Genomic DNA, 61,742 nt, shown 5'->3' with positions numbered 1-61,742 from the left:
ATAAAAATTTGATTCTTATGAAAAGGCTAAGATTTCTCTAGAAAAAAAATTGTGCTTAAAAAGAAAAATGAGTAGCTAGCATCATCTCTTACAAAGTTTTCAAATGGTCAAAAACTTTTTGATATGATCTTAGAGTCAAAAGTGTATTTTTGACAAAAAAAAAGAAAAAAGAAAAATGAACTTTGTTAGAAATCTTACAAAAATAAAAAACATTTCAAAATTATTTTGTTAAGGAAACATCAAGTAATTTCGCATATACCATTTGTAACTTCTATAAGAGAATGGTCACATAAGTTAGTTGAGTTGAGTGAACAAATTGAAGATTGTAAAGTTCTATTAGAATTTCAACTCCAAGTGTGAAGAGAAGAGCTTTTGTTGACAAAGCTTTTAGGTCTCGGCGGAAGAGCCTCAAACTTGTGAAGAAGTTGAAGAAAGTGGAATATGCATCCTTTGAACCGCCATAAATATTGTATTCACATCTTTTTCTCTTTCTCTCTCCTCAAGTGTGTATTTATATATATATATTCATAATTCAATTTTGACTAACACCTAAATCGTTCCATTTATTCAATGTAAAATTAAATTCAATTAACGTAAACTTCACAATATTCGATTTAAAATTACATTCATAGTACTCCTTACCCTTATTCCGTTGTACTCTATGTTCTGATAAAAATTAAAGAACCTCCAAAATGTTTTCAATATATATATATATTTTAATTTTTATAATAATAAGTTTCGAGGGAATGAATCAAATAATTTAAAAATAAAAAATAATTTTTAAAAAAAAAATTTGGACATGTCAAAGGTGAAAGTACGATAAATTAGAAACCAAGAATATCATGAGTGGGAGAATGTTTGTCCCTAATAAAATAAAAAGCACGTTGGATGAATGTTGTTTGGGGCATACATTTTTTTGATAGTAACCCTAAACCAAACCCACAACCTATCGAAATTAGTTTCTTGGAAGAGCTGCAAAACGAGGATTGAAGATTCTAAAATGATTGATGTGAAATTAGTAATAGTGAAAATTAAAAATTTGGAAAGGGACTGGAAGTCGTATGATAAAGAGCACGAGGCGGCTTTTAAAAGACAAAGCAAAAGAGTTATTACTAGAAGGATTGTTTTTTAGCCCTCTCAGGTGATTTCCAAATGCTTTGAACCCATTGAAACAGATCACATGTTCTTATCCATAGAGCAATTACGATCTCCCTCTTATTATCGTTTCCATTTTTATGATGCATTTATGTAAAAATTAAGGATCGGCTAGTTGGGTTAAAATCGAGGACGGGTTAGTTACTCTGTGCAACTTAAACAGGTTAATCCAATCCAACCCAATGTTTTAATAGGCTTGAACAATTATTTTTAATATTCGAGTCCAAACTTAATTTGGGTTGGACTCAAACTAAAGTTCAAACAACCCGTACCTAATCTAAACTCGATTTAAGTTTTTTATAATATTTGTAATATATAGATAATATTTATTTTCTTTTTAATTTTTTTTAATATCAAATTATATTATATCATATACTTTTTCATTATTTTAAAAAGATATATGAATTTATATTTTACATTTTTGTTGTTATATTAAGATTTTTTCTTATTTATTATTTAAATTTTTATATAAATACATAAAAATGTTTTTTTTTTTTAAATTAAATTATAGTTGAAGTTTAAATTATACAATTCGATCAACCCAATCAATCCGATCAATCCAAACTTAAAAAAATGAGGTTAGTTTGAGCTTGTATTAAGTATCTTGAGTTGAATTAGGTTTGGATGTTTTTTAATTCAGGTTGAGATCGAGTTAACCATTAACTTAACTAACCCGTTTAAGTTGCAGTCCTATTCATAAATGACCAAGAAAGTTTAATTAATTATAAAATTACATATTTAATCCTATCATTAACTTTAATATAGTATAAATATTTATTAAAAATAATTCCTTATTTTTACATGGTGAAATGCATTATTATAAAGGATAACAAAAATGCACTATTAATTTATTTATGTATATAAGAAAAGTTAAAATCAATTTGTTATGTTACGTTGTCAATAGGTTTCTCCCCATCTGAAGGCTAATTTAAAGCATGCTACTTTGGTCGACCTATATTGTATAGAAGGAATAAAACTGAAAAAGCTAAAAGGTAAGGAAGCAACTAGCCCCACCAAGCTAACTTACAAGACACGTAACCAATTAATAATTATTTAAATAAGAAAAACATTATTCTTGCTCAACCTGACGGTATTTATTTTTTTAGTTTTTTCTTTAAAGAAATTTGTTTTTAATCTTTAAGTTATTTGTTTTTCATTTAAATATTAAAAATATTAAAAATATTTTCTAAAATTACTATTAAACACACTCTTACTAATTAAATAAAGTTATATTTGGTTCCTGAAAATTTTGATTGAGTTAAAAAAAAAAAGAAATAGAAAGAAAAAGTAAAATGAAAGAAAAAATAAAGGAAAAAAAAATTAAAGTTAATAAATTATTTCTATATACTTTTTTAAACTTATTTTACTTATTTGTATTGGATTGTGAAGTTTGAATTAGTTTTATTACATTTTACTCAAAATGTTTAGGCTCGGAATTTTTTTATGTGTTGATTGACAAATTTGTCCCCATTATATATTTAACTCTTTTATGTTTAGAATTATGCTTTTTTGAGAGTGTAGTCGTAATTGAGAGATTTTTTAAAGAGATTTACCATTGTAACTCTTTTCTTTCATTCTGATTAGTGAATTGTTAAATGTTGATGTACTTCATGGATGTATGGATTATATTGATCATTGAACTATATTAAAAAATTGTCTTTTTTCTTTATTTTCTACTTGTGATTTGGTTAACAATTTTCATCTTAAAATACATAAATTTTTAATTAATTTTAATTATATTTAATTTTCTTTTGTATTTTTTATAATGAAATCAAATATGAGAACCATTTTCTTTATCATTTGTTTTCTTTCCTTGGTACTTTCCGACAACCAAACATAGCTTAAAAGAATTTTAAAATGGTCTTCTAGAGTCAAAGTTTATAATTCTAGTACAAATACAAATTATCTATTTTATTTATTAAATACATTAATTTGCTATTATAAATACAATATTCTCTATTGAATTCTCAAAATTAAAAGGCCGAAGTGAGTTTCACAAAATAATCTTAAATAGATTTGAATTTTGGATTTCATCCAAATTAAATACTCTCTTAAGTTTATTACAAGTTTCATGAAAGAGAAATACATGGATAAACAAGAAGATAAAAAAAAATGATTTTGGCTCGGTTTAAAATTGTTTATTAAAAAACAGTTTTTAAGAGCAATTTTTCAAAACAAGTTTTTGGCTTTTTCTAAAACAAGAGTCCATTGAGGAACTTACCATATTTTTAACATGTTTTCTAATTTTCAAATATTTTTAAAAATAATTATTCTTCATATTTGTCAATTTTTTTAAAAAAGAAAATAATTAAAACATGTTTTTAGAAAATATTAGAGTTTATTTGACCGTGTGATTTAAAAACAATTTTCTGTTTTTAAAAACAAAAAACTATTTCTAACACTATTTATTTTCTAACATTGTTTGATTATAGTTCTTTGGAAATAATTTTTAAAAACAAAGTAAAATAAAGAATAATTTTTAGAGAATAAGTATAGGTTGTTTTCACCGATTTTTAAAAAATTAAAGGAAAACAAGGGTCATTTAACCATATTTTTTTAAACTTGTTTTTAAAAATTGTTTTAAGTTAAAGAATAAAAAACTATTTTTAAAAATAAGTTTCAAAAAACATGGCCAAATAGGCCCTTATGTTTTATGTCTTTCAGAAAAAAAAAATTGTTTTCTAGAAATTTTAGGGTTTGTTTGGTCATACTTTCTAAATTTGTTTTTAAAAACTATTTTTTATTCTTTAACTTAAAAACAATTTTTAAAAACAAGTTTAAAAAAACATGGTCAAACAGACCATGTTTTAGAGAGAAAAAATTGATGAAAACAACTCATACTTGTTCTTTTAAATTTGTTCTATATTTCACTTTATTTTTAAAAATTGTTTTTAGAAAACAACGGTCAAACAATGTTAGAAAATTTTAAAAACTATTTTCAAAGTACGCGACTACTCCTAGTTGTTCAACATGTATTTTTTTTTTCTTTCACAAAAAACAAAGAATAATTAAGAAATAATCTATTTATTTATTTATTTTCAATACAAAAAGTCTTATAGATCAATGATATTCTTTGTCTTTAGCCCAAACCCAACGTTTTTAGTCAAGTTCCATATCGAAATCAACTTCTCTTTGGGGCAACAAAGAAAGATACCAAACTTCAAATTCTGCAACCCTTTTATCACGCGGGTTGAAAGTAGGCAAAGAGAACAAAAGGACAAGTCCCTCTAGAAGTGAAGAAGATTTAAAAGAAAGTACCACAAAAGTTAAAAGAGCCGTTTGAGGTGACTTCCAAGTGCTTTGAACCCAAATACATCCTTATTCTTATCCATGGAGTAGGAGCATTATGATTATGTGACTGAAGGGTGGTAGGGGTACGAGTGTGGTGGTTCATTTTTTGGTAATGAATTTGGGAAATTGAAGTGGGGTTCCCTCTCGCATAAAGCATAAGAAATGTGTTGAAGATGTATTTACAACTATTTCTAACATGTCGCCATCTACTCATACTTACCAAATCCAGGCTCTAAACAAAACCATAGCTTGTGGGGTTACATAATTGGATTAGATTTTGCCACCTTTGGGCATGATACATTGCCTCTAATGCTATTGAAAATAATTAAGTACAATCATTGTACTTTTCTTTGGATTATTTGATTAAAATGGTCACTGAAAACTCAATTTTAGAAATCGAACTTATCATTGTTTTTTAACCTTATTTTGATAAAAATACCCTTATTTTTTTTATTGTAAAAATAATTATTTCTTTTAAAACATACATGTAAATAATTAAAATAGTTAAGGATATTTACGTTAAAAATAAAATATTTTTCAAACAAAAACATGGAAAATATCAAATTCACAAAAATAAGGATTATTTCATTCTTTTTAACCAATTAATTATTTTCTTTTGATTATACTCGGACTACTAATAGGGTAGGTGTACTTCCACATTTAGAATCATGGACAAAAAAGATAACGATAATGATATGTATAAAGAGGTTAGGGTGATTCATCCGAACCTCCTTGACTATAACATTTAAGACATGATATTACCAAAAAGAAAAAAAGAAAAAAAAAGGAAAACATCCTATATTATTGGGATATCATTTTATATTTGAATCATTTTCAATAATTTAGAGCATATTGCTTGAATTGTGAATAATTATTGTAAACCTTTTAAAGAAGATACTTGATTAATACCAATATTATCTCATCAGATTTTGAATAATAGGTGCAAACATTTTCTTTTTATTAGCATAACATGCTAAATTTTTGTCACATAATGAGTCACTAAGTGTTTATTTGAATATGTTTTATGTTTTTATAATTAGAAAATAATAATAATAATTTTTATATATAAAATTTCTTAAACTATATTTGATTCCAAAAAGTATTAAGGGAAGAAAAAAAAATTAGATTATGTTTGGTTCTATACTAAGGAAAGAAAACAAATATTAAGAAAAACAGTATTCTTAATTAAAATTAATCTTGAAATTTATACATTTTAAATTATTTCATCTTGTTACAATAGAGAGAAATAAGTAAAATTAGTTCAAAGAAAGGTATAAAAATAATTTATTAAATTTAAACCTATCTTTTTATTTTCTTATACTTTTTTTCTCTATTTTCTTTATTTCACATTTTCTCTCAAATTTTCTTGAAATCAAACATAGCCTTAAGGAAAATGGTTTCTCTAGGTTTGATTTCAAATATGAAAGAAAATCGAATATAATTAAAATTAGTTAAAAATTTATGCATCTTAAAAATATTGGGAGAATTATGTTTTGGGGGTAGATGGACCCCCAAATTAACAAAAGGTCCATGTAATTCTTCAAATTGAGCCCAAGACCCAATGAAAGTATGGAAATTGAGTTGAAGGATATCATCCTTCAGTATTTCCAAAAATGTCCTTTGTTGATTTTGAGAAAAAAAATTAATATTTTTGAAAAATACTTTTATTTAATTTAATATTTTTTTAAAATAATTTTATGTAATTTAACATTTTTTAAAATACTTTTATTTAATTTCATATTTTTTAAAAATAAATTTATTTAATTTCATATTTTTTTAAAATAAATTTATTTAATTTAATATTTAAAAAAAAATTAATTTAATATTTTTGAAAAAAAAATATTTAATTTAATATTTTTGAAAAAAAAATATTTAATTTAATATTTTTGAAAACTACTTTTATTTAATTTAGTATTTTTGAAAAAAAAATTATTGAAAAAAAATTATTTAACTTAATTTTATAAAATATTTTATATGTGTTTTTAAAGGGTATATTTATCCGTTACTATTTCATATCCTTCAACTCAATTTGAAGACTTATATGAACCTTTTGTTAATTTGGGAACCCATCTACCCCTAAAAGATAATTCTCCCAAAAATATTTAATATTTATATAATGGAGGAAAATAACTTAAATGAGTTTAAAGAAACATTTAAAAATAATTTATTGACTTTAAACTTATTTTTTCTTTTCTTACACTTTTTCTCCCTATTTTATATCTCTCACATTTTCCCTCAATTTTTCCATAACAAAACATAACTTTAAGACTTTGTTTGGTTTCCGAAAAGTACTAAGAAAAAAAAATAAATGTTAAGAAAAATGGTTTTTTCTAGGTTTGATTTCACTATGAAAAATACCAAAGAAAATCAAACATAATTAAAATTAGTTAAAAATTTATGCATCTTAAGAATATTTAATACTTATATAACGAAGGAAAGTAAGTTAAATGAGTTAAAGAAACATCTAAAAATAATTTATTGATTTTAAATTTATTTTTTCTTTTCTTATACTTTTCCTTGTTATTTTATTTTTCTCACATTTTCCCTTGATTTTTCCGGAACCAAACATAACTTTAAAGAGTTACACTGAAAAAACAACAATTTAAAAAATTGTTTCTAAATTAAGTTATCCAAATTCTTTTACCTCAAATTTTAAAATTTCTAAAGTGAATTTAAAATACGTAAGGTAAATTTATATTTTTGGCAAAGGGTACAATATTTTTATATAAAATTTTTTTATGTTAATTACCCTCAACATCTTTGTTTAGCATTTCGTTTATAGTTGAACTACAATTATTTTCAAATAGCAAATATTAAAAAAGAAAAAAAAGAAAAAAAAAAAAAAGGAAGTAGCCATGTTTAAAAAACGTCGGTGGGAGTTGTTTGGGTAGGAAATTTGGGAAAGTGGCTGTGCATGACATGTGCTTCAGCATCAAAGCATCATCCATTCAACTGCCATAACCCTTCTTTCCAGGAAGGACAATGACCAATAATGGTGAGATAGTTAATGTTTCAAAGAATTATGAATTTAAAGATAGAATATTTTGAGTCTGATTAAAAAAAAAAATTGCACAAGATGTCATTATATCCACTGAAATTGTTACAGGAAGGTCAAAAATCACGAGGGTCAACAAAAATGACAGGGGAAGCTGGGCGAGATGTAACCCAATCATCGTCGGGATGGTGGTTGGCAGGTGTAAACTTCTTGATGCACCACAGGTCCTCGGCCCATGAAAATTTGCTCCAATGGGGGATGCCGTCTCTGACTGGGTCCCTGTGGGCCACCTCCGCCACCAGCGCCCCGCATCCGGCATCATCTCTAGCCATGTTGTGGGCAAAGGCGCAGAGAGACTTCATGAGCCGCAAGCCGTGCTTTCCTTCCATGTGCAAACCGTGTAAAAAGTATACGCCGAACTGTTTGAAAACATTGGGAATGGACGGAAAGTGTAGCCAGGGGAGATAGGCGTCCAGGGCCCTGGTCCCAGCGCACCAGGCGTATGTCAGGGGTGAGGCCCCCTTGAGTTGCAGTTTGAACACATCCTTGGTGTTCCACACGCTGAGGATTGCAAAGGTGGGTGGTAGAAGTAGAAGATTATTATTATTATTTGAAGGGTTGCATTTGAAGTTTGATTTTTTGGGGAGGGCGATGAATGTGCCTAAATTAAGTTTGTTGGTCAAAATTTGGTCTATATCTTTCGGAAAAAATTCAGAGTTGGCGAAGATTCGACGATAGATTAACTCTGCAAGCTGGGGAGGGAGTGGAAGGATGAGAGTTTTAGAAGAAGGCAGTGGCTTGTAATGGGCATGGACCGGCTGCACCAGCATGGTGGGAGTTCGGAACTTGGCGTATGAGCATTTTTTTGTGAATAGATTAATGGAGGGCTCATTGGTGCAGTCTGTGGCCATGTATGCGTACTCTGCGCCATTTCGCTCACACCATTTTTCTAGATGTTGAACCAGCTTTGTGCCAATACCAAGACGCCTGCAAGATGCAATCACAGAACAATTGATTAATTAATGTATAGCATTTGAACAAAAGCAGGAAAGTTGAAAGGAAAAATGAAGGTGCTTTTGAGACGGCCTTTTTTAAAATTAGGCATCAATTTGACTATGGATGTTCATGTGTGGAGAGATGAGCGCGTACAAAAGACACGGCTAGCTCTAATGCGCTACATGTGAGTTTGTGATGTCGACACGAGTAAAGGAGTATGATCTTTCTTGCTTTCCATGATACGAGGAATAATACCTTCTCTTTCGGCCGAATCTAATCGTTATTTTCTGGGATTAGAGCTAAACCAAAAAAGGCACATACAGAGCACAATACCATGTGCTATTTCAGTGGTTGGATGGGAAAAATCTCTAGGCTTACCCATAGAATTTGATTAGGGAATATTGGTTGCTGCTTTCATGAGTAGAGTGTAGTAGTGATACATACATATAATACATGTATTCCCCATTTGTAGATTGAAATTTATTGGGAGCAGTACTGGCATTAACAGGGATGGACCCACGCATATCAACCCACCAAAAAGATTCAACCCCAGGTGAATTTCACGTCTGTGGTCCACTCTTTTTGATGAATAATAACGGTAGCCAGACAAGGGAGTTGTGCACATAGAGATTCAGGGAAACGAGAAAGAGAGTGAGACCTGTGGGCAGGACAGACCCTTAGGCCCAGAATATAAGCCACCTTTACATACATGCTCTTTCCTCTTGTCACAGTTTTTACACACCCCCTCACAACCCCCACTACTCGCCTCTCTTCTCCATACTCTGCAACCTGCAAAAGAAAATAAAAAATAAAAAAAATCTCCAACTATTAATTTCCAAACACCTCTACTTTGGCTAAACCACAGTATAATTGAATTAAATCTCTTTAAATTTGGTCATGGACGAGTGAAGCTTGTTGCTGCAACATGACCATGACCACAGGAACCAGACCGGATGTAATATTGCTTACTAGCATGACATGTGTTGAAAAGTGACGGATGCGACAAATGGGATCACCCATAAGGTCGGTGACGAGCGAAGGCTTGCCCCGCTGCCCGATTTCGCACCTCTTCTCCATCTCCTCCACAGCAGCCTTGTCCCTCCCTTCATCGAACTCCCTCACCACCACCACTTTTGGTGGGCAAGTCTCTGCAGCTACTCTCTGTGACATTGCAAGCTAGAGAGCAAATTAAGATGTGAATGCAGTGAGAGAGGTGGTGAAGTTGTATGGGCTAGATATAAAATGTTTGTTCTTGGGTAATGGTCCAAAGGTTCTAGCTCTTTATCTATATATATCTGTAAGTGGTGGATTTGGGAACGTGGCACTGGAACCAGGTTTGACGGATTTCTTTTTCGCTACATAGATATGCCACTGTGGGTGAATATTTTATTGGCCTTTGTATGGAGCAGTGCTCCATAGCCGTTAGATGTATATACTTTTTTTTGTTGGTGATGATTGACCAGATAATGTATCAATAATTGCTTCAAATGGTACATCATTACAATCATGGTGATGTCATTAGGGGATGATCATTATGGCCATCATGCTATTGCCAGGCCGGGGGCCATGTTTCTCTGCCCTTGAGAAGGTGTGGGAGGATGCAGGAAGAAGCAGAAGAAGACGTGGAAGGGCGTAGAGGAGTAAGAAGGTGATTGGAGCTGAGGCACATAAAAAATGGAAAGGTTAGGTCAATTATTGGGGGGAGAGTGGAGAGTGGTGACAATTATGGCCCTGGACTACGTTTTTGGTGAACATGTGCCATGCTCTTATGACTGGTGGTGATGACTGATGATTCCCCCTTCACCCCTCACCCCCCTCAACCACGTGTTTCCCTCCCCTCACCCCTTATCAGTTTAATTGGATTTAAATTAGTTGATACTTCTATTAAAAACATTCATCTACTCGTTATTTTTTGGTCTTCGGTTCATACTTGGAAGTGGTTGAAAATTTAACATTCGTCCCTCATCAATTGAATTGAATTTAAATTTGTTTGATACTTCTATTAAAAAATTCATCTACTTGTTATTTTTTGTTTTTTCATACTTGGGAGTGGTTGAAAATTTAACATCATACTACAATACATGTAATGTTGTTTGTATATAATTTATTTAATAAACAAGTCATGTTGGGGTTTAGTTATAAGTTGTTTACTTAATTATATCAAAATGATTTATTAATAATCCAATCTACCTAATTCATTAATTTTATCTATTTTCACATTATAAAAATTGAAATATTTATTGATGTTATAAAATATGAAATTCTGTAACTAACTTATGAATAATCATCCATAAATATTTATAGACATTATGTATGCATTATATCAATTGTAAGAGCTCGATCGATATTATAAAGTAAAATACGTTTTTTAAACAATTTCATGCTTATTTAACAACTTTTTAAATTTAAATTGTAAATTAGGGTTATAGACATGATATATGCATTATATCAATTGTAAGAGCTCGATTAATATTACAAAGTACAAAAAAATTAGTTTTTTAAGTTTTTACAAAAGGAAAGATTTATTTCTAATAACATGCGTCATCCGTTTAAATAGATAATGGATAAAAATTTAAATTTCAATAAATAATTGTATAATATCGTAGCCAAATTTTATATGAATGTATAAGCTACTTTGTATTGATTAAGTGACTTTACTATGAACTAAACTATTTTTAACCATTTTAATGAGCAACATTCTTAAGTAAGAAAAGTATTTTTACATGTTTTTTAATGTTAAATATAAAATGTGGGGAGATTTTTGTAATACAATTTCATCGTAGTCTATTATTAAAATAATTTAAAAGTGATTACATAATTTCTTTCCTATGCATTCGATTTGATTTGCTTCTATCCATGTGAAGCAAAACATTACCAAGTTTTATGAGAGATTTAAACAAAATAGAGTTAGGACCTCTTACTATACAAAGAGTTTGTTTGAACCATACAAGCCACTTGGTTATAAGTCATATTATGAGACCATAATTGGTAAATGTATAGAAAACCTACTTATGTGCCTTCTTTCATTCTTTGAGGTATTCACAAAGTTATTGGTTTTCTTTCATTTTTTGTAATAACAAGAAAATATTTCCAAATAAATTGTTTCAATTAGGAAGTCCATAATAAATTTATTTCCAAATACATATAGTACGTAGCATAATAGAAGGGAGTCGACTAGCTAGTATTTCATAAAGCTAAACTACTTCCCACTACCATATCCAATTTATATTTAACATTGTACCAATCGACCTACATAACTATATTGGTAGGATTATATTTTTTTGAAAAGGTACACCATATTTTCATTTAAAATCAACACGACCATATTGGAAATGAGATGATCAATCACTTTAAAGATACACCTTATTTTCATTTATTCAAACATAGTGGTCCAAAAGACCATTGAAGTGAAAATACATTTGGCCTATTTGAAATGCCATAAGTTATGTAAATAAAGGATAACATGCACTTCATGTCAGTTGAACACACAATAGGAGGAATAGTTTTCACCTTATTAGACTATGATGGTGTTCATGGGGAGACTGAACATAATGGATAGTAGGTCACAAACCTAAGCAAATAGTGTCTCATTGTTATTTACATAGGATACTAGAGTTCGATTGATTCTCTATAATGGGGATATTGAATCAACTTCAAAATTGGATTTTAAGGGAGTCAACACTTTTATAAGTCCCAAGAGTCCCCATTTTAAGCTCATATACCTTGTTGGAAAGGGTTATGAGGGTTAGATTGGCTCTAGGTTTACTTTTGTGTATAAGAATGTTTTGGTAATTACGTAGGATTGCATAGGGGTAAGTGAATAAGGTCTTTAGATTAGGTTAATTGATTAATTAGTAGGTCATGTTGGGTTAATTAATTAATTAAGAAAAAATTTGAGCTAGATTAAGTTACCCTAGCTCATGTAGGCTCAAGTCACTTAAACCCAATTATGAACCTTATAAATACCCTTAGGGGTTAAGGTTTCCATCACTTTTTGTCTTCCAACATCCAAAGAGAAGAAAGAGTCCTAACCACCATCCTCCCAAACTCCCAAACTCCTCACCATTTGTGTGCTATGGAACGAGGTTGAGTCATCAGGTGGAAGATTATGGGTCTACGAGACTTCCAACAACATTGTTTTAATTCTTTAACACTTGGATTTAAGGTTCGGGTACATCCAAACCTAAAGGTTAGTACTTTAACCCTAAAAGATCAATTTTTTAAAAATTGGTATTGTTCACATTACTTGAATCTAAGAGCCAACAAATAGTGCAATCCCTAAACATCTGCCACAAGTGGACATTCACTAAGGTGGCATTCAACACCCATTTGAAATTAGTCTTCAACTCTTTGGCCTTTGAATTTTTTAACTTAGTTTTCAAATATTCAAACTTGGTCTTTGAATGGTTGATCTTGGGGTCTTTGAAGGCTTGATCTTAAGGTCTTCAAGGGCTTGATCTTTATCTTTGAATGATTGATCTTCAGGTCTTCGAAGGTTTGATCTTTGAATTTTCAAAGACTTGATCTTAAAATCTTCTTGAAGGCTTTGAAGAACTCATTAAATCCTTGAATAAGCTTTCTCCAATTCTTCTCAAATATGGAAATCTTCGTTTCTCTATTGTATTTTTTTTTTGAAAGCTAAGAAATTCCTTTATTTATGGGGACTAAGAGAACCTCTTTGGAATTATCTCTTAATTTTTTTTTTTGGAAATATTAAAATCTATTTATTTTATATTTAAATGAAAAATCATTCCCCTATTTGTGTAGGACTCCTTAGATTAAAATTAATATTGAATTTATTTATTGAACTATTAAAATTAATTAATTAATTAATTAATTTTATGTATGATTAGAAGGTCATTCCTACTTTGTGTAGGACTCCTTTTTTTTTTAATTAAAATTGATAATTCTTATTTATTTATTTATTTATCAAATTTAATTAATTTATTTTACATTTGATGGTAGATCATTCCCATTTTGTGTGAATTTTTTATAGTTAAAATTGATAAGAAAGTGTAGGTTATGGATGGTATTATTCTTGTTTTCTATTTCTAAAATAAGAAATAATAGTAACTTTTATAAAAATATACTATAACCCTTAAAGACTTATATAAAAAATTTATAATTTTTAAAATTATTTAAAAAAATTAAAATATCAAAGAAATTTTATTACTCAAATTTTAAAATTTCTTAAAATAATTTTTAAAATGTAAGCTAAATTTATACTTTTTATCATGGTTTTAAAAATCGAACCGAATTGGCCAATTCGACCACCAACCGGTCACGATTTCAGTCAAGTCTGGCGAATTGGACAGGAAAATGATCAAACCGAAATCGAACCAGTTGAACCGGTGGTCCGACCAGCAAACCAAACTAACTAGCCGATTCCCTTCAAACTGTCTAGTTCAACCATTTTTTATTTTTTTATTTTTTTCCAACATCAAAACGACGTCGTTTTGATACTTCTAACATCAAAACGACATCATTTTGATGAGTATAAAAGCTCATTTTCCTTCCCTCCCCGCCTCCTCTCCTTTCCCAAAACACAATTCCCCTGCGCAGTTGCACCACCACTAGCACACCTTCCAACCGCCTTGCCTTCCTACCGCCTTCCATTTTTGTTTTTAAAAATTTAATTTTTATGTTTTATATTTAATATCTTATATTTAATCTTTTTTTTTGTTGACTATAATTGTAATGATATATTTAATATTTAATTTTTTTTCATTTTTGTTTTATTTATTGCACATTAAAATTTTAAATTATTGAAATTATTGAAAATGTTAGGTTGATTGACATCTATAGGTAAAAAAAATTTATGAAAAAATTCAACAAACAAAGTAGATACTATCAAATTTTAGATAAAATTTATTATTTTTATTAATTAATTTTTTTAATTTTAATAATATAAATATAAAATATATATTTATGACATCACCCGTTTGATCACAGTTCGACTGCTGGTTCTATCAGTGAACTATGAATCGATAACTTTTTTGGTTCAATGACCAATCCGATTTTGAAAACATTACTTTTTATACAACATATTGCCTTTATAATGGAAGTTAGGAGAAATAAAAAATAGTGTTACATATACGGTCACTTGCTAGGTCGCTTGCTTATTTAATTATCAAAAAGTTGGGGCGGTTAGGACAATTACACAGTTGGAAGCTCTTATCCAACCGTCTTCCACACATTCGAGACCCGACGTTTGTTTTTCTTGCCAACACCTTCCAAACTCAACCCAACCACACAGTGAAGCGCCACCAGCTCCTCCATGGCCACACCTTATTTTCTCCCCAACTCCATTTCACCTTTCCTCACAAACCCATCTTCATCTCTTCCAATCCACTTCACCAAATCGTCCTTCTTCACCTCTCCACAACCCTTGCCTCCAACCACAAAACCCGGTTGCCGCATTCAGCTCAATGCCACTCCCAAAAAGAAAAATCCCTGGCTGGACCCTTTTGATGATGGAGAAGACCCCAATATGGAGTATGGATCACTCTTCGCCGATGGCAAACAAGAGGAGGACCCCAGGCCACCCGATAACCCAGATAATCCTTATGGTTTCCTCAAGTTCCCAATGGGGTATAGTGTGGAGATAGCCTCATTGGCCTTGAAAGTGCGAGGAGATGTTCGACGTTGTTGTTGTGTGATTTCGGGTGGCGTTTATGAGAACTTGCTCTTCTTTCCTGCCATACAGTTGATTAAGGATAGGTACCCTGGTGTGCAAGTGGATATAGTGGCGTCCCCGCGTGGGAAGCAGACGTATGAGTTGAACAAAAATGTGAGGTGGGCTAATGCCTATGATCCTGATGTTGACTTCCCTGAGCCTGCCGAGTATACTGACATGATCGGAATTCTTAAGGTTCGTGGTTTTTTTTTTGTCTCATACTATTTGTGTAATGTACTGCAGGCAATGTGTTGAAGATCCTGAAAATTTTTGTTTTGATGTTAAATTGAATGTGTATTGAAGTAGTTATGTGAGAATTCAGACTATGTGCGTGCTTCTACGCCCATATGAGTTCGGATTTTCAACTGTTCTTCATCTATTAACAGAATAAATGTATGGAAGATGGGGCATGCTAATGTTGATTGGTGATCAAGCATGCCTAAATACAAAATGCCCAAAATAAAATTAAGAAATTTAATATCGTGGCCAAATGAGAGATGTCTTCAATTTTCTCTTGTTGAACCCAACATTGAAATTTTTTTTGTTATACTGCATCCTCCAACCTTTTCTACCAAAAGAAAGTAATGGTCCATCAATAAGTTACTGATGACACAGCCTTACTGGATTTTGATCCTGAACAGAAACCGAGTTCACTCGCATATTTTGGATGAACTGTAATGGATGTTGCCTTGCACTGGCTTACAGGCTAGGTACTATGATATGATCCTATCGACCAAACTGGCAGGGCTTGGCCATGCTGCATTCTTGTTTATGTCAACAGCCCGGGATAGAGTTAGCTACATTTATCCTAATGTGAATGCTGCAGGAGCTGGTTTACTCCTTTCCCAAACTTTTACACCAGATGGTATGAATCTATCAGAGGCTGGATATAACATGTGAGTTGGAAAACAACACAAGCTGATTTGGATATGTACTCCCACAATTGAAAACTGAGCATCCCTTTATTATAACACTGTTGCTGCCCTTAATCCATGATCAGTATGGCGTTTGAATCTCTGAAATTTTTTGTGTGCATGTTTGATTTAGGTACCATCAGATGGTTGAATGGTTAGGGAGACCAGCTCGGAATGTGCCAAGGCATCATGTGCCTCCATTAAAAGTTTCCATTTCTAGGAAACTGAAGGAGGTTGTAGAGGGAAAATACAAGGCTGCTGGTGCTGAGAAAGGGAAATATATTGTGATTCATGGAATCGAATGTGACTCAAAGGCTTCAATGCAATCTAAAGGGGATACTGATAGCTTGCTACCCATCCAAAAATGGGCTGAAATAGCAGACACTATTAGGTATGAAATGATTCACAAACTTCTTTGAGAATCAGCATGCATATTGATAAGTAAAAATGTTTATTTGGCTGGGAATCTTATCCCATCTCCATATTGCTTCGGTTCTGAAGGGGCATTTGTGTGTTTTTACCACAGAGATGATGGTATGCCTATAAGTGTTTGAAAATACGAGCAGAATTGCCTTTAGGTTGTAGTATCTTCTTTTGTCTAATAATCCCACCAACCGATTCTTTCAGTTTTTGTCTAATGATGGGCTTGAACCCATCACTATAAGTATGCAAAATATTGCATACTGTTGTCACTCATTGGAGTAAATTATCTGAGGGAATGATGTTGCCAAGTGCCAGGCCTATGACCTGTTCAGATGATTTATGGATGCATTGATCATGGGGTTATTTGGATTGAGTTTTCGTTACCCGGACTGTAAAGATGACTGACTCCAGGGTAGTACTCCGGTTATTCTGAAGCATAAACCCTAATTTCCAGGAGCAATAGCTAGTGTGAGTTTGGGAGATTGCGACATTACCGTTGACAATTACTCTTACGTTGTTTAATATTTGGAACAGGGGAATTAGGCCAATCTTTGTCATTCCGCATGAGAAAGTAAGGGAAGAAGTGGAAGAAGAAGTTGGAGAAGATGCCAGCATAGTGTTCATTACTACCCCAGGACAGGTATGCCTTCTTCCATTCAATATACATTACCTGAAAACAGAATCCAAGACACCCCATCTTTAACCTCAGCACTTCTCCTTTGCCCTTACCTTGTTTCATCCTCCTTACAACCAAAAACATAAGACATGTCAGTAAACGGGCCACTCAATTTTATGCCATGACTGTAACTTCTCAAACTCAAGGCTGATACTTCAATTTCATTCACTGATTCTGCCTACTTTCAGCTGGCTGCTCTTATCAATGACTCCCTTGGGGTAATAACCACAAACACAGCTGCTGTTCAGCTTGCCACTGCCCGTGAAAAGCCCTGGTAATATTTTCATAACCTCACTGCACTGCACATACTATGAATTTATAATTTTGGAAGTTCGATCACACTTATTCTTCTGAAAGTTTTGAACTAGTGCAAACTCTAATTTGTGTTGTATGGTGCCGTTGCTGCAGCATTGCATTGTTTTCTTCTCAACAGAAAGGAGAACTATTTGTTCCCAATGCACAAGAGAAGAAATGCTTAATTGTTTCATCCAAGACAGGGAAGTTGGTAGACATTAATGTTGAAGCTGTTAAAAAGGCAACAGAAATTTTTGATGTGTCCTTGGCTCTGGCCTAGATGAAGAAGAGGATCTTTTTTCAGTTTCCTTCTTCCGGTATAGCAGGGCAGACACTGGGTTGTATAATAGAGAAACTGTCATTGATATAGTTTGTTTGTTCAGGTTGGCTAAGCATGACCTGGCTCCCAGTTGGGTTGGTTTAACCTGTATCCATTCAATTGCTTCAATTCAGTTGTCACTTGAATAAGATTTTAGCATAAGATGGGGTTCAGGTTGAGAATGACCAGCATATCAGGTTGATGAGAACACATACTACAATACATTTAACATGAGCAAATTCAGTTGTTTTGGCATGAAGAAATGCTCAATTACATAGAAAACCTGGTGGAAAGTCCGTATGAGTCCTTAAGAACCATGGAGTGGTAGCTTGTTGCACAAAACTTAATTCAATATTAATCATTTTGACTGAGCCAGACTGGGGCAAAGTAACATGAAGAAGATATAGATCTGTCTTTCATTGCACTTGGCTTTGTTGTGCTCTGGTTTTGGTTTTTTGCTTTGGAATGCATTTTGAAGCATTTCAGCAGTAAAATGCAGAGAAACATACGTGAATGCATGATGGTAGACCTTTTCTGCTCTTGATAATTGTCTTGAAAACCATGGCAAAGCATAAACCATGCGGAAAAATGCGTTAATGTCAGTTATAAATTATTTCAAAAAAAAAAAAAAATCTCCTCAACAGAGGGAAAATTTTGAATACAAGTACAGGCTGATAAATGATTGAGATATCAACCTCCTACAGCAAAAGAGCAAAAAACGAGAACCTTCTGCCAAGGATTTATGATTCGAATATGGCTGGTTAGTGTCCAGAAACCTGCACCTTCAAGTGAGTGGCTTGGCACGAGTAGCTGGGTCTTCCTTTGATTCCAGTTTAATTATGAACACGTAGCCCAGTAACCACAGGAGAATATACTGGAAGGGCACCCAAGATATGCACGCAAGAAGACTCATAATGCTTCCTACATACTGAGGATCACTTATAACCCCAAATGGAAATGCTGTTACCCAAGGAATGTTCTTCCCGAAGCGTACACCATAGTAAGTGCCTGCCTCACCAAGCAACTGATATACCCTGTAAGTTGATCACGTTAGGACAACAGAACAGAGATACAGGAGATATATACAAAATATAGAGAAGCAAATAAAACTTGGGCTGCACTTGAAAATAGGTCAGTGATTTCTACCAAATAAGAAATGGGTATTTTCTTTCATGTGGATCCTATTTCAGGATTTACTCAGACTTATTGTGTATCCTCACTCCACTAAACGCCATTCACACCATAGAGATATACATTTTATTGAACAGCTGTAAAATCTCTTTCTTGACTGCACTTACACTCGAAATAAATGAAGCCTCAGCAAAAAGGGGCATTATTAATCAACTTTAGTTGTCAAGCATACAATACAGACTACAAAATATAAGGATTCCACTTCTTTCAGGTACAAATTAGGCTTCTTTGTGCCTATTTGAGCTTAAGAAGCTCACTGCAACACTCTCAATAATCTTCCTTTCCTATTAACTCAATTTGCTAGGTCCTTGTTATTTGAAATTCTCCAAATACTTGTTTTACTGTGGGAACAATATCAGCATACCAATATTTTAATTCTGTCTGTGCTTGGAGATGACACAAGTCTATAAGCATTGTATGTTAACACCCTTCCTTTGCATGTGGAGAGACAAATTAGCTACAAATCAGTCCGGTCTTTACACTTGAAGATGATGACACAAATCTACAAGCAGTATACCAAGCTGACACCCTTCCTCATGTGTCCCATATCCACACATGGAGAGACAAATTACCAACCCAAATTTGCAAGCAGTATATTAGGCTAACACCTAGCCCTAAGTGTTGTCCCATACCCTCATGTGGAGATACATTAGTTACAAATGATTCTGTCTTTGAACTTGCGGATGATGATGCAACCTCATACCCGCAGGTGGAGAGACAAATTTGGGGTTACAACCTACACACAAACAAATGGAGAATAAACAATGGGAGAGATTCGAATTTGAGACCCCTGGTTAACTATAAAGCTAGTGTCATGTTGGGCTTCCAACTTTCCTAAAAGCTTAAATTATTAGGATATGGACCTACAATGTATATTAGGCTAAAAATGCATAAATATGCTTAAAATGAAATTATTAAAGAATACATAATGAATGAACAAAGGAGTATGGGATTTTATTGTTAAAAAAAAAATGATTATATTACTTATAATTATTGAAAAAGAAAATAATTATTACTCATAAATGGTATTCTCCTTGATAAAATCTGTTTCAAATGTCATCTTCAATTTTTGGAGAGCTTAATTATCATCTCATGAACAGAGCATACAGTTTGTAAGATCAAGGAAATTTGCATCAAAGTTGTCTTGGAGCAATATCTGATACCATGGGTTGCATTATCTGATGCTTGGGAACAACACACACATACCATTTCGAATACTAAGAAATTTTTTGGCATTGTTGCTGGGGAGTTGAAATTTGGGTTGCTACTTTCTAAGCATAAGTGATTTTCCGGCATTGTTGTAGGGGAGCTGCCTCTGTCTTCTGCGTGAACATAAATATACCATTCCAAGCACCAACCAATATCGAATTTGCTAAGGTAGCAATAAGAGCACTAATGTTAGATCGCAAGGAAATCTTTGACGATTATTGCACTAGTTTGTTATAATCATCTAAAGATGAGGTAATAGACTCCATATTACCACCTGCAGGTTGAATAGGAGTAGGAACATCAACTCCACCATTGGAAGAGGAGACAATCAGATTAGCCTATGTAGGATGACTAAATTTATCCCAACATTTATCAAAGGTATGATTAGTCCAACCACAGGGTAAGCTTTGCCTATCACTTCTACATCTGCCTTTACCTCCACCTAAACATCAACCTCTCAACCACAAATAGGAGGACCATCTCTACATTGTCCTGTTGATGCAAGTGCAGAAGTATCCCTAATACCATTTCCAAATGAAAAGGACTATAGATCAATGCATTGAAGACAAGCATAAACATTATAGAGAGATGGTAACTTCTCACTAATAAGTTTACCATGTTTGACTCAGCATATTCAAAATCAAGGCTAAAAAGAAATTTAGCAGTCTGAAACTCTTTCCTTTGCCTTCACTGAACCTTAATATCAACAGAGAATGGTTGATACATATTTAATTCCTCCTACTTCCCTTTGAAGGATGCATAGTGCTCATTCACAGGTTTCCCATTCTACTTTACCCCAAAAACATCTTCATAAGATTCTTGAAATATTTTTTTCTTAAGAATACGTCTCTTTAACTGCATCACATATTTGTTTCAAGGTTTGTAAGAACATGAAATTAGCACTAACATAGGGTTCAATAACCTTCCACAACCATGCTATTATCTTGACGTCATCTTGTTGTCATTCATCAAAACTTTTAGATTCCTTGGGAAGGACCTTCAACAAGATGCTTTAGGTTTCCCTTTCCCCCATATACACCCTCATAGTTTTATCCCATTACATCCCTTTAGCTTTACTAAAATAATCTGAATATCAACACTATCTCTCGATTTTTTTATCACTACTAGATGGCATACTTGTTAATTATTGAAAGGAGGAAGCAGGGACTATTGCACTTAAAAATTGAAACAAAGAATGTTAGGAAACTTCAAACACTAACAGATTTTTTATTTTTTTTTTATCAGTAAGTGATATATGTATTGAAAAAGAGATGCTAAAGAAGCGACTCAAATAGTTACAGTATAGAAAACGACTCACCCCCTTACAAAAGAACCCACCCCTCTATGAAAGCACAAAAAACCCTCTTCCTTAATACATGCACACCCAATCTATAAAATCTAATAAGGTCGAAAGACCATCTTTTATCCACACTTTGGTTTCCGACCATAGCAAATACACAAAGGAAATTTTCAGCTTTTGTATAGATAGCACCCCGTCCTCAAAAGCAATTGAATTTCTAGCCTTCCAAATGACCCAAAACAAGCATAACGGTCCCAAAAGCCACGCCACCTTCCTCTTCTTGCCCATAAAGGAACCTCTCCAACCTATTAGAGTTTCCTTAACCGAAAGCGGAAAAACCCAAGAGACTCTAAAAAAAGAGAGGAGCAAGGTCCACACCTCCCTTGTTCTTTCACAATGAAGGAGGAGGTGGTCAATCGACTCCCCGCACTTTTGGCAAAGAAAGCACCTATTTGCCAAAGCCCAACCCCTCTTTTGCAGACGATCCAAAGTTAGGACTCTACCCCACGACGCCTCCCACGCAAAGAAGCTTATCTTGGGTTGAGCATAAGACATCCAAATAATCTTTGAAGGAAACCAAGCTGACGACACCGGCTGCATTGCCCTATACAAGGACTTTACCGAAAAAACCCCATCCTTTGATTCCACCCATCTCACCCTGTCCTCCTCATCCACCCTCACCATCTTTCCTTCCAAACACCTAAGTAACCTTCCCACTTCTTCCAATTCCCAATCATTAAACGGCCTATTGAAAGTAGGAGTCCAACTTCCCCTCCTATCCCCCTCGGCTGTCCACACTTCATTTACCCATGCCTCTTTTGACTTTGCTATGGAAAATAAAGAAGGGAAAGCCTCGCTTAAAGGGCTGGTACCACACCACTTATCTTTCCAAAACCTCACATTCTTACCATCCCCCACCTCATAGCCAAAAAAAGGGGTTACAAATTGTCCCACCTTATTTATAGCTTTCCACAAACCAACCCCATAAGCCTCCCTAATCTCACAAGATCTCCATCCTCCTTTCTCCTCCCCATACTTCCTTCTAATCACCTGATTCCATAAGGCCGTTTTCTCGTTAGCAAAACGCCATGCCCACTTTCCCAGGAGAGCCTTATTGAACAACCCAAGACTCTTTACCCCCAACCCTCCTTTACCTTTATCATCACACACAATCGACCACCTTACTAAGTGAGGTTTCTGCTCAAGAGTGCCTCCTCCCCACAGAAAATCTCTTTATATCTTTTCCGGTCTTATCCTAACCGCCCTTGGAATTTGGAAGATGGACATGAAATAAATTGGCAAGTTGGACAAAGTACTCTGAATTAAGGTAATCCTTCCTCCTTTTGAAATGTACTGTCGCTTCCACATAGTCAATCTCCTTTTGAATCTTTCCTCTATTCCATCCCAAACACCACTAGATTTAAAAGGAGCACCTAAAGGCATTCCTAGGTAGGTGGATGGTAAGTTTCCCACCTTATAACCAAATTCATCAGCTAACTCTCCCACATTTTCAACTCTACCAACTGAAATCTATTCACTCTTTTCCATATTCACTTTTAACCCTGACAAAGCCTCAAACCACATTAGCAACCAGCATAGGTGTGTCAACTGATCCTCTTTAGCTTCACAAAAGACCAACGTGTCATCAGCAAACAACAAATGTGTAATCTGGACCCCTTCGCCCCTTCTTCCCCGAACCAAACAAGGCATCAAAAAACCACCATCAACTGCTCTTTTCATCAAACAACTGAAAGCCTCCATCACTATTACGAATAAATAAGGCGAGAGGGGGTCTCCTTGCCTTATGCCCCTCGAGCTCTAAAAAAAACCCATTGGACTGCCATTCATCAGAACTGAAAATCTGACAGTGGATAAGCACCACTTTATCCAATTACACCACCTACCTCCAAATCCCATTTTCGCCATTACCGCTATCAAAAATTTCCAATCCACATGGTCATAAGCTTTCTCTATATCTAATTTGCACATTATTGCCCCTCTATTATTTTTCAAGATGGAATCTATTGCCTCATTAGCGATCAGAACTGCGTCCATAATCTGCCGCCTCTCCACAAAAGCATTTTAAGATAAAGATATCACTTTATCTAACACTCCTTTTAACCTGTTAGCCAACACCTTAGCCAACCATTTGTAAAGCCCTCCCACCAAACTTATTGGCCTAAAGTCCTTTAAGTCCTCAGCCCCCCCTTTCTTGGGAATCAAAACTAAGAAGGTTGCATTCATGCTTCTGACAAATCTCCCCGTCTCATGAAACTGTCTGAACAAATTCAAGACCTCCACCTTCACAAAATCCCAAGCAAACTGCCAAAAGGCCATTGAGAAGTCGTCCGGCCCTGGTGCTTTCTCACCGCAACAGCCTTTCAACGCTTCAAAGACCTCCTCCTCTAAAAATGGCTGCTCCAGCCTCTCTACCTCCCTCTCTTCCAGCCTCTCAAAGTTTAGCCCTTTAATACTAGGCTTCCAATCACCCGGGTTTGTCAACAGTTCTTGGAAATTTCTGCCAACCTCCTCTTTGATTTCACTTTCCTTAGTAAAACACCTCTCATTCACCTTTATTCTATTCAGTTGCTTCCTCCTTCTATAAGCATTTGCCATTTTATGAAAAAACTTGGTGTTTCTGTCCCCCTTTTTTAGCCAAATTTCCCTAGACTTTTGCCTCCATGATACTTCTTCCAATAGAGCCCACTTCTTATATAACTCCCTTGCCTCCTTCCTAACTTCTTCTTCTTCTATTGACAGAGAACGAACCATTTCTTCCTTGTCCCAGTACTCTATTAAGTTCCATGCTTTCTGTTTCTCTAAATCAATCTGTCCAAAAACCTCTTTATTCCAACTTCTTAACAGCGGTTTTAAGGCCTTTAGTTTTTCAGTCAATATGAAACTAGCCGATCCATTCACTTGAATCCCCTCCCACCACTGTCTCATCACCTCTTTAAAGCCCTCACTTTTCAGCCACATGTTCTCAAATCTAAAAGGCGTGGGTCCTCTCCTCATTCCTCCCCTATCCAGAAGAATCAGGGCATGGTCAGAGATAGGCCTAGCCAAGACAGTTTGGATGGCCCCTTGAAAATGAGTTTCCCAATCCTCAGAAATGAAAAATCGATCAATTCTTGATTTTGATCGATTATTGAGACCACCACACCATGTGAACACCCCCCTTGAAGTGGCAAATCCCTTAATTCTAACTCCTCAACCACCTCTGAAAATCTCCTCATTCCCTGGGTTAAACGGCCTCCTCTGCTCCTCTCAGATGGGAATCTAATCATATTGAAGTCTCCTGCAACGCACCACGGCTCATTCCATAACCCTTTTATTGCCCCCAGCTCACTCCAAAAATCCTCTCTCTCCGCTTTTGCTGTGGGCCCATAAACTCCTGTGAAACACCAACAGAACCCATCCTCACAGCTCTTAAAACGACAAGAGACTATAAATTTGCCCACCTCCATCTCCTCTAATTGCAATACCCTGTTATCCCAAAACACCAACACCCCCCCACCGTCCCCCTGGAATTTAAAGACCCCCATTCCAAACATCTTCCAACCCCAAGGCTTTTGACCAACCCATTTGACATCTCCTGGATTTTTGTTTCTTGAATACACACTAAGTCAACCTTCTGTGATTTAATCACATCCTTTATCACCCTTCTCTTTTCCTTGTCGTTTGCCCCCCTTACATTCCACGACAGAATCCTTAGCTTCATCTACCAGACTCTTGATGGCCCCGATCCTCTACAATTCCTCCATAATTCACCGACCACTCAAGTTTCTTTAATTCACGATCAAATCTCGAAAGTCCCTTACCTTTCCTCTTTTTTCCTGTAACCCTCTCAGAACAATCCCTTCTTTCCCTAATTTTATTGAGGAGTTGCAATATCTCCATTTCAAAGCCTTCCGCAGGCATTCCCAAACACTGACAAAATCTTGCCAGACAACTATACCTCCAACTCTCCTCGTCTTCTTCTTTCTCAACCCCTTCGCCTCTCCCCTCTTCCAACATAAAAGAAACCCTCACTCCCATCTGATCGTCCCTTACTTCCGCCGGACACACTCTCAACGGAGTAAAGTTTAACTTCCCTTCACTTTCCTCCTTCACGGCGTCATTACCGCACCTTTCATCCATCTCAATCACAGCCCCCTTTCCCCCAGAGAGAGTAGAAGAAGAAGAGACCCGTCCCCCCCAAAAGCACATCGCAGAGGGCTCAAGATTGGAGTACCTGGAATTTTCCTCCATCAGCCACTCAACCGCAAGGGAAGCCCTTTGTTTCTCGCTTCTCTCCGCTGCAGACGGCATCCCGTTGGGCAAGAGTTCTTCTTCGAACCAAATCTCTGAACGCGATTGTCCTAAAGAAGCCCTAGCTTCTTTTAAAATACTTCCCTTTGTGGGCCTAAAAGAAGTGCCAGCCCACAAGGCCTCAAAAGACTGTCCTTCTCTCATAACCAGATTGGGCCTGCAATCCTCCCTATCCGGCCCAACCCAAAAGGAATTTAAATGGCCAGCACTGTAGGCCCGCCCTGAAACTCCACTGGACTGCCCCTCTTCCCAGCAGTCCCGCGGTCCATTGGGCTTTTTCTTCACTTTTGAAGCCCATTCCAGATGGTCTTGAGAGCCTTCACTGTTGGGCTTGCATTGGTTAAGCCTAATAACCCCTTCATTTAAGCCCACCATTCCTTTCCCTTTTCCACCATACTTCTTCCCTACGACTAAAAAAGCTGCAGCTGTACCAAACTTCCCATCTTCAACAGGCTTTTCTTCCCCTCCATCTTTTCTGGCTGAGTCTGCCCCCACCTCCTCTGCAACACACCAACTTTCTTTCCTTTTGCTACTCCTACTCTCCGCGTGTGAGCCCACTTCCCGTTCTTCCCTTGCCTTCTCCTTCTCCCCCCCTGTCATCTTCTTCATCGGCAACACCTTTGAAAACCATGGTAGCCTCTCCCACCACAGCTGTAAATCATAGCAGTAATCGTCTACCACTAAGTGCATAGTTCCCGGAAATAAATTACCCCTATTCTTTACCAAAATTCTGGCCCACTGGATCTGAGAATAATTCTTTGTTTCTCTATCCACCTCCACAAAGCCTCCACAACAGTCCCCTACTCTCTTAAAAACTTTTTCACTCCAACAATGAAGCAGGAGTCCCACCACTCTTACCCAGACATTTTCAACTAGGCTTCCTACCTTTGAGCATCATGCCTCCACGCTCCATCTCTCTAAATGCAACACTTTGTCATTAAATCTTTGTGTCCCCCTCTTTAGTGTTCTCTCTGCCTCATTTTCATCTTCGAATTCCAGCAACATGAAGGGACCTCCCATACTCTTCACCTTCAATCCTTATATTCCAACTGTGCACCCCCCATTTTCTGACCGACTGCAACTCCGACTCCCCCACTGATCCAGCACCCCAACTTCCAACAAGGCACCGACCCAATCCTTCCTTCCTGTCACTCAACCCTCTCCCTTCCAACTTGAAGCCATAAAGCTTCTCCTTCACCTTGCCTTCCAGCTTGCTCCTTAGTCACTTCCACAAAGGTCTTCTTCGTACTCTACACCTTCTTTTCTTGGTATCTTCCATCCATTTTCTCTATTGCCACCACTTTCAGCTTTGATTCACCTCGATGAACTTCTTCTACCTTCATATCCTCAAATGTTACTACCCCTAAACCCCTAAGTTTCTCAGCAAACAAGGCCCATCCTCCTATCAAACCCTTTCCTTCGGGGACAACTACACAAAACCTCTTAGCCTCTACATCAATCACAGAACAGAGGATGAATCTCCCCGACCCATTTTCGCGTCTTTCCACTTTAAACTTTCTACCTTCTTCCTCCTACACTTTATCTAATCTTCCTTTCCTTTCCTCCCTACAGCATTCTTCAAGACCTTCCAAAAACTTTCTCAAACTTGTCACCCCAAATCTGATTCAGGAAGAGAAACCTCTGCTCCTTTCCACAATGGTACCTCGTATCTTCCCTCTAACTTCCTCTACTAAAACCTCAAACGTCTTCGACTCAATCGCAAACCAACACATTCCCCCTCTCATTTCCAAAATCTCACGACATATATGTAACTGCTTATCTGTTAGTGATCCTGCAGCCCATCACCCCATCTCAACAACACAAAGAGCAGTAACATTTTTTCTCTATTTTTGCATGAAACAAGGAATAGTCTACTCCTGCTTCCTAGAGTGGGTGATGCACTCTTCAACAAGACTAACTAAATTACCTCTCCAGCTCATTATAAAACAATATTATAAATTTAACAATATGAGCTCAGGAAGGACCTTATGGAAAATCCGTAGAGCTTGGCATTGCAAGTCTGATGGAAGTTCACTCCAATGAAAATCTTAAGTCTATAGAGGGAGAGAAAAAATCCAAATGTTCCTAAAATTCTTTCTTTAAGCTTCTAATAGTTCAAACACTAACAGATACTTGCACTATACTTGCATTACACAACACAATCAATCACATAGGCACTGGTGCTAGAAGTCATTGTAGTATAATGTAGTAGATCATTGTAGCACGTTACTACAGCATTTACCATGACACATTACCGTAGCGCACTGCGACAATGCAAAAAAAGGAAGGTGGAAAGTGTTAAGGATGTTTTTTTTTTTTTTTTTTTTTTTTACAATTAGGGTTCCAAATCAAACGCTACCATGTTGAGTGAGAAAGAAAAGAATAATGTCTCATTCTTCTTAGAAAATATTTTCTAAAACAATTTTTGAAAACTATTTTCTGATGTTTTATAGAACAAAAGTCTATTTGAGAACTTGAAATGTTCTTAACTTTCATTTTTTCTTTTCTTTATTTTTTTTTTTTTTTTTTGATAGGTTTGAAATGTTCTTAACTTGTTCTCTATGTTTTTAAATATTTTTCAAAACTAACTTTTATTTGTCGTGTTATATTTTCAATCATTCTTTATATTTGTATAATTATTTTTTAAGAACATATTCTAAGAAAACATCCTAAGAACATATTTTAGTTGTTATTAAGAGCAAAAAATTGTTTTATGTTTTCTAATTGTCAAACATGGTTTCCTGTTTTTTTGTTTTTAAAACAAAAAAACAAAAATTAAAAACAACTTCCAAACATACCCTAAACTATCCCTTAATAACTACTATTTTTTATTTATTTATTTATTTATTTTTATAGATAAATCACAGAAATTTTATTAGAAAAAGGGAACAAGAAGGCAACCCGAAGCATACAGGGAGTATACACGAGATACCACAAGACAAAAAACGCAAAAAAGCAAACACCCACCAGCCCTCAACTAGATCCCACTAATAACTCTTTAATAGGCTTCAAAAGAACATCTTCCCTTAAACAAATAGTACTTGATGAAGTGAACTGTCATTAACTCAAATGTGGCTTTTAACTAGTGTAGCAACTCATTCCTTCGAAATCAAATCAATTTCCATAAGGTAGTTAACTATTATATGGTTCATTCATATTAGTCCACCCCTCTTGGCTATATTTTAGAGGTTCCTAACAAATCCTTTTTTACCACTCTATCAAGAGAAACACCAACTATCCAAGGAATGGCCAAACATAAGGTCAACTACCAACATGCAACCCTCTTTTCTTAGGCTCTGATCAGTGGTCTAGAACTAAGCATGTAAACACAACAATTACAGGGCCCTAATATAAAGCTTTTATTAAAGCCATTGGATAAAGATTTATCACAAGGATATCTAAAAGATACTACCAAGTCAATCTCCAACAGTGAACTACATGATTTAGAGACCATAAATTGCACTAGATAAGTTTCATGGGTGCAACATGTTACAAATGGGCCAAATTCACTAACCAATCCCATGTTACCTTCACATATGTGGACTAAAAGCTGAATTAGGCTCATTTTGGATCAAGATGCATCAACATTTCTCCAGGTTAGGATTGCACTAAAATCATCCTCACAAATCTTAGAAGGCCTTGGATCTACCACAAACGTGTCAAATGTTTCCTCCAAAGCATTATTAGTTCATTGGTTGAAGATGTTAAAGGATCACCACTCAATCAACACCAAGTTGAAACAAATTCAATTAATGGTATGTATTGAACAATGGGAGATGGTCAAGATCCTTATTAGGATGCACATGGTAAGAGGGTAGTCAATATTTTTTTTTACTTCAAGAGCATGAAGCCTCTTGTAGGTTCTCTAAAAAAGTTCTGCAAAATGCCTACTTTGTACACATATATCTTTTTAGTTTTTTTCCAGTCTTTTTCTACAATTGGGAAGAAATAAAATTTTCATTAAGATCTCAATTAAATAAATTTGGAAAATATGAGAAACTTGTTAGTAGATTGACAAACTAGTGGATCAAACAAGAGAACCATTCTTTCTCACTCCTAACCCTGACCCAACCCTCCATGAAAAGGAAAAGAAAAAGAAAATTCACAAATGATCAATCAAGGATATGTGAGAGGTAAATTTGTAACTCCCAAACAGTATCGATCCAATCTAGAAAAAACCTAGGTTGTCGTTTAGACGATAGTAAATTGCAACTACAGAAAAATCTGGTAGGGAAGACTGTTGGAAAAATCGGTGCTATAACACAAATTTTCCACATAAGAGCATTTGATAACATGTTATGGCAAACACTAATACTTCCATTACAACTAAAAAGGATTGAAAAATAAGGTTGGAGCCACTTATTGTTGAATCTTGAGTGCACCTCCTATATTTGATTTTAAAGTATGAATTCATATCTGGAAATTTGCTTGAATTTTACTACCCTAATGATAAAATGACCCTTTTAACAACTTAAAGTTCTCAGTACTATAGTTTCAACACTAAATCTTTTCAGTAGTAAAATTTCAGCACTATCAAACTCTCCCTTGGGCTAAATTGTTAAAAAGAAACAAGGAAAAACCAAGAACAGATACTTCATTGTCTTAGCACCATAACCTTCAACATTCGGAATTTATGGCATCTCAGCAAAACCATCACAATTGAATTGGCCAAATAGTACCTAATACTAATATGAAGCAAACTATGTGCTATTTATTATGTAATCCCTTAAATATTTCACTTTTATGCAATTATCCTAGGAGAGGAACTTCATTTGTAGGTAGTTATCCTACAAGAGAAACTTGTTGACAAGTTACATGCAATAATCCCCCATAAGAGCATCGAAAAGACAGGCCAAAGGAAGCTCACTAGGGGGAATACAATTTGAAATTCATAAAGAAAACCATGACATCCACTAAATCTTATGAAATAAGATAACTAACAAGATAAAGTAAAATTTAGGTGAACATGTGCAAGAACACATAACCATATTACATGTACACTAATCAAAATTGCTACATGACAAACTCAATTTTTATACATAAGATTAGAATCATGAAGAATTGGTGGAAACCAAACTGATTTTAGTAACAGAACAATACAGAAATATGAAGATTCAAGCATGAGAAGCATTAAATTTGCTAGTTAGCTATGTTGCTAAAATCCAAAATCAATCTTAAGCAACTCAACTTGAAAGCAGAAATGCATTGCATTTTCATCTATAAAAACATTTTCTTTACATATAGAAGAACAAAATATAAAAGAAACAAAGAAGCATTACACAATGTGATGTGGACCACATACAATCCCAAAAGCCTAAGCTAATAGGAGATAGAGGTAGCTCCACATATAAGGCTCAACTAATGTTGGTAATCAACTGATGTGCGACATGGGACTTTCATCCGCCCTATATCAAACACCCCCACTCAATTGTTGATGCCCACATCAGTGGGTGCAGGGTGAGTCAAGCCAAACCTTGCTCTAATACCAAATTATGCAGGACCACACACATTCCTAAAAGCCTAAGCTAATGGGAGGTACAAGTAGCTCGGCCCAACCAATCGATGTGGAACATTGGAGTTCTATCCGTCCTATGCATTAAACCTTTTGAAGCAATTTTAACTTTAAAGCATGGCACTTAACCTTGCTAAACTTTCAAATGACGTTCAAATCAGGGCACTACTCCTGTGGGTCACTCTACATAACAGTCAACCTATATCAATAACTAATCTAAGTTAATTCAACTGTGGATAATTACTAACTCAATTTACCTAAAAACTAATGTAAAAGAAAATGATTAGGAAAAAAAAAGTAATATTCAAACACATTGGATGTTTTAGCCAATGAAATTGGCATTTTTCAACCAATAACCCAGTAGGAGAGTTAAGGAACTCAACCTAAACCAACAACAAATCTATTAAAACATTAGTAGGAGCAAATGCCCTGATTAAAAGAAAAATAGCATCAAATAATTTCTATCATCTCCTAACATTGACATTTATAATGGGTTTATTTTAGTATCCCAACTCCTCTCTCTCTACTGCACACACAATCAATCACACCCAGTACAAAAGCAACCGACTAGTGTTACCACAACCAATTCAGTATGGCTAAGATCCATTCACAAATAACATGGATTTAATTTTTACACCCAAACTTTACCTACAATAAAAGAAAGTAAAGACCTAAAGTTGAGGGGACTTGCTACAGGCAAACAGAGGCCAAAGAAACTGAAAATCTTTATAATCCAGTAGGGAAGTTAAATACCTGAACAACGTTTAAGCTGACACCTAACCCACATCCATACTACTTAGGATAGTAGTAAAGACTTGTTGAACCAAATGCCCCCATTCAACCAAGAATAACTCATTCAAAATAGCATCATAGAAACTCCAAATTCCTTCATCCATTAACAGTAATATTTATAATGGGTTTCATATTGCTTCCCAATTCCTTTCTATTCTACTGCTCGCTGCAACCAATATGGAATCTACAACTCTAATACCCATTCATAAATTAGCATCCATTTCATTTTTTAACACAAATTTTAACCAGAGAGGGAGCCAAAATGACCAGAATAATAAAACACACTAGAGGCAATTCCCATTATCGCTACAATAAATGTAATATCCACAACAGTTACCCATTTACAGATTAATATGCATTTCTTTTTTAATTCAAACTTCATCCCTAGAGAAAGAAAACAGAGCCCTGAAAGATAATATACCCCACTAAAATCAGTCAACCATTGTTGCTACAACCAACTTGGGATTCACAAAGGTCAATACCATTTACAAATTGAGATACATTTCATTTATGTAAATTTTAACTAGAGAGAAAAAAAAAAAAACTGACCTGAAGTTCAGGAACTGGCCAAATCCAAAGAGAGGCCAAAAGAAAAGAGGGGGAGGCCAAGAGAGGGAGGCGACAGAGAAGAGAGAGAGAAACTGAAGCAGCTTCAAGGCGTGAGCCACGTGAGCCATCACGTTCGAAGGGTCTCGCTTAATCCCACAAAGATCCACCCATGTCTGAGGATATGTCCACAGCCAATAGTAGAATGGGAACGGAAGCAACACCCCTATACCCGCCAAAATTCCCATTTGCCTCGCCACTTTTCTCCTCAAAATTCACTTAATAAACAATCTTTTCGTCCGAAAATTTTCGCATTGGGGAGGGAGGGACACCGTATCAGACTATTTCAGAGCCCATCCATCCCACTCCGTTTTGTACACCCTAAGGCAAAGTGGGACCAAAGAGTACGGGGTCGTAAAAAGAGCTTTAGTTTGGTGCCTTTTTTTTATTAAATAATCCTTTTTTTAAGAAAAAAAAAATGCATTTTATAGCATGTTTACAAAAATATCATACTTTTTTTTTTTTTTTTGTGCACATAGATTTTTGGGAGAATTGTGTTTTGGGCCCAGTTAGGCCCAAAAATTAATAAAAGATCCTCCCACACCTATAATTGATTGTAAGGATATAAGGTTGGAATACACAAAAATACCCATTTTTACTTACACCCATCATTTTGTCTTTATACTACCACCTTTACATGCCCCATCCATAAAATTCTCCTTTATTTAATCATTTTTTTATTTTTTATTATTTTTTAAATTCCTTTAAAAATAATTGAAAAAGCAACATTATTTTCTATTTTTAAATTATAAATAAATAAAAATTATATTAATGATTCAAAAATTATTTTGGAACATACTTTTGAAAAAAATATTAATTTAAATGAATAAAAATTATTTTTTACATTTTACAAGTAAATAATTTAATGATTAAAACACTATTTAAAATAAATATATTTACTATTTTTTTTCTTTTATACTAAAAAGTATTTTAAAGTTTATTTTTATTATTATTATAAAATAAAAAGTTTAAAGTTTTTTTTTGTAATCTTTTTCTTTCCATAGTTTAATAATTTTTTGAACATAGACTTTTGTAATAAGTTATATGAATGTTCCAAATTTGTTTATTAAGGAATTTTTTTAATGATTTGAATTAATTGAAAATTTATTGAAATGAGAAAAAAGAAAAAGAGAGAAAGATGATAGATGAAGAGTTTTTATTTTAAATATCCAACTAAAATGTTTTCGTATTTAGAAATGGATTATATCAATACATAGTATAGTAGAGATTGATTTTTTTCTCATACAAAAGGGGTAAATGATATGTTTACTCATTTTAAATAAAAACAAGTAGTTAAAAATTATATAGATTATGTTTGAGATTGGTTTTAAAATATTTTTTCTAGTTTTTATTATTTTTTTATTTTTAAAAATTATTTTTATTTTCTATATTGTCTCTTTTTTAAAATACATTTAATTAAAAAAATGAAAAATATTTTTAAAAATGAAAATTGAAGACCTTGTTTAATACTAAGATAATAAAAAGAATTAAATTTCATTTATTAATTATTCTTTTTTATTTTTAAAATATAATATGTTCACAATTAAATAAAGGAATTGGTCAATTGTATATTTTTTTCACAAAAATGTAATATGTTCATAAAAAAATTGGATTGAAGTTTTTCATCATTTTTTTAATCAAACTACTAGAATCATGTTTAATACAAATATAGGCATATATGCACTACGGGAATATGAAATTTGTGTCACTATATAAGAGTATTTACTAACTGTATAAGGGAAATGTACTAAGTGTACAAGCAGTGTATAAGATTACCATTTATAAAATATTTCAATCTATTTTGAACCACTCCTTTATTTTCCTTATCACCCACAAATTGCATACTCATGTCATGCACTTTATTTAACTCCCATATGGAAATTCCGATACTTTCCCTAATAATGATGTTTGGGAAAAAAAAAAACTAACCCTAATTCATCCATCCTTTTATTAGTTAAACCATTAGAAATATGGTTAACATACCTACATGGACATATTACTTAGGATAGATATATTGTACAATGGTATTACACTAATTGTACAAGGGAAATGTACTAAGTGTACAAGGAAAATGTACTAAGTGTACAAGGGTGTACAAGACTACCATCTATAAAAAAATTTAATCGATTTTGAATCACTTTTTCATTTTCCTTGTCACCCATAGATTGCATACCTATGTCATGCAATTTATTTAACTTTCACATGGAAATTTCGATACTTTTCTTAGTAATAATGTTTGGGGAAAAAAAATTTAATCCTAATTCATCCACCATTTTGTTAGCCAAACCATTAGAAATAAGATTAATATACCTACATGGACACACAACTTAAGAGGGATATATTGCACCATTGTACAATGATGTTACACTAACTGTACAAGGGAAATGTACTAAATGTATAAGGGAAATATACTAAGTGTACAAGGGTGTACAAGGTTACCATTTATGAAAGATTTTAGTTAATTTTGAATCATTTCTTTATTTTCTTTGTTACCCATAAATTATTTATGAAATTTACACTATTATATAAGGGTGTTACACTAACTATAAAAGAGTATTCCAAAATTAAAGTGTTTATTACAAGTAAACCGAATAAAATATATATTTTTACTATTTTACCTTTATAAACATAATGTTAGTAGATATTAAAAAAATCATATTTAAATAGAATTAAAAAGGATAAAAAATTATCTTTGTAACATTTGTAATTTTTTTTATAAAAAATCATTAATTTAAATTATCAAGTTAATTTAAAATAATTTTTTTGTTGTAATTATAGTTTTGAAGATTCTACGATTTTTATATTATTACTTTTAATTTATTTTCTTTGATTTTTTATTTTAAATTTCATCTAAACTTGTTTTTTCTTACATTTATATGTTTTCTATTATATCCTTATTTAAAGTGATTTTCATCTAATTTGTGTTCCATTATATTCTCTTTTCAATTTTAATGTGTTGTTATGCCTCTTTAGATAACAAAAGATTTTGTTATTTTTCATCTACAAAACTTTATACAAAAGATATCATGTACGAGGAAAAAAAATAAAAAAAAGAGAAAATTATGATATAATTTACATACACATCTCTTAATATGATACATTTGCTTAACTTAATGACATCATGCTTTAATAATTTAAACCATGTCAAGTCCACATCTATTTTAGATTTAAAAGGGCATTTGAATATTTTTCAAATTATTAAGTTATAATACATTATTCAATTAAAAATTAATTATCACTATTAGTTAAAAAATGATCATGTTACAAAATAATATATTAAGATAATATCAATGTATTGTCCAAAAAATAGAGAAAATATTCAAATAATTGTCTACAACCTTAAAGATATTTATATATATATTGGATAAAAAAGAATAATAATATTTTTTAAGGTGTTTAAAAAATATTTATTATATATTTTGTAAGTTTAAAAAAAAATTATGAGGTATTTAAAAAATATTTACTTTAAAAATATAGTAATAATCATTTTCAACCATTGATTTCCAATATTTAATTTATTAGGCATGGTTTTTGGGAGAAAAATAATTGATGAAAATAGTAACACTTTTCTATAAAAGAAATAATTTACATGTCCCATCAATTAATATGTGAGAGAAAAAGACAAGGTGAATGATGAAAGAGAGAGGGAAAAAAAGAATAAAAGAGGGTAGGAAATTAGTTGTTTTCTTTTTCTTTTTGACAATAAAGGGCATTTTCGAAAAATTGAATGTTTCATATCTTTCTTTTCAATTTGTAAACTTTCTTTAGGTGTTGGGCTTAAATATGGAACTTATGAGGATCTTTTATTAATTTTTGTGCCCAACTGGGCCCAAAACACAATTCTCCCTAGATTTTTTTGTAGTAATTGGGCCACAAACCCTCGTCATCCCTTTACCACTTGAGTCAGGCCTCAAAGGGCACATAAATGATGCTACATGCGAAAATCATCTTTTTAAGAAATAATTTATTGGTAATATATATCTCAACTTTCATTTTTTTATTTTTATTTTTCTTATTTCAAATAAAATTATATTTTCAAAATCAGATTCTTATACGAGTATAGATTATAAATGTATACTAAAATCATCTTTAAAAATATCATTTTGTTGATAAAATTATTTTTAAAAAAATGGTAAGGAAAATAATTTTTTCATATTTAATATTATTATGAAAAATACGAAAGAAAGTTAAATATAATTAAAATTATTAAGAAAATTGTATATTTTAAAATTATTTAATCTATATATAAAAGAGTTAAGTCCGTAAAAAAAGTTTAAAATAATATAAAAAAATAATCTATTAACTTTAAATCTAGTCTTTATCTTTTTTCACTTTTTCTTTCTATTAGGAATTTGAGGCTAATCCAAACTATGGTAATCACCCTAGAGAGGGGATAAATAGGGTGATAGTCTCTTTTTCACAAATTTAAACTATGCAAAAATAAGAGACAATTATATGCAAATATATAATAAACAAAATAAACACAATTGCATATAATTTAAAAGAGTTAGGGAAGAGAGAATACAAACACAAGAGTTTATAGTGATTTGACACTTCCTTGCCTACGTCCACTCTCCTCAACCTCCTAACCGAGTGAGGGTTTCACTATCTTAAAGCTTCAACCAAGCTTCCAATCTCTTTACAATTGGATTATGATTCCAATTCACCCCTTTGGACTTTTGGCTCCAAGCACCCTTTACACTTCTTCAAGAGATATCCCTCTCTTAAATAATCTCTCAAGTGATACCCCTCACTTGAGAAAATTCCTCACAAAAATATACAAATAATGATCTTACAAAAATCCTAGTAATAGAACTTTAGGCTCAAAGATACAAGAAAAACTAGGATTGAATGGTGCACTAAAGATATGCAAGTTATGAAACAATGGTGCACTCAAAAACACTCTTTCAAGGCTCAAATATAATCAAGAATGATTTGTGAAGGTTAAGCTCATGAAACAATGAAGATTGGAGCATTTTTATAGAAGAAAAAAGTCAAACTAACCGTTGGGGGGTTCGACCAGTCGAGCTAGGGGTCAACCGGTTGACTAGCCGTTAGGAAAAGTGATCGTTGGGCCTCAACCGGACCTCAATCGGACATCAACCGAACCTTGACCAGACCTCAACTGGTTGAGGTTCAACCTTAACCAGGAAGAGAAGGCCACTAGGAGAGAGAGAAACTTTTTGGCCTCCCTCAACCGGTCCTCGACCGGACGAGCACAACCGGTTGAGTCATTTTTTTGGCTCAACACTCAACCTTTTTCAACTTAAAACCTTTTAACACAAGTTTGAAAATTATTTAACACAAGGTTTTAGTTAAAAACATGAAACCATCCAATTCTTAAGATATTTAAAACAATATCTTGGATGATTTTGGTGCATAAATAAAGAATGAAATGCATGAAAGTCCTAGTGCACCAACAACCTTACAAAGAGATTTTAAGAAGCTTTGGTCTTGAAAAACTCTTCTTTTTGAGGTGGTCTTCTTTTTCATGATTTCTCCTTGGTTTGATTTGTCTTTGTGATTGCCACTTTGGAAATCATCTTGCCTAATCACACTTGAAATATGATCATTAGTTCTAAACCTTGTTTTGTTACCATCAAAATCAAGATTAACCAAACCTTGGTTTCACACTTTCCTTTTACTTTTTGTCTCTATTTTCTTTCCCTTACACTTTCCTTCAAACTTTATGGGAATCAAACATAGCCTATATTTTCCAAGATAGATTTAAGACTTTCGTTATCTAAAATGAAAAATTAACAAAACACATGCAATTGTGTAAAAAAAAAAATCATCAATTTGGTAGGGCTTTGCATAAAATTGGTTATTTTTGCTTCAATCAAACAATCAAATTGTTTTTAAATGTTATTTATGACCATTTAAAATAAATATATAGAGATGAAAATAGAATCAGCCTTTTGGACCAACATCTCCTATCCATAGAACAAGTTTTGAAATTCATATTTGACTTTCTTTTTTCCTTTTTCCTAGAAAATCTTGATCAAATTTAGGTATTAATATGTTAACATTTGCTTCCATTGTATATAAAATTAAATAAAAAATATTTTAATTTATTTTTTATATTCACCTTTTTCAATATTTGTAAAATAACATGTAACTTTATTTTTCATAAAAATAAAATATTAAAATTTATGAAAAAATATTTATTTATGAATTAAATTTATTTTAATATAACTAAATAAAAATAAAAATAATTAAACTAGGAGGGAGAGAGCTATGTCTTCATATTGGGTAACCTACATACAATAAAATGACAGCACACTGATCAATAATCATCATCATGTAATAATCAATGATAAAAAAGAGTTATGTTCATTCATGTCATGCTTTCAACATCATTATCTCATAATCAAACCAACAATATCAATATTTCATGCTTGTTACCTCCCATATCTAGCTAAGAATTAGTAAAATCCTATATGGGCATTGTTAGCGTAAGGATTTTCCCCTAAGTATATTTTGACAATAATAAAATAAGGTTAAGAATACTAACTTGTTTAAATTAAATAAAGTTTCAAGTTTTATTGTTAAAATTAAAATAAAACTCAAGATTACTTAGAAGATATTCAATTGTCACGAAGAGATGGATCCTTGAAGACTTGAAACGTTTAAAAACTAATGTAAGATGAATCTCATGTGTGCACTTAGGATAAAAAATAAAAAAAATAAAAAATAAAAAATTATCCACTTCCAATGCATTCATTCGTACCTTGTTTTCAAATGCTTAAGTTATTGGAAGATTAGAACTAAGTTTAGAAGCATTTTGGGCTAGTTTTACCGAACTAGTCAAGGGTACCCTAAACCAATTGAACCAGTTGGGGAACTAGTTCAACCGATTAAGCCTTCTTGGTTGAGGATTGGTTAAGCCTGCTTAACAATATTCCTTTTCTTTCAATAGCTAGTGTCATGCCCCAAAACCCACTCGAAGGGCATGACGGTCATTTCACACTTTAAGCCCAAAAGCTTAGAGTGGAAACGACACAAACATTCATATTGTAACTGAAAATTTACCAATTACCAAATTTTTGTTCAGAGTAGTAGGACAAAATTCTAAAATCTCCAAGTATCAACTTAAAAAAACTAACACATCAATCAAAGTGTTATTGTCCAAATAACTCCAAATTCAAATAATTTAAACGGGAATTAAATTTTTAACATCTAAACAATGTCCAAAAAATAAAGTTTGAACCAAACTCCTAACAAAGAAAAAATTCCCAACCCTAGCCATCACTCCTCGCCCGAACTAAAAGTACCTGAAAATTTATCAACAAAGGGGCATGAGCTTAAAGCTCAATAAGGAACATCAATGCAGTTTCATGGATCAAACATTTTCAATCATGCTTGTAAATAGGAGATATAACATATACTTATTTTTATAAAAACTTTTGAGTTCAAAAATACTAATACATTCAAACTTTTCAACAAAACTTTCTCATATTCATTTCAAAACAATTTCTCATCAAAACCAAATCAAATACATTCAAAATATCTTTACTCTAGTCATCAAATAACAAATGGTGCCCAATTAGGTGGGACTTCACAAATGAGTGGCTAGTTTCAAATTTGTTCTAGTTAAGGTGAACAAATCCAAATGTCAACAATTATAACCCGTTGACTAGGGTCATAAAGTCAACTATTATAACCCGTTGATTAGGGTCATATAATATCAACTATTATAACCCGTTGATTAGGGTCATAAGGTCAACTATCATAACCTGTTGACTAGGGCCATAAGGTCAACTATTATAACCCGTTGACTAGGGTTATATAATATCAACTATTATAACCCATTGATTAGGGCCATAGAAATGTCAACAATTATAACCCGTTGACTACGGTCATAGGAACCAGAGTCAAACACTTTATTTCATTAATTCAAACTTGCAAAACAAAATATCATATCTCCAAAAATTTTCACTTTTCATAAATAAACAAAGAAGATTCTCAAATATACTTTCCATACAAAACACATATTTGATCCATGCAAAAAGATAAAAATAATATTTTTGCACTTTTCAAAATACAATATAAAAAGGAAATTATTTTCTTCTATTAAAATCTACATTAATTTTCCTTACCTTGAAGAAGCACTCAAAATCTTGAAGTATTTAACTCTGAAGAATTTCCTCTTCACCTAACATAATATCATACACAATATTGATTATTGATTATTTATCCAAACATATAGATTTGAAAATCCTAAAAATATTTTATTTAGTATTAGGGATCCTAATCAATTTCTCATATTAATATTATTACCATCCAATATTATTTTCAACTTCCTAAACAATAATTTATTTCCTTTTTTCTAACTTATCTAAAATAAATCTTTTAAGAATATTTATTTGCATTAAACTATTATTACTATTATTTAAATCTCCTACCAAAACTTAACAAATACCCCATGCAATTTTATTTTTTTTCAACATGTCAAATCCTTCCTACGCTTCTTTCATCATTTTTTTTTTCTTCTCTAAAGTCAAAACTTTTAACTTCCATACTCACAATTTTATGTAATTTTAACATCCAAAATTATATAGTTCTTTTAATTTTTTTTTTTTATCTAGATCTATTCATTTGAGTAATCAAAATTTATTGATCTCCATTAATAAATCAAACTATGTTCATAAATTTTTAATCTTTTTGACCTAGAAATTAATTAAACGAACTCTAATCAAAATTGAGATATTCCAAATAATATCTAAAGTGTTTAAAACTAATTAACGAATATAAAATATTAATTTAAAGATTAAAAATCTTACTTGAAAATTTGATCTTCAAACCCTAAACCTTCAACCCTATGCTCTCTTATCTTTCTGATCTCTGTTTAAAAGGGTTTTTTGAATAGAGAATATAGGAAAGATATAATTTATATATAGGGGTTTTAAATACGAAAAGACCTTTTTTCCCTTATTAAATTACTTTAATTAGTTAATAATTTCTAAATTATGATTTTTACCCCTAAATTGGGTTTGGAGCATTACAGCTAGTGTCTAGTAAGTTGAGATCCAATCAAGGCTAAATCTCACCAACAACCACTTGTAGAGCATTAAACGCATTAACAACTACTCAATTGGTCAAACCGAAGCTCAATCGGTCGAGAGCTTTTTGCCCAATTTTGGGTGTTTAAGTGGTTTTTCTATAAATTGGAGAGCTCCTATGCATTTATTAAGAAAAGAAAACATATATTTATATGCTTACCATTCATTTTCTCTCATTCAAAGTTCTCTACTCAAGTGCATTAAGTCTTTCACTAGCAAATTGTTTAGTGCACCTTTTCATATCATCCTAACTATTTTTTTTTGTATTAAGCCTTACTTGTGCTAGGGTTGAGTGTATTAAAATCCCTTTTTCTTTGCTTAAATTTGAGTGGTTGAGACTTTAAGTTGGTGAAGAATTTGAAGGGAGTGTAGTACCCATTGGACCATGAATTCAAGTGTATAAGATTGAATGTTTGGTTTGAAGCCTTGATTAGTGGAAGTCCCACTTAGAAAGGAAATTAAAGAGAGTGAATGTAGGAGGGATTGTCAAACCACTATAAAGTGTTTGCACTTTTCCCTTTATCCTTTACTTATTTGCTTTAATTGTTGTTTTTTTATTGTTTAATTGAATCATTTTTGTAAAGTTTTTAATCACTCAATTCACCCCTCCTCCTTCTTGGGTATTTTCCTTTAATTAATCAACCTTGTTTCATAGATATATCCATATCTTTTGAGGCTCTAAACTTAAGGATGTCAACCTCCATTCATTAGGATATAACCATCTATGGATGATCAATCCCAACAAGAATTTGAAAAAAAGCTTAATATCAAAGATAATAATTCTCATGTTGATGTTGTATGTCACACCCCTAAGTCTAACATATAAAGAATCCAATTATCGTCCATATATGATCCATACTAGAACTTATCAATTACCCAACCTACCTCATTTTTCAATTCATATGAAAGTTCATTAGTTAGAGATGAAAGAGCATTGGAGCGATGCGTATAAAAAGTGTGCTGAGATATGTAAAGGCATTGTGTTTATAAGGTACCATGATATGTGAGATATATGTTGTTTGTGGACACATATATGATATATGGTGATGGAGAAAGGGACATTATAGTGGTTTTTTTTGCATGATATGAGGATTTGTCGAGAGTTTGAATGACATTGTAGTCATGGATTGTGCATGTGGTTGACTGATTATACATCGGGTTGTCTAATGATGTGTGCTTATCTGATTGTTATACTCGATATTATTTATATTGAATGTTACCTGCATGATGAAAATCTTTTTCTATTTTAGATTGACTATCCTTAAACCTTCATTATATTATCATTCACTAGGTTATACTCACTTTGTAGTTTCCTAAATTTTTCAAATGAAGATCTAGTTGAACCAATATCGAGTAAGTTTTGGAGAACAAACAACAAAGGATATAGTCGTTGTTGCCGTTTGTTTTGCTTATTTTTGGATAAAGTATTGACATGTAGCCATCTCCTTATGTTTGTACAATGTTTGTAAGAGGATCCTAAGGCCGCTTTTGTATACTCAAAACATTATATCTTGGAAGGGTAATGAATGTGTAATTCCTTTAATATGCTTCTTGAAATATTTTGTTTAATTACAAGGTAATTTTCTTTCGTAGGATAGTATCTCTATCTCAGTTTTTAGACTCAAGAAGAAACACTATTTTGCGTGGATAACACCTATAAGGATGCATCGTCACATAAACACATTCACATAAAATTTTATGGGTTTTACATCAAGTTCCAATAATTTTTTTTTTAATAAAATCATTTATTTAATATTTGAGCATACTTTAGGGATGACATTCTTAAAAAAGAGAGGATGATTTGGAAGTCAAATTGAGATATGGATGAAAACACAAGGATTATTTTTGTATTTTACCAAAAACAAGTATAGTACCTTTTTTAAAATAATAAAAAATTATATTAAACTTATATCCTCAAGAAATAAGTTTAGAACAATTTTTTTATTTTTTACTTGACCTACGTGAAGAAGAGGCTTATGTATGTTTGTCCATCAACTGTTTCATGCGCATAGGTTGCATGCGCGACATTGACTCATAAGGCAGTGAGTTGAAATCTAACCCTGCCTTTTGTAAAAGCAAACAAACAATTGAACCACATGGTAAGGCACGTGTGCTCACATTACTATGTCGTACCTCAATCATGTTATGGCAAATAAGTGCGGGCAAATTAATTTTACAGCGATGTGCCATGTGGAACAAAATATGCAGAACACATAGTGTAAGCTCATTAAGATGACCCTTCTTATTTAAGATGGCATGAAACAATATTAGACTTAAAATCCTGTATTTTGGCAAAAATGATCTACATTCAACGTTTGTACCCAACTAAAAAGAATGGTCTCATAATTCCTTTGTTATTGTTTCTGACATTACCTTTATATCAATATTTGGAATACAAAAGTTAATCGATTTCTTAGGTGTTTCCAAAGATAAGGTGTGTGCAATAAGGGATGGAGATACTCACATAACAACTCCCTTGAATGAAAAGTTAAACGAATATTTCTCCTCGTCAACATTTTTGATATTGTTGTAGAATGCTCGCACAGGAATTGGATAACATTGTTGTGTCTCAACTTGTAAAAGTCAAGTAACTCAACGACACCATGTTTTTGAAACCCAACAATCAGTATGACACTCCACAACAATTGGGCGTTTTGCTATGAGCTTTTCACATTCATTTTCATCAGGTGGGTGGTGAGGCATGAAAGGGTCATGTGGGACTTCCTCAGGTGCAGTTAATGTTGAGCCATGTCTAACCTTATTTTTAGGAGGCATGATGTTTGCTACTTGTAATGGCACTACATGTCGAAGATAAATTAAAAATTTAGTGATGCAAGATAGAGATGAAAAGTATCAAATCATTGCATCCAACCTAACCAAAAATAGCTTAAAAAGAAATTAATACAACTCCTAAAAGAATGGTCAAAACGTCCAAGATAAAATATGTGTAGAATGGGAATGAAGTTAAAAAGATAATGCAATGGAGTATGAAAAACAAAACTTATTAGCGTTGTAACGATAGTAACTGTTAACGGTTATGGCGGTGAATTTCTGAGAATGAATGGGTGAGTTAACTACAATGGAGGAATGGGTGGGTGGAAGATAATTGTTATGATGTGCAACGTGTATGCGTGGTAGAATATGAGGTGTAAATGAGAATGAAGTTAAAAAGATAATGTAATGGAGTATGAAAAACAAACCTTATTAGCGTTGTAGCGATACTAACTATTAACAATTATGGCGGTGAAATTCTGAGAGTTAATAGGTAGGTTAACTACAATGGAGGAATGAGTGGGTGGAAGATAATTTTTATGATGTGCAACGTGTATAGCTGGTAGAATATAAGGTGTACATGAGAATGAAGTTAAAAAGATAATGCAATGGAGTATGAAAAACAAACCTTATTAGCGTTGTAGCAATAGTAATTGTTAACGATTATGACGATGAAATTCTGAGAGTGAATGGGTAGGTTAACTACAATGGAGGAATGACTGGGTGGAAGATAATTTTTATGATGTACAACGTGTATATGTGATAGAATATGAGGTGTAAATGAGAATGAAGTTAAAAAGATAACGTAATGGAGTATGAAAAACAAAACTTATTAGCGTTGTAGCGATAGTAACTATTAATGATTATAGGGGTGAAATTCGGAGAGTGAATAGGTAGGTTAACTACAATGGAGGAATGGGTGGGTGGAAGATAATTGTTATGATGTGCAACGTGTATAGGTGGTAGAATATGAGGTGTAAATGAGAATGAAGTTAAAAAGATAATGCAATGGAGTATGAAAAACAAACCTTATTAGCGTTGTAGCGATAGTAACTATTAACGATTATGGCAGTGAAATTCTGAAAGTGAATGGGTAGGTTAACTACAAAGAAGGAATGGGTGGGTGGAAGATAATTATTATGATGTGCAACGCGTATAGGTGGTAGAATAAGAGGTGTAAATGAGAATGAAGTTAAAAAGATAATGCAATGGAGTATGAAAAAAAAACTTATTAGCGTTGTAGTGATAGTAACTGTTAACGGTTATGACGGTGAAATTCTAAGAGTGAATGGGTGGGTTAACTGCAATGGAGGAATGGGTGGGTGGAAGATAATTGTTATGATATGCAACATGTATACGTGGTAGAATATGAGGTGTAAATGGGAATGAAGTTAAAAAGATAATGCAATGGAGTATGAAAAAAAAAACTTTATTAGCGTTGTAGTGATAGTAACTATTAACTATTATGGCGGTGAAATTCTGAGAGTGAATAGGTAGGTTAACTACAATGGAGGAATGGGTGGGTGGAAAATAATTGTTATGATATGCAACGTGTATAGGTGGTAGACTATGAGGTGTAAATGAGAATGAAGTTAAAAAGATAATGCAATGGAGTATGAAAAACAAACCTTATTAGCGTTGTAGCGATAGTAACTATTAACGATTATGACCGTGATATTCTAAGAGTGAATGGGTAGGCTAACTACAATAGAAGAATGGGTGAGTGGAAGATAATTGTTATGATGTGCAACGTGTATAGGTGGTAGAATATGAGATGTAAATGGGAATGAAGTTAAAAAGATAATGCAATGGAGTATGAAAAACAAACCTTATTAGCGTTGTAGCAATAGTAATTGTTAACGATTATGATGGTGAAATTCTGAGAATGAATGGGTAGGTTAACTACAATGGAGGAATGACTGGGTGGAAGATAATTTTTATGATGTGCAACGTGTATATGTGGTAGAATATGAGGTGTAAATGAGAATGAAGTTAAAAAGATAATGTAATGGAGTATGAAAAACAAAACTTATTAGCATTGTAGCGAGAGTAACTATTAACGATTATGGTGGTAAAATTCGGAGAGTGAATGGGTAGGTTAACTACAATGGAAGAATGGGTGGGTGGAAGATAATTGTTATAATTTGCAACATGTTTAGGTGGTAGAATATAAAGTGTAAATGGGAATGAAGTTAAAAAGATAATGCAATGGAGTATGAAAAACAAACCTTATTAGCATTGTAGTGATAGTAACTGTTAACGATTATGGTGGTGAAATTCTGAGAGTAAATAGGTATGTTAAATACAATGGAGGAATGGGTGGGTGAGAGATAATTGTTATGATGTGCAACGTGTACAGGTGGTAGAATATGAGGTGTAAATGAGAATGAAGTTAAAAAGATAATGCAATGGAGTATAAAAAATAAAACTTATTAGCATTGTAGTGATAGTAACTATTAACGATTATGGTGATGAAATTCGAAGAGTAAATGGGTAGGTTAACTACAATGGAGGAATGGGTGGGTGGAAGATAATTGTTATGATGTGCAACATGTATAGGTGGTAGAATATGAGGTGTAAATGAGAATGAAGTTAAAAAGATAATGCAATGGAGTATGAAAACAAAACTTATTAGCGTTGTAGCGATAGTAACTATTAACGATTATGGTGGTGAAATTCGAAGAGTGAATGGGTAGGTTAACTACAATGGAGGAATGGGTGGGTGGAAGATAATTGTTATGATGTGCAATGTGTATAGGTGGTAGAATATGAGGTGTAAATGGGAATGAATGAGAATTGTATGGGATGTGATGTCAACCAAACTAAGTAAATGGTTGAAGTTGGAATGGAGGTTAGCCTGTGCAAGAGATGTAACTAGTACATACATGCATTTAATGTTTCATAATGAGTGCATAGTTACAAGTTACTAATGTTAAATGGGATGACATAACATGAATGGAGTTTTCTACAACCCTACCATTAGGGACTATGATTATGTGCAGTGAATGTGAAGTTATTATGTGGTAAGTGCATCATAAATATTAGTAATAGGTTGACCTCTTGTTATTAATGGTCCATTGTGGTACAATAAAATCAAATGCAACAAAATTTTTTCAAGCTTTTTTCTCTTAGACATAAAATGACCAAATTTGGGATGGGTTGTTGTACACAAGGTTAGTTCTTTTGTAAGTGTAATTTAATTTATATAAGTACGATTACAGATAATATTTATCAAAATTTTATAAAAAAATTAACATAATTCATTTAATATATTTAAGAGATTTATTTTAAAATTATAAAAATACTTTTATTAAAACACATTTTATTACATTTAAAAAAAAAATTAAAATGATTTATATAAAATATTTTATTTGAGATATGATTTTTCTAAGACAATTTTTCTATTAACTTTAATTTATTTAAATAATTAAAATTATTAATAATTTATCTTATCAAATTAATTTTAAGTTATAAAATATTAGGACTTCATTACATTTTTTTATATTGTAGCAATTTTTGAGTAAAACTATATTTTTAATATTTAAGAATACAAACATTTAAAATTAAATAAAAGTAAATGGATAAATAAAAGAAATTAATAATGAAGTGAGTGATTTTTTTAAAATAGTATTAATGAGATAAATATAAAAAGTAGTTAAAAATAAATAGATAATATAAAATGAAATGATAATATAGATTGAAAATAAACAATAAATTAAAAATTAAAAATTAAAAAATTTTTAAAATGATAAATATTTAAAAAAAACTTTCAAAAAAATCTCTGATTTTAAATCAACAAGGAATAATTTCCATCGCTTATTTTAATATGAACGTCAAGAGCCAACCTTTCAAGCTACCAACATGCCACTATTTGCCTTATTACCCAACCCACACCTCTAATCTAGTCATCTTGAAGGCATGCCTCTGATAGAGAGTCATGCTTATTTTTTTTCCTACTGCACATAACTTAACAAAAATAAGTTTTTTACCCACATTCATGCGTCTTCCATGAAGGTTATGCTCTTAGGTTGACTAGTGCACATAGTCTACCAATATAATGGTTCCACCAATAGGTATGCCTCTAAAATCAAGGGTGTGCCCTCGTTTGCATATTTCATATGCTATACCAAAATAATATTATCAAACCCATTGATTCTAAGGGTACAATGTAAAGGTTCCAATGCCTTCCCATGGTGTTAATGGGCCAACCTCTCTTTTACTGACTCTTCAAATAATACAAAGCCAATTTTAAATAAGAAAAACAACAGGACTGCCTATGATCTAACAGGACAACCCTTATTTTGGCTACTACCCACTTCACACAAAACTAAAGAATATGATTAAAGGTCATCAGCCAAAAAGAGGCAGCCCGTACACGTAAAGGTTGGCCACGATTATGCCCACTGGTTAACAATCTGTTTTTTTTTTTTTTTTTGCCAAGGCCCCCATGTGAATCATGTGACTTGAATGGCATCTTTGAACTATCATGACCAAGGTACATATTTTTTTATTACACTTACACTATCATGTAACATATCCCATAATATTGAAGAACAACATACATTCACAATATATTTACACCAGAAAATTATTACATTTACAAACCCATTAAACACAAACCCAGAAAATGACACTACCACAAACCATCCATGCCAATAATAAATTCCATTATACGCCCAATCCTGCTAAAAGGCCTCACAATGCTGAATTGTAGGCCATGCTCTGCCCCCTTACTTGTAAAGAATGAAACAAAATTTCAGTTCAAGCCTGTATGATACACATGGATGGTAAGAAACATCCACATTGATGGAAAATTTAAGTCACCATAAATCAACCTCTAAATCAATTGCTTTGCACAGGCATAAGACCACTTTTGCATCTCAATTGGACAAAAAAAGCAGAGGGGGAAATATTATTTAAGGACATATTCAATGAGATCCTAATATCAAATGATAATATACAAATGTAATTCATTTGAACTATAACACAAGAAAAAACAAATAACAAATAGCATATGATAGCTTCAAAAACAATTTCTATTTCTCATTTTGCAAATAGAAATAATAAAGCAATGGAATGTCCACGATGATCAAGACCAAAGAAAAAACCCTTTGCAGTCGAGGTAAAAACTTGTACCAATTACTCTAAATCTATTAACCAAAGAAGAAAAACATTTAAATGCAAGATAATAAAAAAGAAAAACACTTGATGAAGAGTCGTCTAATTTTTCTTACTTGATTATCAAATGACAGTAACCATCTTCACTAAGGTGATTGCGAAAATCCTGGAAGCACCTTTTGATTGTAATAGACCATAGATGTTCGAGTCTGAACCACTTGTTGAAGAGCCTCAATCACAATTGGACCAGCTATAAATGCTGCATCTATTTACAAATGAAGATGAGACGACTAAGATAACTGTCTTGCAAGGTGCCTATATGTATTATCCATTGGTCTGCTAATATAAAAGATTGAGAGGGTTTTAAATATTGTCAATTTAGCTTTTCATATAAGTCTTGTATGGAAGTTTCAATTACGAAGAATGAGTACAACACAAGCATAAAGAAATTGTCAGTAAGATAACCTAAAAAAATAAATATGTCATTTACTATAGTTTTATTTCTATATGGAGGGGATATCAGCTAACCTAGTAGTAAAATGAACCATGCATGCACTGGAAATAGAGGTATTGATAACTTATCCCTTCTATTGTACCATAAAGAAGACATGACATAGCCTCAAATTCTATTATTCACTATCGATGACCAAGTAAGAGTTTAAATTAGAATGTAAGTTAAAGAATTGAATGAAATATAACAAAATAAATTAATTGTGAAGGTTACCGAATACTATTATGCATCGTTGGTTGACCAAATATTAGTTGCAACTATTTCACCAAATTCATTTTTGCTATCAAGAACCATATGAATTGCAAATTTCAATCTTTTAAGGCTCATGCGTTCCTACACATTAAACTTATGTTAGGTCCTACATCCCAATAACATTTAACATGTAGATTTGAAAATAAAAATATAACATCATATTTAACAACTTACATAATTAATGGCTCTATTAAGACCACTTCTATCCCAATGTTGCATATATAAAATAGCATACATCCCAGTATGACATCTGCAATAACGAGTATAATTTGTGACATGCTATTAACGTAGGACCCAGTTAGGATTGAAAATGAATACATGAAAAAAAAATTAACTAACAATTTTGGATGTACAATATCTACATACTATGGATGTAAATTCTTTATATTCATATCATTCCGTTTGAAGAGATTTTTTAATAACTGCAGCACAACTCCAACAACTTTGGAAGATTCATTAACAAAGTGAATCTGTTGCATGCTATGATATGATGAAAGTAGATCCACCCTTTTAGCTTCCAAATTGATTACCATGATCACCCATTCATTAAATTGGAATAAAGGGATATAAAACTACAAAACACATAATCATCATAACAACAATGAAGGCTTAAATGTTTGAAGTATAAATTTGAAAATTTATAAAGTTGTCATCAATCTATGTAATCACTACAATAGCAAAGCATTATCTGGTTGCAACATTCAAGATCAACACAATAGTCACCTAATATTTTCTTTAGTGTTGATTTTGAGGTTGACTTGCTCATTGAACCACATATTTCCTGTAAAAAGTTGTTGAGATCATAGTAACAATGTATGACTAAAACTATACATGTTTCTTATATTAGGGACAAGATTTGGTGTACTCAGGGAAAAAAACCTCATCCTAAAGTATGGAGAAAAAAAGTGTCTGCGAGAAGGATTCTCTTCTTTTGCATTCATGTATCGATAGAACATGTAAATCACCTACATAATGCCTCTTCATTAGTTAAAATGATCGATAGAAAGATGAAGGTATTTTTTCTTATTTATCATAAACTTTACCGGAATATCAATGAAGTTCTCTTCTACTAAGCATTAAAGTTGTTCTCGTGTCACGCCATAGCCACCGTATGCACAAAGCACCTCATTATTAATTACATGAAACACAAGACGTCAGTTATTTTTTTTTTTAGACAAATCCATAATCATAGTATTCTAAGAACAACACTTGCTAAACTTGTGATTTGGGACTAACTTAGGATTTTTTGACTTATCAAACACATAGTCAGCAATATGTGTCTCTTCCTCAGTCAACCTTTTGTATTTTGATACACATAATTGTACAAAAGGTGACTTGCACACAACTGCTCGTTGCCTATAACGACGTGCTTTCATTTTTACTCTTTGGGGTCTTATTTCTTCTAAGGCTTATGGCGGTACATCCACATTGTTGTCCATGCACGATTGCACTAACACCAACATATTGTGTGGCCTAGGGTGAAGGTGATCCTCGTTTGCAAATAACACACCCTCTTTTACGTTGGGTCTTTCCAACACCCCTTCATTTGTACATCCAATACCATCTTCAAAGTATCTTCTTTGACCACCAGAATGAACAGGTGAATGTTGTGCATTATTTGTATCAAATGGTGCACCACTTTCATTCACATGTTCATGAGAATTTGACGATTGGCCTTCATCTATGCAATAGTGTGAAGAGGTAAAACGAGTCCTCAACATATTCATGTTATGATTGTATAATGCAATAAGACTATTAAGATGACTTTATGCATCAGTGATTTGACATCGTGTTGCCTCCATGCGAGCACAAATAACCTAAGTCAAACATAATGAAGGAGCATTAAATGACATAAATTTAAACTGAGACTTAATATAAGCTACTATTCATAGTCATTAAGTATGAAGGATTACATCAAAGTCTTCAATCTCATTTGGATCAACTGGGCCATCAATTGTAGAAGCCTTATTTATTTCTGTTGGATCTTGCTTCGCCGATGTGCTAACCAACTATCATTGCAAAACATGTAAATTGTCATCCCAATAATCCAATTACAGTGTTAATCAACTATCTTAATATAACTAAAAGCTAATTATACCTCAACTTTGCCAAATCCTCCAAGCATTTCCAACTCCAACTTTATGCGTTGCTTCACCAAAAAATCGTTCCATGCAGTAATGCGATGAGTGGTAAGTTCCACACACATGGCTGGAAAATTAGATATTGAAAAGTAGAATATTTGTTGCATTATATAAGACATAATTAGTGGTAACATCATGACCAACATAGTGTATAACCATTATTAAATATCAAATACTTGAACATATACTTATAAATAAGACAAGTAGTTACCTGTAGAAACATCAAACACCCTTTAATCTAAATACTTTCCTTCCTCCTATGTTCATGTATAGCTTGAATAAAAAATTCTAAGACAAATTCTCCCCAATTTATGTTCCCAAGTAACTGCTCTTGGGGTGTATACCATAATGAGTGACTACCTTCCAAACGAGATGTGGGTGCCAATAAGGTTACACACGCAAAAATAAAAAAGACCCGCTTAAATTCCTCAATATCATCAATGTCAACCATCATTGACTCTATATCCTGCAAACTCGGCATTTGACTAGCTTTAACAGTTTCCTTGTCAATAATTAACTTTCTTCCACTATGTGGAATGCCCAACGTGATCCCGACATCATGAGATGTCAAAGGAATCTTCTTACCCCCAAATAACTCGAGTTGGGAATAAGCAATGTTTGTGTTTTTTATCAACCAAAAACATAAATCTAAATTAACCTCCTTACAACCTAATTACAATAGCCCACCAAAACTAAGTTATCTTATTACATCCTTCTTCACTTCTAAGAGAAAATGTATTCCAGAGAGGAATCTACGACCAGAACAACGACACTGTCTGTTCATATTATCATTGCATTAAACAACCATAATTCAATAATAAATTAATCAAATGTTAAACACATGTCAATGTGAATATAGTGTTCCTATATACATTTATCATAATTATTACATAAATATAACATATATTAACAAAGAAATGGGAAACATTTTGTTACATCATGTAAATGAAAATCATTGAGATCGGTTTCCCCTAACCTCTCAATAATATGGTTATAAATAAGGGTCAACTTGTTATATATAGGGCCACCCACTATGATACCCACTGCCCAAATAGAAACACACAATGTGCATTTCAGTGGGTCAACTGATTAAAAAAATGGTATGATTCAAATTTACATACTCATCTAACCAAATCAATATAGTTGACAATATTACAATTTAGAAATAACAATCGAAATTAAAAAACTACTGATTATTAAAGTGGAAACCAAATCAATATAGAGATTCTTTTTATTCATTATTTATAATTAGTAAGTGTCTTGGATATAATTTCTTAAATTTATTATTAAAATTATAAAGTAGTAGTAATAGCGTTGAAAATGTTATATATATATATATATAACAGTTCATGTAAATTTTGATATTTTTGTGAATTAAAATATAATGTTTTTTTATATTAATAAATAAAAGCCATATTATTTTAAATGTTTAAAACAATGTTTTAAGAACAAAGTCCGTGAAATGGGTACAACTTAAAAGGTCAATTCTCAATTTAGACCAAGGAACAAAAGGTTAGTTATGAATTTAGAAGAAAAAACCGATAGATTATGTAGGAGGATAGGGCGACCTCAATGGTCTGGGAGGCTAATAGCTTGTTGTCTAAGGAGCTCAAATATAGAAATTAAAGACCATATTTTGGATCATGTTTTGGGATGTTGTACAAAGCAACCTAAAAAATCATTGCGGTATGAGAACCATTTCTCCACACAAGAATGATGAAAAACAATGAAGGAAAAAATGAAATGACTATATAAAATTTTAATTTCTCGTACTAAATTAATAATTTATGTATGATTTAATTATTGTACCTAAACTTGTTACCATGGTATGAATTATGTGTGTATCACCAAAATGAACTAATGTATAGAACTGTATTATATTCTCTAAAACAAAAAATATAGTGTTTTTAAATAACATTTATTTGTTGTTTTCTAGTGTTTTTACTTGTTTTTTAAGAGATGTTTTAAATAATAATTATATAAATATGTATAATGATTAAAAATAAAGCTCTAAATATAAAAATTATTTTTAAAAATATCAAAAATAGGTTAAAAACATTTCAATTTTCTAACATACCTTTGTTTTATAAATCATTCAAGAACCGTTTTAAAAAACAGTTCTTAAAAATTATTTTTCAAAACTATTTTAAAAAACAATTACCAAACAAGCCTAAAATTTTCTTCACATGTTTTCTATGCTTTTAAATATATTTTTAAAATAACTTTTATTTCCAATATCTTATTTTTAATTATTTTCTATATTTATACAATTATTTTTTTAAAATAACCTCTTAAGAAAATAAATAAAAATAATTAAAAGATGTTTTTTTTTTTAAACACCATGTATTTTGCATTTAAGAAAAAAAATCGTTTTCTATTTATTGATTGTGAAAACATTTTTTTTTATTTTTTTATTTTGAAGAACAAAAACTGTTTTAGGAAATAGTTGTCAAACGGCTAGTAATTCCATATGTTGTCTGTAGATGACAAAAATGTTAGACGTAAGTGTGAATGGGGTGGACCTGGCCTCTCATATTGGAAGCCCATCCACCAAAGCATAGGGTAATTGGAGTAAGGACTAAACTATTTCATAAGCATGTACTCCACAACTACAACATCATGTGCTACTTAAAAGGTGGACAAAATAATTATAACACACATCTTATCCAATTTCAGCACTCCTATCATTCAACCTTAACCCACATTCTTTTGTTCCACCTTTATAATGTTTATATATATAGGCTTGGAATATGACCAATTGCAATTTCTTTCTATATAGCTAGCCTGAGAATTTTGAGACTTGAGTAACAAGAAGAAATAAACTGGAAAGCCAAGTCAAAATTATCATCAAACACTGGGAACATATTTTATTATTTCAAGATCAAACTTCACTTGAAATTATCCAAAAACACTTTGGTACAAGTATGCAGTCTACTTCCAAGGCAAGGTTTCTTTTGTTGTGACAATATAATTTTATGGAATGGACCAAGTTATAAAAATACCCACCCACCAAGATAACATATAGGACTCCAAAAAACAAAACTACATGCAAACTTGAAGTTCCTACATATGGGAAGACGAGTATTTATCATAATTTGGAACTAAACAGTGGAAGGTACCGTGTGGGAGGTTGCTCAAAGATATTTTTCTCATAAAAGATGCAACTTAAAAAAAAAAAAAATTAAATTAAAAAGGCAATGCTCTTGCCAAAAAGGCACATCCAGCTCAAAACCTATTCTGCAAACTGTATGATAAAGAGTACAATCATAAGTCAATATCCACCTAGAGAAATCTTTTAACAGGTAATGCTTCCAGTGATAATGCAATACTAGCACGAAGAAAAAGGAAGCAAGGTGAAACAAATAAATATATATGGAATTGACAGTGGAAAAATAATATGCTAAATGAAAAGCAAAACCACTTAGAATTATTGTCTAGCACTTCAAATTTATGTCTTTTAACAAATTTAGGATACTTCAAATAAATGAGGCATAATTTAGGATTATTCATATTGTTAGCTTGTCAGCTACATGTCTTTTCCAATATATATGTATATATACCTATATCTTTTCTCCATATCTACTCACAAACCTAAAATAACTTACATGTAAATTTTTGTAACTTTAAACATTAAATTCTCATCCACATGACATCTAGACAAATAATGAATAACAAAAACTCCTAGTAGATAGACCAACAATATCATCTATAATTTTCATGTTGGGTAACGAGGAAGCAATGTTGCCTCAACCTAAACAACACAGTTTCTTCATTGAAAGAAGCTCTGAAGGAGATGACAAAGGATGCTACACAGAAAATAAAGTTCTTCTGACAATTCCTGAAGCTAGATAGACAATTTGTGCAGTAAGGCATGGTTGAAATACATACTAAAAACATGGAGCTGACAATTACAGAAATAAGGAAGGCTAGATCTGATCTCAACAAGAAACAATAAGAACCCAAATGAACTCATAAATCCATTACATTCGTACTTAGGAAAGCTCCTCTCAGCTCAGGCCACCTCTCTTTGTTTTCACTGCAGCTTCCCTCACGAATTATGGCTGTGAAAGAAGGTGAAAGAATATGGGGTTTTGGAGTTAGGGTTTGGTTCAAGAGAGAATAAGGGATTTGGGGGTTTGGTTCAAGACAGAATAAGGGATTTCGGAGTGAATCTCACTATCCATTTTGTCATATTTTAGTAAATATTTTTTAAAAAATCAATCCACGTTGAGTGTCTAGTTGGACGGTGACATGTAAATGAGCCATGTCATTGGCTTAAGTGGACAAATGATTTAGACCTTGCTTATGTGGCTTTTCCAAGCAACTGATCCAACTAGGAGAGTTGTTAAAGTGTAGGAGGGTATTTTTGGAAGGGCCTCAACATCACTATTACAATGAATGAAAAGTCATTTATTTTTCCCAAAATCCACTGAATTTGAAAAGTAAAAAAGCAAAGTTTCTAAAAGGCAAAATTTTGCCCTTTGGTGTATGGTTACATAAATTTCCCTAAAATTAAATAGAAAATATTTTAATTTATTTTTTATATTCTCTTTTTTCAATATTTGTAAAATAACATGTAACTTTATTTTTCATAAAAATAAAATGTAAAAATTTATGAAAAAAATATTTATTTATGAATTAAATTTATTTTAATATAACTAATTTAAAAATAAAAATAATTGAAGACTTAGAACGTTTAAAAACTAATGTAAGATGAATCTCCTCGGTGTACTTAGGATATAAAAATAAAAATAAAAAAATAAAAATTATGCACTTCCAATGCATTCATTCATACCTCTTGTTTTCAAATGCTTAAGTTATTGGAAGATTAGAACTAAGTTTAGAAGCATTTTGGGCTAGTTTTACCGAACTAGTCAAGGGTACACTAAATTGATTGAACCAGTTCAACCGATTAAGCCTTCTTGGTTGAGGATTGGTTAAGCTTGCTTAAAAATATTCCTTTTCTTTCAGTAGCTAGTGTCTAATTGGTTGAGATCCAGTCAAGGCTAAATCTCACCAACAACCACCTGCAGAGTATTAAATGTCCGAACAGCTACTCAATTGGTCAAACTGAAGCTCAATCAGTCAAGAGCTTTTTGCCCAATTTTGGGTGTTTGAGTGGCTTTTCTATAAATTGGAGAGCTCCTATGCATTTATTAAGAAAAGAAAACATATATTTATATGCTTACCATTCACTTTCTTTCATTCAAAGTTCTCTACTCAAGTGAATTAAGTCTTTCACTAGCAAATCGTTTAGTGCACCTTTTCATACCATCCTAACTATTTTATTTGTATTAAGCCTTACTTATGCTAGGGTTGAGTGTAATAAAATCCCTTTTTCTTTGCTTAAAGTTGAGTGGTTGAGACTTCAAGTTGTTGAAGAATTTGAAGGGAGTGTAGTACCCATTGGACCATGAATTCAAGTGTATAAGATTGAATGTTTGGTTTGAAGCCTTGATTAGTGGAAGCCTCACTTAGAAAGGAAATTAAAGAGAGTGAATGTAGGAGGGATTGTCAAACCACTATAAAGTGTTTGCACTTTTCCCTTTATCCTTTACTTATTTGCTTTAATTGTTTCTTTTTATTGTTTAATTGAACCATTTTTGTAAAGTTTTTATCCACTAAATTCACCTTTCCTCCCTCTTGGATATTTTCTTTTATTAATCAACCTCGTTTCATATATATATCCATATATTTTGAGGCTTTAAACTTAAGGATGTCGGCCTCCATTCATTAGGATATAACCGTCTAAGGATGATCAATCCCAATAAGAATTTGACAAAAAGCCTAATATCAAAGATAATAATTCTCATGTTGATGTTGTATGTCACACCCCTAAGTCTAACATATAAAGACTCCAATTATTGTCCATGTATGATCCATACTAGATCTTATCAATTACCCATCCTACCTCATTTTTCAATTCATATGAAAGTTCATTAGTTAAAGATGAAAGAGCATTGGAGCAGTATGTATAAAAAGCATGTTGAGAGATGTAAAGACATTATATCTATAAGGCACCATGATATGTGAGATATATGTCGTTTATGGGCATATATATGATATATGCTGATGGAGAAAGGGGCACTATAGTGGTTATTGCATGATATGAGGATTTGTCGTGAGTTTGAATGACATTGTAGTCATGGATTGTGCATTTGGTTGACTGATTATGTATCAAGTTGTCTAATGATGTGTGCTTATTTGATTGTTATACTCAATATTATTTACATTGAATGTTACTAGTATGATGAAAATCTTTTTCTATTTTAGATTGACTAACTTAAAACCTTCATTATATTATCATTCACTAGGTTATACTCACTTTGTAGTTTCCTAAATTTTTCATATGAAGATCTAGTTGAACTAGTATCAAGCAAGTTTTGGAGAACAAACAACAAAGGATATAGTCATTGTTCCTTTTTTTTTTTTTTTTTTTGCTTCTTTTTGGATAAAGTATCCACATGTAGCCTCTCCTTATGTTTGTACAAGGTTTGTAAGAGGTCCCTAAGGTTGCTTTTGTATACTCAAAACATTATATCTCGAAAGAGTAATGAATATGTAATTCCTTTAATATGCTTCTTGACATATTCTGTCTAATTACAAGGTAATTTTCTTTAGTAGGATAGTATCTTTGTCTCAATATTTAGACTTGAGAAGAAACACTATTTTGAGTGGATAACACCTGTAAGGATGCATCGTCACATAAACACACACAAACATTTCACATAAAATTTTATGAAATGGTATATATGATTATCATATGAGTTTTGCATCAAGTTCCAATAATTTTTTTTTAATAAAATCATTTATTTAATATTTGAGCATACTTAGGGATGACATTATTAAAAAAAAGAGTATGATTTGGAAGTCAAATTGAGATATGGATGAAAATACAAGGATTATTTTTTTATTTTCCCAAAAACAAGTATAGTACCTTTTTTAAAATAATAAAAAATTATATTAAACTTGTATCTTCAAGAAATGAGTTTAGAACGATTTTTTATTTTTTATTTTTTACAAAAGTTAAACACTCCTATTCTTTTTTCTCAAAGACGAAGAAGTTCCTCGTGTTGTCACAAACATGTGACATGCATTTTTAAAAAATAATTTAGAACATATTTAGTAGTTATTTTAGAAAATATTTCTCAACCTTTTTAAGAGTGTGTTTGATACTAATTGTAGAAAGTGTTTTTGGCTTTTCTAATACTTAAAAATTTGTATTTTTCAAGTATTAGAAAGACTAAAAACATTTTCTAAAATCATTATACCAAATGTACTCTAATACTTCTAAATTTTTATTTTTCAAACATAAAAAATTTAAAACACTTTTAAAAATCACTATCAAATACACTCTTATTTGAAGCGGTGTTTGTCCGCATGGGTGGGTAGACCGGTGGTTAAATGAGCATTCAACTTTGTGCATATAACGTAATTTTCATCTAAATGAGCAAAAATCTCACAAGGGTTGGGAATTTCACATCCCATTTTTATTAAAAATAAAATATTACCTAAAAAAAAAAAAACAAAAGGGCAAAATGAGCCAGTGCCTTTTCTCGCGCGCTCCTAATGATATTTGGTTCATTCCATTGGCATTCAGCTGAGCAGTGTTTGGTAGTGACAAATTTCAAAATCTCCATCTCCATTACTCTCAAGCCAAAAGCCACAGGCCACAAGCCACAATTTTCAGATGCATATTTTTTGTTGAGCCCTGATCTCCTACTTCGCCCTAACCCACCCCTCTATACCTTCAATGTCCGGACCCCCTCGACTCCGGCCCCTCAGTGTTACTGCCGACACCGAGCTTCGGCCGGTTCTGGTTCCCGCCGTCAACAATGTCCGCCCAATCGATTCTCGAAAACCCTCCGCCAAACCTCACAGAAAAGCAGAGAAAGCGCCTCATGTTAAAGCCAACGATGAGAAGGTGAAACTGCCAGTATCCCTTGTTGATTCCTCTCCTCCTTCCCCTCCAGTATTGGATCATCGACCTCTGCTACGGTCCGATTTGCCGCTAAATTTGTCGTGCTCGTCGTCAGAATCGTCGAGCAGTCGAGCGTCGTCTCGTCGGAGTAGCACTCCGATTCGGAGGAAGCATTTTAGTCCGAAGGCGGACAAGGTTGAGAAGACCGGTGGTCGTCCATCGGTAGCATCGGATAATTGTGCTTTGCAGGCGAAGAGGAGGTGTGCTTGGGTAACGCCCAACACTGGTATGTTTGTGTTTGTGCATTTTCCATTGCTTAAACGCATAAAAACTGTACAATTTTCTGTTGATTTTGTTGTTGTTAGTTTCTACTTGGAGAGTAAAGGAAAGAAAGTAAGATTGGCTAGAAATGTGGAAAAGCAAGTCAACTAATGCAGTTAGCTTTAGTGGGTTAAGTTCAGGTTTTAGTCCCTCGCATCCTAAATAATGAGAGATTTAATATTTTTCTCAGCATTCAAACAGAAGACATATACTGTTTTGAACTAAATAGGAAGAAATAAATACTGCATTCTCCTGTTTGCATCTGTAACTTCTTAAATTTGAAGTTCTTTAACTTCCAAGAGCTTTTCATGCTCATTCTGAAACCTAATTGATGATCCTCTCTGTTCAATCTTCCTCTACTTCACTTTCCTTGTGTTGTGATTTAGCTTAGTTAGGATAATATTTTTTTTTTTTGGGTTTTTATATATTGTTGTTTCTGTTGAGCTTGAATATGGCTAAGTGTTATGTGGGTTGATAAATAAGAGGATTGTATTAATATTTCTAAAAAGAGTAATTGGTGCACCTTTTAATATATTTTGCATTTTGCTTATCAAAAAAATATTTCTAAGAAGAGTGCAGGCCATGAAAGAAACAAACCAAGAAAATGAAAATGTTATCATGTGTCATAACAAAATAGGCAATAGGTGTCAAGCTTCCAAGTAAAAGCTGAGATTAAATTCTGAAGAAACTCCATAATCACCCACTAATCAGCTTGGAAAGAAGTAAATTCTTGGCTTTTCAGTGAAAAGTTCTTTGTGGAACTGGGCAAAATATCTTTTGACAGGGTACTCTAAAGCGAGATAAATGAAACAATTAACTATTGTATAAAAATATATAGAAACATTTATCAAATACATTAGTGTTTCTTCCAGGTCAACCATTAATTGGCAAGAGGGCACATCCTTAACAAATGGTATGTCCATAGTTAAGCCCTTGTATTTTAATTGAATAACCAGTCACCATAATTTAAATCATTATCTTTTT

At 32.6% G+C, this 61,742-nt stretch overlaps 4 protein-coding genes across 6 annotated transcripts in view; 2 read left to right on the top strand and 2 right to left on the bottom strand.

The window, feature by feature from the left end:
• Positions 1-7,502: 7,502 nt before the first annotated feature.
• Positions 7,503-9,707, bottom strand: LOC100246729 (probable N-acetyltransferase HLS1). 2 transcript variants are annotated; one of them, XM_002264317.4, is made up of 3 exons: positions 9,407-9,707; positions 9,096-9,226; positions 7,503-8,428 (listed from the first exon to the last, which is right to left on the bottom strand). In XM_002264317.4, exons 1-3 carry the CDS (start codon positions 9,605-9,607, stop codon positions 7,558-7,560), a joined length of 1,203 nt encoding a protein of 400 aa, XP_002264353.1. In that variant the 5' UTR covers positions 9,608-9,707; the 3' UTR covers positions 7,503-7,557. The 2 variants fall into 2 exon arrangements, with proteins under 2 accessions (XP_002264353.1, XP_010655081.1); XM_010656779.3 differs by having other exon boundaries at positions 9,147-9,226.
• A 4,887-nt stretch (positions 9,708-14,594) lies between these two features.
• On the top strand, positions 14,595-17,868 carry LOC100241596 (photosynthetic NDH subunit of subcomplex B 1, chloroplastic). Its single transcript, XM_002264357.5, has 6 exons — positions 14,595-15,308; positions 15,819-16,009; positions 16,161-16,418; positions 16,985-17,090; positions 17,315-17,400; positions 17,535-17,868. The coding sequence occupies exons 1-6, from the start codon at positions 14,715-14,717 to the stop codon at positions 17,698-17,700; spliced, it is 1,401 nt and encodes a 466-aa protein (XP_002264393.2). The 5' UTR covers positions 14,595-14,714; the 3' UTR covers positions 17,701-17,868.
• A 418-nt stretch (positions 17,869-18,286) lies between these two features.
• On the bottom strand, positions 18,287-33,017 carry LOC100258621 (phosphatidyl-N-methylethanolamine N-methyltransferase). 2 transcript variants are annotated; one of them, XM_002265528.4, is made up of 2 exons: positions 32,604-33,017; positions 18,287-18,773 (listed from the first exon to the last, which is right to left on the bottom strand). In XM_002265528.4, the coding sequence occupies exons 1-2, from the start codon at positions 32,846-32,848 to the stop codon at positions 18,524-18,526; spliced, it is 495 nt and encodes a 164-aa protein (XP_002265564.1). In that variant the 5' UTR covers positions 32,849-33,017; the 3' UTR covers positions 18,287-18,523. The 2 variants fall into 2 exon arrangements, with proteins under 2 accessions (XP_002265564.1, XP_059595683.1); XM_059739700.1 differs by lacking the exon at positions 18,287-18,773 and adding an exon at positions 18,856-20,302 and having other exon boundaries at positions 32,604-33,011.
• Positions 33,018-60,080: 27,063 nt separating this feature from the next.
• LOC100258710 (uncharacterized) overlaps positions 60,081-61,742 on the top strand; it is a 5,240-nt gene continuing 3,578 nt past the window's right edge. Inside the window, exon 1 of the mRNA XM_002264446.5 lies at positions 60,081-60,723. Coding sequence (XP_002264482.1) covers positions 60,270-60,723 — 454 coding nt within the window. The 5' untranslated portion in view covers positions 60,081-60,269. The remainder of the gene's footprint in view (positions 60,724-61,742) is intronic.

This window comes from Vitis vinifera, chromosome 9, assembly GCF_030704535.1.
Source record: "Vitis vinifera cultivar Pinot Noir 40024 chromosome 9, ASM3070453v1".
NCBI classification, from domain to species: Eukaryota; Viridiplantae; Streptophyta; class Magnoliopsida; order Vitales; family Vitaceae; genus Vitis; species Vitis vinifera.
This window is presented reverse-complemented; position numbering and strand designations above follow the sequence as displayed.

What these genes read in the sequence shown, in the direction of transcription:
- LOC100246729 (XM_002264317.4), bottom strand. Translation starts at nt 9,607, where the DNA reads ATGTCACAGAGAGTAGCTGCAGAGACTTGCCCACCAAAAGTGGTGGTG. An exon ending in TTTCAACACATGTCATGCTA is followed by an intron (nt 9,227 to 9,406) that starts GTAAGCAATATT and finishes TTTCTTTTGCAG; the next exon opens with GTTGCAGAGTATGGAGAAGA. An exon ending in AGGGTCTGTCCTGCCCACAG is followed by an intron (nt 8,429 to 9,095) that starts GTCTCACTCTCT and finishes TGCATCTTGCAG; the next exon opens with GCGTCTTGGTATTGGCACAA.
- LOC100241596 (XM_002264357.5), top strand. Translation starts at nt 14,715, where the DNA reads ATGGCCACACCTTATTTTCTCCCCAACTCCATTTCACCTTTCCTCACA. An exon ending in GAAATAGCAGACACTATTAG is followed by an intron (nt 16,419 to 16,984) that starts GTATGAAATGAT and finishes TATTTGGAACAG; the next exon opens with GGGAATTAGGCCAATCTTTG. An exon ending in TCATTACTACCCCAGGACAG is followed by an intron (nt 17,091 to 17,314) that starts GTATGCCTTCTT and finishes GCCTACTTTCAG; the next exon opens with CTGGCTGCTCTTATCAATGA.
- LOC100258621 (XM_059739700.1), bottom strand. Translation starts at nt 32,848, where the DNA reads ATGGGAATTTTGGCGGGTATAGGGGTGTTGCTTCCGTTCCCATTCTAC. An exon ending in GGCCAGTTCCTGAACTTCAG is followed by an intron (nt 20,303 to 32,603) that starts GTCAGTTTTTTT and finishes TTGCTACCTTAG; the next exon opens with CAAATTCGATATTGGTTGGT.